Source organism: Hyla sarda, chromosome 5 (genome assembly GCF_029499605.1).
Source record: "Hyla sarda isolate aHylSar1 chromosome 5, aHylSar1.hap1, whole genome shotgun sequence".
NCBI lineage: Eukaryota > Metazoa > Chordata > Amphibia > Anura > Hylidae > Hyla > Hyla sarda.
In genome coordinates this window covers 335,592,737-335,664,825 of record NC_079193.1, presented here as the reverse complement: position 1 = coordinate 335,664,825, position 72,089 = coordinate 335,592,737, and the positions used below count along the sequence as shown (strand labels likewise).

Sequence of the window (72,089 nt, the reverse complement as noted above, 5' to 3'; positions counted from 1 at the left end):
GAGACTCCAGACACAGACAGATGATATTATGGAAGCACGGATGCAGGGATCCGCCTATCCCTGTAGCATTCAGGCAGAAAACAAAAGGAAAATACAGCTCCCAAGGTACAAGTACAAGAAAACTTAATGTTTACTTCATCCAATTAAAATTTTTATTCTGTGATGGAAGTGAGTGGTGACATATCACTCTAAAATCAAAGTCAATCAAGTCCAGTGCATAGAGAAGCACTTCCTGAGTTTGGACTCCTGCCAGGCTGGGAGGAGACCAAACTCACTGTATGAATTGTGGCAGGGAACAGAACAGCGCCACCTAGTGGCCTTTTTTTATATTACATTTTAAACATTTCTGTTGATAATTTCAAAAGCAAGTGAATGGGAAAGTGTCTGCTAATTACACAAGGAACACAATATTAAAAGTTTTATTTGGTGACAGGTACTCTTTAACTTGTTGGGGACAAAGGGCGTATGCAAACGCCCTTGCGTCCTGGTACTTAAGGACGAAGGGCGTATCCATACGCCCGTGGGAATTTCGGTCCCCGCCGCGTGCCGGGCGGGGACCGGGCTGGGGTGACTGCTGATATCTATCAGCAGGCACCCCGTGCAAATGCCCAGGGGGGTCATTAGACCCCCCCATGTCGGCGATCGGCGCAAATCGCAAGTGAATTCACACTTGCGATTTGCGCCGATTCCGGGTCATTACGGGTCTATGGTGACCCGGTGACCCGGAATAGAAGGGGAATCGGGGGTGTCTAAGACACCCACGATCCCCCTGTAGCGATAGGAGTGAGGTGGCACGGGTGCCACCCCTCCTATCTCTGCTATTGGTGGTCTAGACGCGACCACCAATAGCAGATCAGGGGCGGAGGGGTTTACTTTCGTTTTCCCCGTCCTGCCCACCCACAATAGGCGGGGCAGAACGGGGAAACCGAAGAGGAGCGGCGCCGGAGTCCACTTACCCCTCCGGAGGCTGCGGAGCGACGGGGATCGGCGGGCGGCGACGGAGACCTGCGGCGGCGTGCGGCAGAAGAGGACGGCTCCCGGATGCGACGGAAGCCGGTGAGTAGTTGCCTAGCAACATCTAGAGGGCTACAGTCTGAGACCACTATAGTGGTCTCTAGACTGTAGCCCTCCAGATGTTGCAAAACTACAACTCCCAGCATGCCCAGACAGCTGTTTGCTGTGTGGGCATGCTGGAATTTGTAGTTTTGCAACAGCTGGAGGTCTGCAGTTTAGAGACCACTGCACAGTGATCTCTATACTGCCCTCTAGATCTTGCAAAACTACAACTCCTAGCATGCCCACACAGCTGTTTGCTGTCTGGGCATGCTGGGAGTTGTAGTTTTGCAACATCTGGAGGTCCACAGTTTGGAGATTACTGTTCAGTGGTCTCTAAATTGTAGCACTCCAGATGTTGCAAAACTACAAATTCCAGCATGCCCACACAGAAAACAGCTGTCTCGGCATGCTGGGAGTTGTAGTTGCGTACCTCCAGCTGTTGCATAACTACATCTCCCAGCATGCCCTTCTGTGATCAGTCATTCTGGGAATTGTAGTTTTGCAACAGCTGGAGGCACACTGGTTGGAAAATACTGAGTTAGGTAACAGAACCTAACTCAGTATTTTCCAACCAGTGTGCCTCCAGCTGTTTCAAAACTACAACTCCCAGCATGTACTGACAGACCGTGCATGCTGGGAGTTGTAGTTTTGCAACAGCTGGAGGCTCACTGGTTGGAAAATACTGAGTTAGGTAACAGAACCTAACTGAAGGTTTTCCAACCAGTGTGCCTCCAGCTGTTGCAAAACTACAACTCCCAGCATGTACTGACAGACCGTGCATGCTGGGAGTTGTAGTTTTGCAACAGCTGGAGGCTCACTGGTTGGAAAATACTGAGTTAGGTAACAGAACCTAACTGAAGGTTTTCCAACCAGTGTGCCTCCAGCTGTCGCAAAACTACAACTCCCAGCATGTACTGACAGACCGTGCATGCTGGGAGTTGTAGTTTTGAAACAGCTGGAGGTTCCCCTCCCATGAGAACGTACAGGGTACATTCACACGGGCGGGTTTACAGCAAGTTTCCTGCTAAATTTTTCGCCGCAGCGCAAATTCCTAGCGGGCAACTCACTGTAACCCGCCAGTGTGAATGTACCCTAAAAACACTACACTACACTAACACCTAATAAAGAGTAAAACACTACATATACACCCCCTTACACTGCCCCCCCCACCCCCCCCCCCCCCCCAATAAAAATGAAAAACGTATTGTACGGCAGTGTTTCCAAAACGGAGCCTTCAGCTGTTGCAAAACAACAACTCCCAGCATTTCCGGACAGCCACTGACTGTCCAGGCATGCTGGGAGTTTAGCAACAGCTGGAGGCACCCTGTTTGGGAATCACTGGCGTAGAATACCCCTATGTTCACCCCTATGTAATCCCTAATTTAGTCCTCAAATGCGCATGGCGCTCTCTCACTTCGGAGCCCTGTCGTATTTCAAGGAAACAGTTTAGGGCCACATATGGGGTATTTCCGTACTCGGGAGAAATTGCACTACTAATTTTGGGGGCTTTTTTTCCTTTTACCCCTTATGAAAAGGAAAAGTTGGGGTCTACACCAGCCTGTTAGTGTAAAAAAAAAAAATTTTACACTAACATGCTGGTGTTGCCCTTTACTTTTTATTTTCACAAGAGGTAAAAGGAAAAAAAGCCCCCCAAAATTTGTAACGCAATTTCTCCTGAGTACAGAAATACCCCAGATGTGGGCGTAAAATGCTCTGCGGACGCACAACAAGGCTCAGGAATGAGAGTGCACTATGTACATTTGAGGCCTAAATTGGTGATTTGCACAGGGGTGGCTGATTTTACAGCGGTTCTGACATAAACCCGAAAAAATAAATACACACATGTGATCCCATTTTGGAAACTACACCCCTCACGGAATGTAATAAGGGGTACAGTGAGCATTTACGCCCCACAGGGGTCTGACAGATTTTAGGAACAGTGATCCGTGAAAATGAAAAATTTAATTTTTTTGTTTGCACAGCCCGCTGTTCCAAAGATCTGTCAAACGCCCGTAGGGTGTAAATGCTCACTGTACCCCTTATTACATTCCGTGAGGGGTGTAGTTTCCAAAATGGGGTCACATGTGGGGGGGTCCACTGTTCTGGCACCACGGGGGGCTTTGTAAATGCACATGGCCCCCGACTTCCATTCCAAACAAATGATCTCTCTAAAAGCTCAATGGCGCTCCTTCTCTTCTGAGCATTGTAGTTCGCTCGCAGTGCACTTGACGTCCAAACATGGGGTATTTCCATACTCAGAAGAAACGGGGTTACAAATTTTGGCGGGCATTTTCTCCTATTACCCTTTTGTAAAAAAGTAAAATTTGGGGAAAGACCAACATTTTAGTGGAAAAATATTTTTTTTCATTTACACTTCCGACTTTAACAAAAGTTGTCAAACACCTGTGGGGTGTTAAGGCTCACCGTACCCCTTGTTACGTTCCTTGAGGGGTGTCGTTTCCATAATAGTGTGCGATGTGGTTTTTTTTGCTGTCCTGGCACCATAGGGGCTTCCTAAATGGGACATGCCCCCCAAAAACCATTTCAGAAAAACTCACTCTCCTAAATCCCATTGTTGCTCCTTCCCTTCTGAGTCCTCTAGTGCACCTGCCGAACACTTGACATACACATATGAGGTATTTTCTTACTTGAGAGAAATTGTGTTACAAATTTTGAGAGAATTTTTTTCCTTTTACCCCTTGTAAAAATTCAAAAACTGGGTCTACAAGAACATGCCAGTGTAAAAAATGAAGATTTTGAATTTTCTCCTTCACTTTGCTGCTATTCCTGTGAAACACCTAAAGGGTTAACACACTTACTGAATGTCATTTTGAATACTTTGAGGGGTGCAATTTTTATAATGGGGTCATTTATGGGGTATTTCTAACTAGAAGACCCTTCAAATCCACTTCAAACCTGAACTGGTCCCTGAAAAATTCCGATTTTGAAAATTTTGGGAAAAATTGGAAAATTGTTGCTGAACTTTGAAGCCCTCTGATGTTTTCCAAAAGTAAAAACTCATCAATTTTATGATGCAAACATAAAGTAGACATATTGTATATGTGAATCAATATATAATTTATTTGGAATATCCATATTCCTTATAAGCAGAGAGCTTCAAAGTTAGAAAAATGCAAAATTTTCAAATTTTTCATGAAATTTTTGCATTTTTCACCAACAAAGAATGCAAGTATCGCCGAAAATTTACCACTAACATAAAGTAGAATATGTCACGAAAAAACTGTCTCGGAATCAAATTTATAATTAAAAGCATCCCAGAGTTATTAATGCTTAAAGTGACAGTGGTCAGATTTGCAAAAAATGCTCCCGTCCTTAGGGTCATAATGGGCTCCGTCCCCAAGGGGTTAAGATCTTCACCCATGTATACTTTTATTATGAATCATATCTTATCAATGACATTCTTATGGCATCTACAATGAAACATTTTGCAGGTTACTGCACGTTTTACTGCACAATACAGTTCTCCATGGAAGCAATGGTATGTGGACAGCACTGAAACCATATGGATAGCACCGAATCTCCCTGCGGCTTGTTCTGCAGCGCCTTTGCAGTTCCCTGCTGCTGCAATGTGTGAATGCTGCTTTGTACACCCAATGCACAGTTTCCTGTAACTGCGACTGCGAAGGAAACACAATTTGCCCTTGAAAGAAAAAAAAAGCCTTCACTCCATATTTTGCAGGGCTTATTACTAGACAGAGCAAAGTAAGCTATTTATATCCGGTGAGGGGAGATACACATGCTATTCGGAGCTCAGCTACTAGACAATTATCCGTCTTAGCTGCCAGGCATGTTTGTTACGGGTGAACCGCTCCAGATCTGGGTCCAGTGACTCTCGCTTTTTCCGTGATGCAGAAATACAATAGCATGTAGTACAAATCAGACTGCTGAGGCTCCACCACCCCAGAATAGGCCTCAATTTACATAAAAAACATAGACACACACCATGAGATCGCGTTTTCTGTTTGCTTTTATCCAAAATATTTTTCATACATGCCATCCAGCATTTTTCACAGGATACAAACACTTAAATGGGTACTACCGTGGAAATGTTTTTTTTTTTTTTTAATCAACTGGGGCCAGAGAGTTAAACAGATTTGTTAATTACTTTTATTAAAAAATCTTAATCTTTCCAGTACATTTTAGGGTCTGTATACTACAGAGGAAATGGTTTTCTTTTTGGAACACAGAGCTCTCTGCTGACATCATGACCACAGTGCTCTCTGCTGACATCTCTGTCCATTTTAGGAACTGTCCAGAGCAGTATATGTTTGCTATGGGGATTTTTTTTCCTACTCTGGATGGTTCTTAAAATGGACAGAGATGTCAGCAGAGAGCACTGTGGTCATGATGTCAGCAGAGAGCTCTGGGTTCCAAAAATAAAACTATTTCCTCAGTAGTATTCAGCAGCTAATAAGTACTGGAAGGATTAAGATTTTTTAATAGAAGTAATTTACAAATCTGTTTAACTTTGTGGAACCAGTTGATTTAAAAAAAAAAAAATGTTTTCCACGGGAGTACCCTTTTAATCACCCAGTGTCCACGGAACTTTCATAGATATTACGACATTAATGGGACATATTCACCGCATCAGAGGACTCGTTTTCCAGCTATTCTATGTTGCTTATTCCGGTGGGATATTTCCAGGCTGCTCACACGCCTTTGAGTTCCGCAGGTCGGGTAACGTTTCAGGAGCATTTACCTTCCCTTTGTCAAACCTGACGTCAGTGCACCCATCACCATGTTACATACTATTAGATCTTGTGAGATCTCAAGTCTAAAATGTAAAATGACAATAAAAACAATTAGGCATAAATCAAACATGATTTTAACTCATAACAGGTCAAGACAGTATCCAATTATAAGAAAACATTAAAATTGCCACTTTCATTTATACCGTGAGGGGCAAGCAACTCCATTCACTGAATCCAAAATACCTCCCGTTGGTGCAACCTCTTTTTAACCTGCTCCTGTCCACTTCCATATATTGCATCCAATACCATCCATTTTAAATCAAATATCTGATGCCCTTTTTCTACAAAGTGTCATCGTATTTTTCATTACTTTCTTCTATTTTCCCTTTTTCAAATTTTTTAACATAGTTTCTAATTGAGCTTTTATGTTCGTTTATCCTGATTTTAATACACCTTGACCTCTGGCCGATATATACCATCCCGCATGGGCATTTCAATAGATATATTACTTGTTTGGTGTCACACGGAAGCCATTCTTTTATGGGAATTTTATCCCGTCCTCATATCCTGTCTTTATATCCTGTCCTTATATCCCGTCCTCATATCTGTCCTTATATCCCGTCCTCATAGCCTGTCTTTACATCCTGTCCTTATATCCCGTCCTCATATCCCGTCTCCATATACTGTGCTTATATCCCGTCCTCATATCTGTCCTTATATCCCGTCCTCATATCCCATCCTCATATCCCGTCTCCATATCCTGTCCTTATATCCCGTCCTCATATCCTGTCCTCATATCCCGTCTCCATATCCTGTCCTTATATCCCGTCCTCATATCCTGTCCTCATATCCCGTCTCCATATCCTGTCCTTATATCCCATCCTCATATCTGTCCTTATATCCCGTCCTCATATCCCGTCCTCATATCCTGTCTTTATATCCTGTCCTTATATCCCGTCCTCATATCTGTCCTCATATCTCGTCCTCATATCCCATCCTCATATCCCGTCTCCATATCCCGTCCTTATATCCCGTCCTTATATCCCGTCCTCATATCCCGTCCTCATATCCCGTCCTCATATCCCGTCCTCATATCCCGTCTCCATATCCTGTCCTTATATCCCGTCCTCATATCTGTCCTTATATCCCGTCCTCATATCCCGTCCTCATAGCCTGTCTTTACATCCTGTCCTTATATCCCATCCTCATATCCCGTCTCCATATACTGTGCTTATATCCCGTCCTCATATCTGTCCTTATATCCCGTCCTCATATCCCATCCTCATATCCCGTCTCCATATCCTGTCCTTATATCCCGTCCTCATATCCTGTCCTCATATCCCGTCTCCATATCCTGTCCTTATATCCCGTCCTCATATCTGTCCTTATATCCCGTCCTCATATCCCGTCCTCATATCCTGTCTTTATATCCTGTCCTTATATCCCGTCCTCATATCTGTCCTCATATCTCGTCCTCATATCCCATCCTCATATCCCGTCTCCATATCCTGTCCTTATATCCCGTCCTTATATCCCGTCCTCATATCCCGTCCTCATATCCCGTCCTCATATCCCGTCCTCATATCCCGTCTCCATATCCTGTCCTTATATCCCGTCCTCATATCTGTCCTTATATCCCGTCCTCATATCCCGTCCTCATATCCTGTCTTTATATCCTGTCCTTATATCCCGTCCTCATATCTGTCCTTATATCCCGTCCTCATATCCCGTCCTCATGTCCCGTCTCCATATCCTGTCCTTATATCCGACCTCACATCCCGTCCGTTTTAACAAGTAGGAGTTTTCCAAATCGGAGAACCCATTTATTTGCCAGCATCTCAACAGCAAATTAAACCAGTGGCCATATCTGTGGTACAGTGACAGGTGAGACCATTTATGCATTAGGTTACAGTATCCATTGGTGTAGGTTATGTATATCTTTGAATGTCTGGAATCTGGAATGCCCAGAGATATTATCTGCTCAACACATCAAAGGCACAAGACAACAGATGCTGCTGTGAGGTACCTTGAAAAACTGCAGTCATGACCCTTAAATTCTTGAGGTAAAACTATATACAAAGTGCAAGGATAATAGCCGACAGGTATTTGCAATGTCCAGTCTAAAGTTACTGTGTAATGTCAATGCAAAACCTCATATCCTAATAGAGACTCTGCAAACACGATAACAATAATACAATGCGCTCAGAATTACACATTTCTGTTAAAAAACTACAACTCCCAGCATGCCGGACAGCCAACGGCTGTCCGGCATGCTGGGAGTTGTAGTTTTTTAACCGCAGGAGCCACCCTGGTTGGGGAACACTGTTTCAAATATTTGGGTGGTGCCTGTGGTTCTGTCCCATAGGGGGCATATTTGTCATCTGCTTTTTCTATACAAGTTGGATTTCTGCATAAACAGGACATTACATTCCCTCCGGCTGTGGTTTGGTTTTCCATTAAGTAATTCCATGAGGATAACCCCGAAATATATGATGCAGAACACTAAGCCTGGAAGGAGTAATGAGATCTTAGTCAATGGTTACCTTTGCAATTGGCAGAATACAATATGAAGGGCCCTATTAAATGTCCCAAGTCCGGCTGTACATGAGTGCTGATCCGGTAGATCAATGGTGGCCTACAGAGTCTATTACAGGGTCAAGCACCGGGCAGGGAGGGCTGAACGAACAATTGCTGTATCATGCAGTCTTTTACTGGTATCACTTGTTGGCCGTAAATCTTCCCCTGCCCGATGATTTTTTTGACAGGTCAAAATGGCCCGATCAGATCGTTTGTTGGATGATCACCGGGTGATAGAATAGGGCCTAACATACTTACCAAAAATATGTGGGCATCCTACTAATATTTATAGGGGTTTGCCAGACTTGCAAAATGATCCCCCTATCCACAGGATAGAGGATAACTATCTGATCATAGGGGTTACGACCATTGAGGCCCCCTCACAAACTCTAGAATGGGAACCCAAGTCTCCCCAGTAGTTTGTGCCGAACGCCACCGCAGCTGCATTCATTTTCTATGGAAGCTGCTGGAGGTAACCATGTACAGTGATCCCTCAACTTACAATGGCCTCAACATACAATAGTTTCAACATACAATGATCTTTTCTGGACCATTGTAAGTTGAAACCAGACTCAACATACAATGTACAAACAGTCCAGATCTGTGAAACCTGTCAATGGCTGGAAGATCTGACCAATCAGAATGGACATTCACTGGTAAAACCCCTGTATTACTGAAGTGCATGCACTGACTGGTGTCTGGTAGCGCCCCCTACAGTACAGGGAGGTATTACATGTTCTGTACTCCTTTGGACACCAGGTGAGGGCAGCTCCATGTTACTTTTTTAGGACATTGTGTACTGTATAGGACCTTGAAGAAGCTCCTGTCCTCTACATAGACCAGTGTTTCCCAACGAGGGTGCCTCCAGCTGTTGCAAAACTACAACTCCCAGCATGCCCGGACAGCCTTTGGCTGTCCGGGCATGCTGGGAGTTGTAGTTTTGCAACAGCTGGAGGCTCCCTGCTTGGGAAACACTGACATAGACAGTGATTACAGCTCCCAGCAGATCTTTCTTACTTTTATATGTAAGGATTTGCTTTATCTATATTAGTTATCTACTTATTTTTTCTTTAATCCTCACTTTTTCCTATTTTTGGATGACATTTTGGTGGCTTCAGAACCAATTACCAGGTTTCCACAGAGTTCTGGTCTCAACATACAATGGTTTCAACATACAATGGTCGTCCTGGAACCAATTAATATTGTAACTTGAGGGACCACTGTAAATCGTTCAGCAACCTCTAGGGCTCCCAAAAAGAATATATGAAGCAGCGACAGGCAGGCATGACCATCTCCATAGATAAACATTGTAGTATAAACATATGGTGGTGGCCCAACATTTCAGGGTCAAAGCAGTGTGTCCATGTATGAGGTACAGGGCATATGCAAGGGGGCGGTTGCACAGAAATCCAGTGGAATCATGTGGTGGAGCAATGAGCCACCAGCTACTTGCCATACCATACACACTTGTAGGCCGCAAGCACTACGGTCTTACAGCCCATGAGACTTGACTGAGCCCAGCGTCATGCAGTGAGGTCATCACTAGAACCTACGCCATTCTAGCGCTGTAGCCTGAGCTGCACTATTTCTTGTGAGAATGGTTTTAGGTAAGTATTACTTTTACCGAGGCCAGTTGCTGCTTCATATATTTTTTTGTGGGGCACTTTTACCATATGGGGCTACTGAGAAACCTTTACTATATGAAGGCACCCTGGGTGCACTTTATTTGTGGGGCAATAAGGGGGCACTTTTAATTCACTAGAAACATCATCATCAACAGTGTAAAACAATGATGTAGATCAGCGGTACCCAACCCAACCACTCTTGGGGGTATGTGAAAAAAAACTATAATGGTGGCCCCAGCCACTGCTTCTAAAGTAGCTGCCGTACATGCTGCCTGATCTTAAAGTGGCAGAAGGCGTCATGGCCACTTTAATAAAAATGAGCAGTGGCTGCTGGTACTAGTTGATGTCACTGCCCAGAGGAGCGGAGCAGGTGGACAGCAGTGGGGGGGCCTACAACTATATGGGGGCACAGAGGGCCCTACTATTACTGTGAGGTCAGCATTGAGCTAGGGAACGGAGCCTAAAAATTTGTATGGCAGGTTGTCTGGCGAAATTGGTTGGGCAGGAGAAATCTTAATCTTTGATCATAGGAAATATCGCCTGTGAGTCAGAGGAGTGGGGGGCATGTGGAGAGGATATGGAGTAAAGGAAAACATAAAAATTTGATAACGGCAACTACATTATTTACAAACTTGTCTCTTATATTGGGTGGGGGTACAATTTTTGGAAATGGGCTGCCAAGGGGTACGCAAGCAAAAAAAAAGGTTGGGAACCACTGATGTAGATGAACCCTTGAACCCTTACAACTAGAGGCAACACTAGGCCCAACCACAAGGGGCCTCAGAGGTCTTCCAAATCTGACAAAGCTCCTGATGAAATGTAGATGATTGTAGCTCTGAATTAGCACTGAACCCGTCACAGCAGATTGGTATTAAAGTTGACTTTGACACAATAATCGGGGAGGTGACCACAGGAGTATTACCATGGATAGTGTGTGCAGTAGCTTCTTCAGAGCGTTTAGCTAATAGCAGCAAATCAATGTAACGTCACAAGCCCCTTACAGTCAGGATTGGTGTCTAGCCTCTTAGGAGAAGCACACGTGCCAGAGATATACATGGATAACTACCTTGGCTGACATTCATTATTGTGTGTGCTTTTCAAAGAAGCTCATTCTTCATTGTCTTCCTCCTGCCCCATCCACCGTGGTGCGAACAGAACATTATTGTCCTACAGAAAAGCCTGATAGAATGAACAGCTGTCTAAAGACTGGGAGTTCTCATCATCCCATGCTCAGGGGTGTTTTTCCTTTTTAACTGTGGGGTCTTTGAACATTTCACAGGTTTCCTAGAAATCAGTGTTATTGACCAGACTTTACTTTCCTGAGCAAACATCATGACTCTGCAAGACTGTATGTTACTCAGTGTATAGAGGGTGTCCTAAGAGTCCCTGCTTAGGCTGGGTTCACACTACGTTTTGTCCCATACGGGAGCGCATACAGCAGGAGGGAGCTAAAAGCTCGCGCTCCCGTATGTGACCGTATGCGCTCCCGTATGCCATTCACTTCAATGAGCCGACCGGAGTGAAACGTTCGGTCCGGTCGGCTCATTTTTGCCCCGTATGCGCTTTTACAACCGGACCTAAAACCGTGGTTGACCACGGTTTTAGGTCCGGTTGTAAAAGCGCATACGGCGCAAAAATGAGCCGACCGGACCGAACGTTTCACTCCGGTCGGCTCATTGAAGTGAATGGCATACGGGAGCGCATACGGTCACATACGGGAGCGCGAGCTTTTAGCTCCCTCCTGCCGTATGCGCTCCCGTATGGGACAAAACGTAGTGTGAACCCACCCTTACCCAGAGGAAAGCATAACACTGAAAATTGATTCTTCTATATGTATATACACATATGGGGAGATTTATCAAAACCTGTGCAGAGGAAGAGTGGTGTAGTTGCCCATAGCAACCAATCAGATTGCTTCTTTCATTTTCCACAGGCCTCTTTAGAGGCCTGTGGAAAATGAAAGAAGCAATCTGATTGGTTGCTATGGGCAACTGCACCACTCTTACTCTGCACAGGTTTTGATAAATCTCCCCCATGATACTTAGTTGTAGGTATTATCAATATTTGAAAGGTAGTAACAATATTTAAAACGTGAAAAACGTACTTGTACTATTGTGAATATAGGTAACTACTAGCTAAGTACCCGCCGTTGCCCGGCCTTCCTACCTAAACCTTGTAGGAGAGGAAAAACAACATATAGGCCCTCATTTACTTAGAAAATCGGGTTGTAAGTCTATGTTGCTTTCTTACCCGACTGCTTTGGTATTTATTATTATGTCGCATCCTGTTTGTCGCACGTGGGTTTTGTTGGTTTTGGTTTCCAACTCCTCTGAGTTGTCGGGAAAAAATCCACAACAATTCAACAAATTCGGGTTGGAAACCTTTATAAATACGTGGGAAAGCTCAGAAATGTCGGGTTACGCCCCTTTTTCGGGTTTGGGAGAATCCACATCGGGAAAAAATGTCGCATCATGTCGCAGACTGGCGCACGATGTCTGCGACATGTCGCAGACAAAGATGCGCCAAAAAAACCCGACAAAACAAGTCGGGTTTGGAATAGTAAATGAGGGCCTTTGTGTTATTTATATATCATTGTTGTTTTTCCTCTACCACAAGGTTTAGGTAGAAAGACCGGGCAAAGCTGGATACTCTGCTATTCAATGTTTAAATGAATGTCATTTCTGTTAATACAGCAGCTTAGTGACATCTGCTGCTTCCCTTCATGTCTCCAATATGGCTGCTTTACCAGACAGATAATCTCTTCAGGAGACTGGAAAGTAAGGAGAGTACTGTGAGCCCTGCACTGTGAACTGCCTGCAACCCAGCTTTCCCAGTTTCTTAAAGGGGTTATCCAGGAAAAAAAACTTTTATATATATATATATATATAGATATATATATATATATATATATTAACTGACTCCCGAAAGTTAAACAGATTTGTAAATTACTTCTATTAAAAAATCTTAATCCTTTCAGTACTTATGAGCTGCTGAAGTTGAGTTGTTCATTTCTGTCTAAGTGCTCTCTGATGACACGTGTCTTGGGAAATGCCAAGTTTAGAAGCAAATCCCCATAGCAAACCTCTTCTAAACTGGGCGTTTCCAGAGACACGTGTCATCAGAGAGCACTTAGACAGAAAAGAATAACCTTAACTTCAGAAGCTCATAAGTACTGAAAGGATTAAGATTTTTTCATAGAAGTAATTAACAAATCTGTTAAACTTTCTGGAGCCAGATGATATATAAAAAAAAGTTTTTTCCTGGATAACCCCTTTAAGCCCCAGCAATGAGAGGCTGCTCGTCCTTCCGGCACTCCTCACTACAGCAGCGCTGCCATGCCCTTTCCCTACCCATGCACTAATGCTTCTCTCCCGCCATCACTCTTCTTTCAGCCAGCACTAAATCTTCTCTCCTCCTGCCTGACCTGTCCCCTCTCCCTGCCCCCGCACTAACTATTTTCTGCACCTGCCTGCTGGAGAGTCAAATCATACTTTACCATCATGTTGGCCAGGCGGCAGAATGTTTAAAACTCCCAGGCAATCTCAGCAGTCTGACAGTAACGCGATCAGAAGATGTACCGAAAGTCTTATAGACGTGCATAGGACTTCGAGCAAATCTCCTGAACACATTACTCTCAGGCTGCAGAGATGTAGATTGTCGGTATTGGGACATTTATAAACTGACAAATGCGCTTCTTTCCCTATTCGTTCTAGTGATCGGTCGGGGTCAGAACACTCAGGCCTCGACCAATCAAAACTGACAAGTCTCTAGGACATGCCAAAAGTTTTTTAAAGTGACAAATACACTTTAAAGGCCTAGGTGTGACTGCAGCCTCCGCATCTTGTGTAGTTAAACCCCTCAGTCCAAAAATGGCCATAAACATTAAAGTCAAATGAATATGCCAATTTTTGGGGGATTGGTTGACCATTCAATGTGTATTGAGTCTTCTATCTCTCCTCCAAACAGTCAGACATGCCTGATTCCTTTGTTTTTGAGGAGATAAACTATCGCCAGAGGTGTCTGACAGCACATTTTCCCAGCCCACTATTCACAGTCCATGCATGCTCAGTGGAGCTGAGCACACATGTGCATAGGGGGATAAAAATTGATTCAGCCAGCTTGATTTAAAGGGGTACTCCGCTGCCCTGCTTCGGAAGCTCCGCTCCCCAGCGTCCGGAAGTTTCTTGTTCCGAACGCTGCGTGAGGGCTACCGTGTTCAGGGCCGCCCCTCGTGACGTCACGCCCGCCCCCTCGTGACGTCACGCCCGCCAGCCCCCTCAACGAAAGTCTATGGGAAGGGGGCGCGACGGCCGTCGCGCCCCCTTCCCATAGACTTTCGTTGAGGGGGCTGGCGGGTGTGACATCACGAGGGGGCGGGCGTGACATCACGAGGGGGTGGGCGTGACGTCACGAGGGGGCGGGCGCCCGCCAGCCCCCTCAACGAAAGTCTATGGGAAGGGGGCGCGACAGCCGTAATCTAATTACACATCATTAATTTGAGTACCAAGTTTATTCACGGAGATTTGATATGGAGTGGGATTCTTACTTGTGCACCTATCCGAAGGGAGTGCTATATTGATTTGCTTTAATATTAAACGGAGGGAGATAAAATAAGGTAGGATAGAGGCCCATGGTCTCGTTGTGTGCATAGGGTAAGTACGCTTATACATGGTAGCACCCATATACAGTAACCCCCCGACCTATGATGGCCCCGACATATGATAAAATCGACATACGATGGCTTCTCAGAGGCCATCGCATGTCGATGTCAGCATCGACATACGATGCTTTTATATGTTGGGGCCATCGCATTAACTGCTATCCGACAGCGCAAAATGCTTAAGCTGCTGTCGGATAGCAGTTTAAGCATCCCTGGCAGGTTCACTTACCTATTCCCGTTGCTTCGGGTCCACTTCGCGATCCTCCGGTGTCTTGCGCATCTTCTCCAGGGTCCGGGCATTGCTTTCCGGCGTCGTTATTACGTCACTACGCACGCCGCGCCGACGCAGCAGCGTAATAACGTCACCAGAAAGCGAGGCCCGGACCCTGCAGAAGATGCGCAAGACACCGGAGGATCGCGAAGAAGACACCGGAGCAGCGGGACAGCATTGGGAGCCCCTGGAACAGCAGCGGGAGCGGTGAGGACCTGGTCCGGAGCGACGGGGACAGGTAAGTACAGCTTTCTATACTTTACATTGCACGGATCCCTCAACATACGATGGATTCGACAAACGATGGCTCGTTTGGAACGAATTACCATGGTATGTTGAGGGACCACTGTACCAGTGGAGACACATCTCTACAGCCACCTATTTGTGCAGTAAGAAGAATTATTATCCAGGATACTTGAAACACACAACGTATGGAGCTTAAATGGGAAAGGATTGTGACCTCTCACATAGGAGCCCCAGGACATGGCCGGAATTTACTACTGGCCCATTTATTAGAGGAATGTGGAGGATGAGCTGCAGTTTAATGGCTACGAACTGACTTGTTATATCCAGTTAGATGGGGAATATTCTGTGCAATACATGTGACAGCTGGAAAGAGCCTTGAGCTAAACTAATCCCGACCAATGCTCCCATGTAACTCCTCCAGTCATAGGTTCTCCTGCGCTTAGTTCCTCCCTGCACATCAGCTCTCTGTCTGCTCCATACCCCGTGTGCTCAGAACAAATACTGGACATACAGAGGAAATATGATGTGGTCTGAAAATACATATTAACGTGGAGATAAAACACATTTATATTTAGTACATTTGCACACATCTTGACAAACCTGATTTTATTCGGTAATTATAGATAGATAGATAAACAAATAGCGGTTGCAGCACTCCATGTAGGGGGAAAAAATATGGTAGCTTTAATCCTTTAGAAAATTGTATTTTCTAATGGATTAAAGCTCCCAATTTTTTTTCACCAACATCGAGTGCTGCAACCGCGATTTGTTTATCTACATTTGGGGACCAGTGACCAAGGTCCATTTTGGCTGCCTGCACCTGGATTTCTTACATGGTGTGCTGCCCTCCGCTATATTCTCTCTAGATAGATAGATAGATAGATAGATAGAAAAGCTTGAAAATGGCTACATAGAGGGCAGACACGTAGATTGGCTTGATATGATTGAATAATTTCACCTTTTTGAATTGGAGTGCTGCGCCATTGTTTTGTACCTACCTGGATGAACCCTGATCAAGGCTCTTGGTGCTTGCACTGCCCACATACTAATCGGATAGTGCTGCATATTTTAGTTTTCCAGGTAGATAGATAGATATGAAATAAAAAATAGACAGATAGATAGACAGATAAATACATAGATATGAGAAAGAGAGATAGATAGGTAGATAGATAGATAACCAAAGAATAAGTTGGCCAGCACTATTAATTTCAAAATATTGTAAAAGCCTGGCTTGCAGGTCACCTTACCGTGGTGGGACGGTCCACGCTATTTGGCGCCAAATTTGCAAGCTAAGTACCTCATAATTTCATAGTTTCATATCTTCATTTAGTGCATTACAGCTGTATAGCTTTTAATCTTCTATCTATATACTCATGTTTTCTTTGTGCTAGCAGTGTGCTGCTGTATTCTCCTGTTGCTAGATAGATAGATAGATAGATAGATAGATAGATATGAGATAGATAGATAGATACATAGATAGATCGATAGATGTGAAATCAGATAGATATGAGATAGATAGATATAAGATAGATAGATATAAGATAGATAGATAGATATGAGATAGATACATAGATAGATCGATAGATGTGAAATCAGATAGATATGAGATAGATAGATATAAGATAGATAGATATAAGATAGATAGCTATAAAATAATAGACAAAAACAGAATATCAAAGATATACTGTACACTAGCTTTCTACTCTCATTTAGTGTGCATGTTGCCGCAAGATCCCATTAAAAACAATAGGAGGCTTCTGCACCGGAATTTCCAAGCAGAAGAATAAAGCAGATTAAAGATTGTGTCCAGGAGAGTGCACTCGTCTATTATTCTTCTCTTACATACTATTTTGGGACTCATGCCCGAGACTAGAGTAGCACACCGACACATTTAGTCAGCGCATCCATCTCCCTGCCGGAGTATATCCCTCACACGTGGGCAGTGCCGAGTCTTCAGCTCTCTTTCTAGATACTATTCTATAGTTTGTACATAAGGGGAGATTTATTAAAACCTGTCCAAATGAAAAGTTGCCCAGTTGCCCATAGCAACCAATCAGATTGCTTCTTTCATTTTGCAGAGGCTTTGTAAAAAATGTAAGAAACAATCTGATTGGTTGCTATGGGCAACTGGGCAACTTTTCCTCTGGACAGGTTTTGATAAATCTCCCCCCATGTCTCTACCACTCTGCCCAGAGACAGTAGTAAGTTTACAACCTTCACCATTACAGCTGCCCCCTCCTCCCCGCAATAAGTGCAAAGACAGAGACAGACCCCGCATGCTTGTCAAGGACAGTGTGCACCGGGCAGTATTATATTACTCCACCATCTAATACATAGGAAAAGTCATTTATGGATATATTAGTCTGTTCATAATGCATAAACATAAGGGAAGCCGGACCTGAGCACTTAGCATTGTGATTATCTGTTCAACAACTGCAACATTATAGATTAAATGGATTCAAAATTGTATGCAAATGTAAAAATAAAAAAAAAGTATATAAAAATGTATATAAAAAAGCACAGAAATCACAAGTAGGTTGCAGTGTTTTACAATTTGCATTGACTTGCCAGCTTCTCTGTATACCAGTGTTTCCCAACCAGTGTGCCTCCAGCTGTTGCAAAACTACAACTTCCAGCATGCCTCCCAGAGATCAGATTGAATTCTATACAGATAAATGTACAGTTCTTTCAGCCAAACGCTTAGCTGTTTCATTGTCTCCCCACTTAACTGTTTCATTTCTGGGCTGGCAGCAATGAAACGGTTAAGTACATAACAGTAAAGCAGAGATCTATGCAGACTGCTGCTCTACAGTATGTAACGTATATATCTCCTGCCCAGCCTGAGCTGTACTCACTCTGCATGTTGGGAACCCCATCAGTATAGTGACAGGAGTCATGGCTCCTGTATAGTATACATGGGTGCACTATACACGGCTGTATACTATATGGCCAGAGGAGGTAAGTAGTGATGCTATGCATCGCTACTTACCTCCTTACACTCTATGAAAAAAACACTAGGAAAATATCATAATTGAAACCTAGCCTGACACAATTACAGAAGAAATATAAATGACAGTGTGTCCATTAGAAGATTTTTTTTACATAGTCCTGAAGGAAACAGTCTTATACAATTCTGTAGAGACTCTTGCTGATATTTTGCCGATGACTGACTAAGGGACGGGGCTAATGCTTGAGGTTGGACTTTGTGTTCTACTGAAAACAAGGTGGAAGGGGGAGGCTTTAGCTTGTTATGGTACCATGAGACACATCACCGTAAGGAGGAGGGACGAATAGTGATGATATATATTTCTTAGATTTAATATTAATATTAGTATTACACATGACTGCGGCGCGGGGGGGGGGGGAGCCTCTCTGAGTGTCCTGGACAGTAGAAAAAGTGTTCTTTAAAGGAAATAAAGCAGGCAATTCTAGTAATAAAGTTATGTCTGGCATATACATGTTAACCCCTTACACGGTTTACCAACTCAATATCATGTGACAGCTCCACTTTAAGGTCTAATAGAGTTTGATGGAGGATTTTTTTGTGTGTTTGTGTATCTGAGTTTAGTGTTTTCTCTTTCCACAAAGTTTCCCAGTTTCCTCCCAAAGACCAAAAACATACCGGGGGAAGTTACCATTTGCTCTGTTTTTTGTTCTACGTGTAAGTTTCTAAAGCTATTGACAGACTGGTTTTCCCAGTGTGTAATGTATCATTAGCTGGACACCTCATCTATTTCATGTATGAAAGTAGAAAAGGAAAGACCGGAGGACATCGCCTCGTGTATTACCCCGGTGCTCAGGGGTCCGCACAGATAGACTCCCCTGTAAGATGGCCGCTCAGCTTGTACATGAAAATTAATGGGGTCTCAAATGCTGAAGAAAAGCTGCTCGGCCCAGGGGTCGCAGGAGAGGGGCAACGTGACCTGGAGGATGTGGTACGGAGGTGAAAAATGGATTCCAAATCAGGAGTAATGTCCAAATCTAAAGTGGACTTGTTTATTTGCAGTACAACAATAAAATAATAAAAGGAGTAATGACACCATTCTTTCGGCTGATGCTTTTACATTGCAGGCACAGGAATGGGTATTTCCTAACTACAGGCGTAAATTAATGACCTTTTAGACTTATATTTAACAAGGAAGTCCAAGGTAAATCTAAAAGTCCAAACTTCCCCTTCACAAGCTGACCTATTTGCTATTTCCCTATGTACAGTATATTCACTGGGAAATGTCATTTTAGTTGGACAATGCTCTATTGACACTTCCTTATATAAGAAATAGATGGCGATCAGCTGTGAAGGTGGTTTTTTTTTCTTTTCTTTTTGTACTTATCTTTCCAACAGTGGTGTTTCTTGCATGATCTCAATCTCAAATGGGGCATAAATTATGCAAATGTTGTATTAATTCGAGTGTTTTTGGACGTTTGGTGACATTCCTAGATACACATAACCCTTCCCCCTATCTCTACACCCAATAACCCTGTCTGACCTGCATGGTGAGGAGAAAATGAGCACTAAGGCTTGGTATTGTGTGAATCAGCATACGGTAGAGGTCAGTGGGTACTGCTTTTTACAGTATACATATGGAGGTAAGGTAGTCATATACATTCAATAGTTCTTAATTGCCAGACAAACATCTCTCCCAAACTCCTGTCCGAAAGTTGTATTGGGAGGGAGAGTGGGCAGGGGTAAGCCTCTGCCAGACTTCTCTCTGAAAAGGATCAAGCAACTGTAGGGATGGCTATGAATAAAAAAGATCTGGGATATACAGTATATAATGTGTGTGAGTAACACAGTATATATAAATATATGTGTGTGTGTGTGTGTGTATATGTATATATGCATATAATATGTATGTATATATATGTGTGTGTGTGTATGTATGTATGTATATATATATATATATATATATGTGTGTATTATGATATGATTATGTGTGTGTGTGTGTGTGTGTGTGTGTATATATGTAATAAAAATAAATATACATATATATATATATATATATATATATATATATACAGGGGTCAAGTCCTGGGAAAAAAAGTGTGGGAACTCACCCAAGATTTCAACTTAAAGGGGTACCAGGCATCTTATCCCCTATCCAAAGTATAGGGGATAAGATGTCTCATCCTGCAGATCCTGACACTGGGGACCCCCTTGTTCTCCCTTCTGCACCCAGCGTTTGTTTAGAGCGTTGGGTGCAGCGCTGGAGACTTGTGACGTCACAACCCCTCAATGCAAGTCTATGGGAGGGGGCGTGACGGCCGTCACGCCCCCTCCCATAGACTTGTATTGAGGGGGCATTACTGTCACGTCACAAGCCTCTCTCCGTGCATCGGATGTCTGGGGTGCCTCAGCCAAGATTGCGGGGGTCCCCAGCAGCAGGACCCCCGCGAACAGACATCTTATCCCTATACTTTGGATAGGGGATAAGATGTCTAGGGGTGGAGTTCCCATGAGTTCCTGCAGGACTTGAACCCTGTATGTATGTATATATATATATATATATATATATATATATAGTGCAATTTCAGAGAATTCGGAGGATACAGTCTCTATATTCAGTCCATAGAATGCAGAGGGACAATGGTAATATATTAGCGGTTCAGTGGCCGTAGCTGCCTTACTTAAATACCACTGCCGTGGTGCTAAGTGTCCAAAGGTACTAGTATATGTAGTAATGAAACAAAAGAGAATACACTTGCACTCTCCGGTCCTCTGATTATCTGTATTCCGGATTATCCGTTATACAGGGAGACATGGCGATGAGGGCGCTCAGAGGGTAACTGACATTTTTGCGCACAGCCGTGCGCTTCTTCCGGCCTTCTAGGCCGGAAGAAGCGCACGGCTGTGCGCAAAAACGGCTGTAAGTCTCTGAGCGCCCTCATCGCCATGTCTCCCTGTATAACGGATAATCCGGAATACAGATAATCAGAGGACCGGAGAGTGCAAGTGTATTCTCTTTTGTTACATTACTATAATATATATACAGTATATATGTATGTGTGTGTGTGTGTGTGTAACACAGTATGTAAAACACAGGCATAGATACACTACCCCAACAGTATTCTCTCCTTGGATATTACTTTATCATGAAACCTGTACCTATAGATACATTAGCACTGCCCCAAATAATTTGCACATACAACATCATATTACCATAATACAGTCCTGCTGTTCATAAAGATTGTAACAAAGAGCACTATGCAGATCCAGTTGCCAGTATTTATATTTGTCAGTCACAGTAACCGGTGCGACTCAATAGGTTCAGACACTGCAGGAGGTGCTAAGCTATATAGAGAGACAGCGTACGTATACATCACAATGAGAAGAAATAGAAGTAGCTCGCACTCACCGTCGCTTGTGTTCTCTTTCTTCTTAAAACATCAATATAGCAGGGAGTATATCAGGACATTGCAGGGGTGCTCAGAGGCAAGCGACCGCTTTTGTACATGGCGGTGCTGCAACGTCCTGATACGCTCCCTGCTATATTGATGTTTGAAAGAGAACACAAGCGACGGTGAGTGCAATGATAATACAGTCCTGCACTGACTAGTAGCACTATAATAAGGACCAAATAATCCCTCCACATCACATATACTGTATGTCCTGCAAAGACCAAAATTACCAATATTTCCCCCATACAGCAACCATATAGCACTGCATACGTAGGGGCTCTGCAGCCCGTATAAGTGAGTATGGTGCAGTTATATTCAGTGACCCACAAGTGACGTCTTCTCTCATCGGAGTCCTTCATTTTGCCTTTTCTTCTCCATCTGACTCAGACTGCATAAAGACTTCTCGTAATTGCGACTCGTCTATGTAGAGTATGGTGCCCCTATCAGCGTACCATACAGTAATAATGTCCTCGCTTATAATGGCCCCAAGTGTGTCCCTCACTCACTAATAATGCCCCCACTGTGCCCCAATACAGTGATATTGCTCCCTGTGGCCCTAATGCAGTTATAATGCCACTCATGCCCCCATGCAGTAATTATCTCCCCATACAGTAATGATGCCCCCATACAGTAATAGTGCCCTTTTATATTTCATGGGCACTTGAAGGAGTATTCCTACTTCTGTATTTATGGTATTTCCAAAGGATATGCCATAAGTGTGTAGTAGATGCTGGGGCCTATCTCTGAGACCTGCACCTATCCTGAGATCCAGGGCCCCCCAACCCTGCAGCAGCTGGAGGTGGTCTGGTAGATGAAGACAGCTGAGAGGGCTGATTTATGCAGTTTCTGTATCTCCCATTGACTTTAATGGGAGATGTGAATCAGTCATATGAGTAGTCAGGGCCCCGTACAGTAGATCGCGGGGGGGATTACCAAAATCTTCTGTACCCATGCTACTTACCCGTGCTCGATGCTCCAGCCCCCACCCTTCTGTTGATAGGGGATAAGTGTCTGATAAGCTTAGTTCTTCAGACTACCCCTTTAAAGGGATTATCCACCATAAGGTGATTTTAGTACTTACCTACCATAACTGGGTATTTCCTGTTGGATTTTGATTTCTAAACTACACATCCCACACTTCCATGCTTGAAAGTTTGAGATCACTTTCCTTCCTCCCATACACCAGCCACCCCACCCATTGAAACACAGTGGGGGATATTTACCAAAGTTGTCTATGTCCCGCATCAATATAGACCAAACTACAGAGGGTTAGTCTGGTCTATTGTGCGCCTAATTTATCAAATGGCGCACGGCTCTTGATAAATTCTGTGCACAGACTTCATGATCTATGCTTTAGTCTATATATAAACCTGCTCCAGCATGGTCTGACATTTCGGCGTACTTTCAGCCAATGCGACTTGTCCCTGAAAAGTCGCTTTTGATAAATTCAGCACCAATGCATTTTCCAATGCATTTCCGTCTAAAATAGACTTACATGCATCATGTTCTAAAAATCCTCTAGAGCAAAAGTCGCAAAAAAGTCGCACATATTTAGACTGCGACCTTCTGTGCGACAAATTTAGACTGGAAAAACCAGTCTAAATCCTTTGATCAGTATCTCCCAGTGTTTTCCAACCAGGGGACCTACAGCTGTTGCAGAATTGAAGCAGGACAGTCTCCTCCTGATCACCTGACTAGTGATTTCAGGTCTCGACGCACTGCAACCTGGGAAATCCCAAGACATGAGTAATTTTGTATGTGGTTAAAAATAAATATTGGGGCGATAATCACAGAAGAATTGTGAGAAAACCGTCACATACAGGTAAAGACACTATATTATGAACTACACTAACTTTACAGCCCTTGTAGCATAGTCAAATAAAATAAAAATTCTATCATACCCCTTTAAAATTGTCGTCTTCTGACCCCCTAAAACACTTATTTTTCTGTATACAGGGCTGGATAAGGGCCCTTTATTTTATTTTTTTTTTACCGTGATCTGTAGTTTTCATCAATACCCCTTTTGTTTTGATTGGACTTTTTGATCATTTTTAATTTTTTAATTTTTTTTTCCTGGTATATGAAGTGACCAAATATCATCAATTCTGCACTTTCGTATTTGTTTTAAAGTCTACGCAATTCGCTGTGCGGTTACAGCGTAATTATATTTTAATAGTTTGGACATTTCTGCAAATGGCAATACCACATATATTTATGTTTATTTTTGTTTGCTTTATTTTATTTGAAAAATGGGAAAAAGGGGGATGATTTAAATTTTTATTATTGAGGTGCTTATTCACATTTATTAACTTTTTTATAAAATATATTCACAATTTTTTTGTCCTTGTAAGGGACTATCACATGCAATCTTTTGATTGTACACTGATGTACACTGGACAATGCTCAAACATAGCATAGTAACAATCAGTGTTGTCAGCACTTTGCTTATACAGGCTGCGGTACATGTATATGTTGTTAAAGGGGTATTCCAGGAATTTTTTTTATGTGACTATGCTACAGGGGCTGTAAAGTTAGTGTAGTTCATAATATAGTGTCTGTACCTGTGTGTGACGGTTTTCTCACAATTCTTCTGCGATTTTCACTCCAATATTTATTTTTACCAGCATACAAAATGACTGTTGTCTCAGATTTTTCCCAGCTTGCAATGCGGCCGAGACCTGACTCACTAATCAACTGATGACAGGGAGCCTGTCTGCTTCAATGGGTGGAGCGATCGCTTGGTGGGAGAGAGATCAATCTGCAACAGCTGTAGGCACCCTGATTGAAAACCACACTGATTTGAATGGATGCAGCTCATTTATGTTTCAATGGGTGGGGTGGCTGATGTGTGGGAGGGAGGAAGATGGAATTGTGGGATTTGTAGTCAAAAAAAGAAAAGTCTAACAGGAAATACTAGTTCACAAACAGCTAGCCACAGTGTTATGGTAATCTCACAACATAGTCATTTAGCCCCAAGACAAGCGCAGATCCTTCCTAAGCATGTCCATTACTGTCTGCCAGGTACATACTAAAATCATCTTATGGTGGATAACCCCTTTAAGGGGTTAAAGAATATAGTACTGTAGTTGTTTTTTTTTTTTTCTTACTCATAATGATTGTATCAGCCAAAATGTCTTATCTGAGTATAAGAGAACATTCTTCGTGAGCGTGTCCTTTATGATCCCATTCAGGAAGTGTTAGACTTTCACCTTGACTAAGTCAAAAACAAGTTTATTCTAAATAGTAACAAAAATGCAATGATTAACTTCCATGTTATTCCCGGCCACCAGCACATAAATATTTACTAGCTGGATTAGTAGTGGGGACTCGCTGAACAAACACGGCCTTTTATTTCTATAGCAGCAAAACACTTCCTTTACCTTCCCTATATACCATTGTTTCAAAACAAGGGTGCCTCCAGCTGTTGCAAAAATACAACTCCCAGCATGCCTGGACAGCCTTCGGCTGTCCAGGCATGCTGGGAGTTGTAGTTTTGCAACATCTGGAGACACCCTGATTCGGAATAATACAAAAAAGAGTGGGGTTTATCAATGTCGTGAAAAGCTGCGCAATTCTATCAGTTTCTTAATGGCAAATGTTAGCGTGTGTGTAATTTAGGAAATTGCGCACACAACACAAAAAATTGCACACATTTTCAGGCATACATAATGGGGTTTATTTACTAACGTGATCCCGACTCTTTTTTGTCGGGTTTTGCGCCCAAAAAGAAGAAAACCCTCCATTTTACAAGAAAAAAAAAACGGAAAGGGGGAGAGGTCACGGGATAAAGTGGGTGTGGTCTGGACAAAATGGGCGTGGTCCCATCAGTTTTGAAAAATCCCAACAGAAAATGTGGTGGATTTGAGCTGAGGAAAACCAGACAGATCAGAACAGTTGTAAAAAAAAAAAAAAAAAAAAGCAAAATGTAGGGAAAAGTGCAAAATGTAGGGAAACCTTAGTAAATACCTTGGGAAAATACCTGTCGGAAATCATAACCCACAAAGAAACCTACACAACACTCTTAGTAAATAAACCCCAATCTGTTTGCGGAAATTCAGATTATGTTGCCACCCGTTGACTGTAGTGGGTTTGCAGCAAATCTGAAACAGATTGGCCCTGATTTACTATTGTAAACCCGACATGTTTTGTCGGGTTGTGCGCCAGAAATTCTGTCTGCGCCGCAATGTGCACCAGAATTCTGTCTGCGCCAGAAATGAAAAACCCCGAACAACTCTCCATTTTACTGAGAAAACCCAAAAAAGGGGAGTGCCTGTTGTGAAAAGGGGGCGTGGTCACAGAAAAGGGGGGTGTTCCCGACATTTTCACAAAAACCCAACATATTTACTAAGGTTTCCACAGAAAATGTGGTGGATTTGAAGGGAGGAAAACCCGACAGATCAGAACATGTGTAAAAAAAAGCAAAATGAAGGGAAAGTGGAAAATGTAGGGAAACCTTGGTAAATACCGTGGAAAATAAATTGTAGGGAATTAAATCCCACAAAGAAACCTACACAACACTCTTAGTAAATCAGGGCCAATGTGTATGTGTAAATGTGTAAATGTACCCTTTTGAGTTTTTGAGGGTGGAGACACCCAACAAGATACTTCCCATTTCCTACACCACCTAGGGATTGGAGTATACTTTTTGCATATTTTTGCACAAAAACAAATATATTTTTGCGCAGATTATATATATATATATATATATATATATATATATATATATATATATATATAAATATATACATACATATATTTCCACAGCAATGGCGCAGCACTCCAATATGGCAAAAAAGTGAATTTATGCTCTCATGCTAAAATACAAATAGCAACGTTTCAGCTCCTCCATGGAGCCTTTTTCAAGCATAGTGATCCATCAAACCAAAACCCTTTGGTTTGATGGATCACTATGCTTGAAAAAGGCTCCATGGAGGAGATGAAACGTTGCTATTTGTATTTTAACATGAGAGCATAAATTCCCTTTTTTGCCATATTGGAGTGCTGCGCCATTGCTGTGAAATCTAAATGGACTGAGATCGCGTCTGGGGCGCTGGCACCATACATTTGAATGGTGAAGTAGAGCTGTATTTATTTGAAGTGTATATACGGTGGTCCCTCAAGTTACAATATTAATTGGTTCCGGGACGGCCATTGTATGTTGAAACCATTGTATGTTGAGACCAGAACTCTATGGAAACCTGGTAATTGGTTCTGAAGCCACCAAAATGTCATTAAAAAAATAGGAAAAAGTGAGGATTAAAGAAAATTAAGTAGATAACTAATGTAGATAAAGAAAATCCTTACACAGAAAGATCTGCTGGGAGCTGTAATCACTGTCTATTTCAGTGTTTCCCAACCAGGGTACCTCCAGCTGTTACTAAACTACAACTCCCAGCATGCCCGGACAGCCTTCGGCTGGTCTATGTAGAGGTCAGGAGCTTCTTCAGGGTCCTGTACAGTACACGCAATGTCCTAAAAAAAGGAAAATGGAGCCGCCCTCACCTGGTGTCCAAAGGAGCAGCTAACCCTGGCACAGATAGAGTACAGAACATGTAATACCTCCCTGTACTGTAGGGGGCGCTACCAGACACCAGTCAGTGCCTGCACTTTAGGAATACAGGGGTTTTACCAGTGAAATATCCATTCTGATTGGTCGGTTCTTCCAGCCAATGACACGTTTCGCAGATCCCATAGCATTGTATGTTGAATCTGGTTTCAAGTTACAATGGTCCAGAAAAGACCATTGTATGTTGAAACTATTGTATGTTGAGGCCATTGTAAGTTGAGGGATCACTGTATATATATATATGTGTGTGTGTGTGTGTGTGGTGTCCCGGCATTGGAGGCTGTCCCAGGCCGCTCATCAGCACAGGGTGTTGGGCCCACACAAGTTCCACTGAAATAATGTTTATAATATCAAGTGATATCTTTTTATAAATTAATTTTGTTATGTATGTGTATATAGGTTGTAATAAGTGTACTGTGCCTTTAAAATGTGAGCAGTGAACCCCATGTGAGCCAATGAGACCCCAAATGTCTCCCATGTATAGTGAGGTACAGGGGAGGAGTTAGTCTAATTCCATCCAGGCTCCAGAGCGTCATCTGAGCTCAGGTGTGCTGTGTGTCTTGTGCTCTGAGTAGAGGTCTTCTCCAGCTTTAATCTTTCTACTTGTCATCCTACAAGGTTCACTCACAGGAGGAGTCCATGCCCCTGCAGAATAGTCTACAGTGCCTTGTAAGCCTTAGCAACCAGAATCTCAAATTACAATCTACAATTCCGTCCGGTGAAAACACCACAAGTCTCAGCAAGGCATCAGGGCTGGAAGGGGTACGCTGCACTGTCATACCAAGGCCAGCTGCACAAGCTCAAGCTCTGACCTTTGGACCGTGGATCAGAAAAACAGTGCTCTGGCGTCACGACGTGAATAGCCATATATATATATATATATATATATATATATATATATATATATATAGTGCATAGCCTTTTAATTCAAGAAATGTAAGACAAAAATTTGAAAAACAATGATAAATGTATACTAGTATCGGTATCGGGGACCAATAACCGGCATTTGCATGGTATTGGGGACTCGTTTAATGTCCCCGATACCATGTCCAATACCTGCTGCAGTGCGGCCCGGCTCCGCTGCCCCGTTTTCGCATGGCGTCCCATGGAGGAGCATGTGACACACACGTAACTCCACCTCCTCCACTGCGCCCAGCATAAAGCTACGGAGGAAGCAGAGTGACGTGTGTGTCACATGCTGCTACATAGGAAACCATGATGCGGACGGGAGAACGGGGCAGCGGAGCGGCAACACCCGAGGACAGCCGCAGGTGAGTGCTGTCTACAAGCGGGGGGCCTGCTGCCTACAAGAGGGAGCGCTATCTACAAGGGGGGCCCCTGCTGTCTTCAAGGTGGGCCCTCCTGTCTACAAGGGGGAGGGCTGCTGTCTACAAGGGGGGGGGCCTGCTCTCTACAAGCGGGGGACCTGCTGCCTACAAGGGGGGACGCTGTCTACAAGGGGGGGTCTGCTGTCTACAAGGGGGGGGGGGCGCTGTCTACAAGAGGGGGTTGCGGTCTGCAGGGGGCTGCTACTAATGTCTGCAGGGGGTCTGCTGTCTACAGGGGGCTGCTACTAATGTCTGCAGGGGGCTGCTGTTTACAGGGGGCTGCTGCTAATGTCTGCAGGGGGGCTGCTGTCTACAGGGGGCTGCTACTAATGTCTGCAGGGGGCTGCTGTTTACAGGGGGCTGCTGCTAATGTCTGCAGGGGTGCTGCTGTCTACAGGGGGCTGCTACTAATGTCTGCAGGGGGGCTGCTGTTTACAGGGGGCTGCTGCTAATGTCTGCACTTATCTATACTACTTACAAGGGGATACTACCTATTATTAAGTCAATCTTACAGCAGAGTCACCTGCACTAAGTTCAATTTATAAATAGATAGTGTAGGTGACCCTTTTTCTACCGCTGATCACCATGTGAACATGAGCGCAATCGCTCCAGAGACATCGGCGAGTACTAGAATTAAAGTATTGGTACTCGTCCTCGGTCTTTAAAAAATGGTATCGGGACATCTCTAATTGTTTTTATACATTTTTTTGCGTGTTGAGTAGATTTCTGGATTGGAAGACTATGCAAGTTTCTTATGACTGTTTTTGTGCATATGTAACATAGTAACATAGTTCATAAGGTTGAAAAAAGACCAGAGTCCATCAAGTTCAACCTATAACCCTAATCAGTCCCTACTGAGTTGATCCAGAGGAAGCAAGAATCCCTCATACTAGAGGTAAAAATTCCTTCCCGACTCCAAACATGGCATCATATGTGGAAATTACAAAGATCTTTCCCAGCATTCCATGCGGCCAGAGACAATATACAGTATCTATCGTAAGTTACATGGTCCTCGGGGGGGGGGGGGGGATGTTGCAGTGGGTGGGTGGATAGAATAACAGGGTGGAAGGGATTAACTAAAGTAATACTATGCCCTGCCCAATGCAGCATAGCCACACACCCTGAAGACCATGTGACTTATGTCATATTTTCTCTGGCTGCAGAGAATGTTGGGAAAGGTCAACAGTAAAATAAAAGAAATTGTACTATAGCACTTCTGGTGGGACTAGTGCAAGAAAAAGGGATAAAGTGGCGCACGGAGGTAATAGAAGCATATTACTCAGTATTATTACTTGCCATCATAGGCTCAAAGGGTTAAGAAAAAAATCAAACAGTCCAATGCCAGTATGCCAAAGAAAACCAAAGAAAACCTATCCAAGGGTGCTACCAGTAATGCATTTTGGCTTTATTTTGCCATCAGAGTCATTTTGTTTGCAACTTATCTCGGGTGTAATACAGTGTAATAAAGTGCCGTATTTTTCGCCGTATAAGACGCACTTTATCTTCGCCAAAACTGGGGGGGGGGGGGAAGTTGGTGCGTCTTATAAGGCAAATACACATTAAAACCCTGTCCTATCGCAGCGGTCCCTGCGGCCATCAACGGCCGGGACCTGCGGCTAATACAGGACATCACCGATCGCGGTGATGCCCTGTATTAACCCCTCAGACACGGCAATCAAAGCTGACCGCCGCGTCTGAAGGGAAAGTGACACTAGCCCGGCTGCTCAGTCAGGCTGTTCGGGACCGCCGCGGTGAAATCGTGGCGTCCCGAACAGCTTACAGGACACCGGGAGGGACCTTACCTGCCTCCTCGGTGTCTGCTCCGTGCCGGGATCCCCTGCATGGCCGGCACTCTCCTTCATTGTCATCACGTCATCGGGCACGCCGTCCTGTCATCCAATAGGAGCGGCGTGCGTAGCAACGTGATGGCGGCGACGGAAAGCAAGGATAGCGGGCAGCAGAGCTGTTCCGGAGCGACGGGGACAGCGATGGAGGGCGACATCCAGGGCAGCGGTGATGAGTGGTGATGGCTCGAGTATTACCTCCTATACCAGTGGTCTTCAACCTGCGGACCTCCAGATGTTGCAAAACTACAACTCCCGGCATGCCCGGACAGCCAACGGCTTATATGGCGAAAAATACGGATCATTACGCTGACTACGCTACGTTGCTCCCTGAGCTGGACCTAAGGGGAGCACGCGGGGTGTACAGCCCAGCCAACCAGGGAGCAGCGGTGGAGCGGACGTGAGGTCCATTGTAAATTGCACACGCGCTAGCAGATTACTATTCACTCGCAGTAAACTTTATAACACCGGCTGTGGTCAGGGTGGACATGTGGGCGAAAACAATGCAGTGAGGCTGTGGTCACACATTGTGGCTTAATAGGGGGCACCATAACTAATTACCCTGTGCGGTTTTGGTGAAAATTACCAAAATTGTGGTACAAATGGCACATTTTACCACGATTTTTTGTCATTTGCACCAAAAAAGCATGGAGTTATTGGTTAGGGTACGGCTAGTTAGCCACAAGGTGTGAACGCAGCCTTAAAGGGGTATTCCAGGCAAAACCTTTTTTTTTATATATCAACTGGCTCCGGAAAGTTAAACAGATTTGTAAATTACTTCTATTAAAAAATCTTAATCCTTCCAATAGTTATTAGCTTCTGAAGTTGAGTTGCTGTTTTCTGTCTAACTGCTTTCTGATGACTCACGTCCCGGGAGCTGTCCAGCTCCTGTGGGGATATTTTCCCATCATGCACAGCTCCCGTGACGTGACATCATCATTGAGCAGTTAGACAGAAAACTTCAGAAGCTAATAACTATTGGAAGGATTAAGATTTTTTAATAGAAGTAATTTACAAATCTGTTTATCTTTCCGGAGCCAGTTGATATATACGAAAAAGTTTTTGCCTGGAATACCCCTTTAAAACAGAAAAGGCTTTTGGAGAATAATTTAGACTTTCAGTAAACATGGAGAGAACTGACCTAGAAATAACCTTACAATGTTGGGCACACGTAGCTGGCAGTAAACTTCCATGCTGCCATCACGCCACATACCTAATGGTCTCCTAATGAACTAAACTGCATGGTTAAGTGAACAGATTTAGCCAAAAGCATTAGCTGCTGTGTTTCTCCAGTTCAGACCATCAGTGGGATATATCCGCGCATTTAATGCGAGCGCCATTCCCCTTATTGATTGTAATTTATGGCCTTTATTATAATACGTGTCTTAATAGCAGCAGATGGTGCGAGCATGCTGCAGCCGCTTTCCTTCGGCACATGCAGTAATATTCACAGCTCCGGAGCAGACTTGGTGCCATAAAAGCGTATTGTGGGGGTTAGAAATGTACAAGACTGACGGGAGAAAAGGCCATAGGGGAGAGGAAAAGTAGCTGAGTTGCCCATAGCAACCAATCAGATCACTTCTTTTGTATTTCAGAGACCTTTTCAAAAATGAAAGTAGCGATCTGATTGGTTGCTATGGGCAACTCAGAAACTTTTCCTCTGGACAGGTTTTGATAAATCTCCCCCCTATGTGCTTTTATATTTATCTTAGGATAGATATATGTTCATACTATTTATTACAGAAATCCGGGAAAAATAAACTTATCCCCTATCCACAGGATGTAAAATTTGGTGCTAAAATCGGCAATTTTGGCGCAAAAACAATCTAATATTGCAACAACCAAAAAAGTTTTTTAACACACATATTTTCAAAGCAGCACAAGAGACCATTGAAAATGTAAGGAGAACAAAAAAAAAAAAGAGTAATTAAAGGGGTACTCCGGCGCTAAGACATCTTACCCCCTAACCAAAGGATAGGGGATAAGATGCCTGATCGTGGGGGCTCTGCCGCTGGGGACACCCGTGATCTTGCATGCAGCACCCAGTTAGTATCACGGGGAGTCACGGGGGATGTCACGCCCCGCCCCCTCAATGCAAACCTATGGGAGGGGGCGTGACAGCTGTCACGCCCCCTCCCATAGGCTTGCATTGAGGGGGCGGAGCGTGACATCACAACGCTCCGTCCCAGTGATCGCCAATAATCAGACCCGGAGCAAACATGCTCCAGAGACTGATTCTAACGGGGTGCTGCATGCAAGATCAAGGGGGTCCCCAGCGGCGGGACCCCCGTGATCAGGCATCTTATCCCCTATGCTTTGGATAGGGGATAAGATGTCTTAGCGCCAGAGTACCCCTTTAATATTGCTCGAACAGAAATTAAAGGGTACCTCTCATCAAAAAAACTTTTGATATATTATAGATTAATGTATGCAGAATAACTTTACAATTGCATGTTATTAAAAAATATGCTTCCTTCTATTTAATTTTACACTTTGAAGAAATGACCACTAGGGGTCTCCCTACCAGTCCTGGCAGCAAGCATTTCAGACTCATGCTGGAGTCCTAAACACTACGAGCTGCCAGTCTGCTTTGTTCACAAAGGAGAACACTCAGAGCTGCCAGTCTGCTTTGTTCACAGCCTGTTTGGCTGTGAACAAAGCAGGCTGGCAGCTCTGAGTGTTTAGGACTCCAGCATGAGTCAGAAATGCTTGCTGACAGGACTGATCGGGAAAAATACAATAGAAAGAAGCATATTTTTCATTAACATGCTATTGGAAAGTTATTCAACATTCATTAATCTAAAATATATCAAAAGTTTATTTGATGAGAGGTACCCTTTAAAGTAGTTTTTGAATACTTGCAAAACTACAACTCCCAGCATGCCTGGACATCCAAAGGCGTTGTTGTTTTGCAACAGCTGGAGACACACTGTTTGGAAAACACTGCGCTATATACATATCAGGCTGCTCTGGTTTAGGCCTGAGACCACTCTATAGTGGACCGGCCATTATACAACACTGTGTTCTTTCCTAATGTATATCACAATGGCCTCCCTGATCTTTACACACACTGCAGTCGGCCATTAATTCTAGGAGAGTGTGAGAAAGAGGTCGGGACCATTTGTCTTCTGTCCTCACCTCCATCCCCCTCCAAACAAGAAAGCCAGATGTTCTCAGCAGAGCGTGTATGTGTTTTCTTTAAGAGGGTGGAGGACGTGACAGGGTGCACGGGGCCTGTTGTCAAAACTAGAGGCTGCGGCCTAAGGCTGCTCGGCGTAGACTCACATTAGCAAGGACATACTCAAATCTATAGGACAATTCTGGTCTAAACAGGACCTTAGTATATACTATATACATTTTACATCTCAGGGTTAGGGGTCCATACCACATTTGTTGTCTACGTACAGAAGCAAATGCCCCAACACATCATGCCTTTACAGTAACACATGCCAGTCAGTGATACCAGGCAGTAAACTTTTTTACCCCAATACAATTAAGGCTGCATTCACACCACGTTTTTGCTATACAGTTCCCGTATCAGGTTTCTGATGAAATACGGATTCCTCAAAACCTGACTAAACTGTATCAAAACGTGTGTACAAATTTTAACCCATATACGGTTGAAAACCATATACGGTTTGAAAAATGGAGTCCGGTTGCATCCGTTTTTTAAGAAAAAAACATTTAAGTTTTTAACTTTTCACTCCATTATGAATAAAGTTTCACTTGTTTGATTGAAATTCCAAGAAAAAAAAATGTGCAAAGTCAAAAACCGTGTGGTGAAAACCGGATGGAACCGTACGCACATACAGTTCTGTACAGTTCCCATTGACTCCCATGTTTAAAAAAAAACGTATACGGTTTAATACAATTTTTCACCCGGACCAAAAAACGTGGTAGGATGCAAAACGGACTAAACTGGATGATGCGTATGACATACGGTTTTCTATACGGTTCCATACGGTTTTTAACCCCTTAACAATGCAGGATGTAAATGTACGTCCTGGTGACATGATACTTAACGCACCAGGAGGTACATTTACGTCCTAAGCATAACCGCGAGCATCGGAGGGATGCCCGGATCATGCGCGGCAAGTCCCGTCTGCTGATCGCAGCCTGGGACCCGCCCGTAATGGCAGACATCCGCAATCCCGCGGATGTCCGCCATTAACCCCTCAGATGCCGTGATCAATACAGATCACGGTATCTGCAGTATTGCGGTCACTAAAATGGATGATCGGATCGCCCGCAGCGCTGCCGCGCCGATCCGATCATCCAGCACGGCAGACGGATGTCCCCTCACCTGCCTCCGCTGCCTACCATGCGTCTTTTGCTCTGATCTGCCTTCCCGCAGACCAGAGCAGAAGATGACAGATAATGCTGATCAGTGCTATGTCCTATACATAGCACTGAACAGTATTAGCAATCGAGTGATTGCTATAAATAGTCCCCTATGGGGACTATTAAAGTGTAAAAATGTAGTTTAAAAAATTTGAAAAACCCCCTCCCCCAATAAAAACATAAATTGTCCCATTGTCCCTATTTCATCCCCAAAGTGTTAAAAAAATATTTTATATACATATTTGGTATCGCCACGTGCGTAAATATCTGAACTATTAAAATAAAATGTTAATGATACCGTACGGTGAACGGTGTGAACGTAAAAATAGGCCAAAATAGATGCTTTTTTATACCCTCATACCGCCGCTTACACAGAAAAATGAAAAAGTTATAGGTCTTCAAAATAGGGGGATTTTAAAAGTACTAATTTGGTTAAAAAGTTTGCGATTTTTTTTTAACCGCAACAGTAATAGAAAAGTATGTTATCATGGGTATCATTTTAATTGTATTGACCCAAAGAATAAAGAACACATGTACTTTTTACCGTAAATTGTATGGCGTGAAAACAAAACCTTCCAAAATTATCAAAATTGCGGTTTTCTTCTTACTTTCACCACACATATGGTTGCGCCATACATTTTATGGTAGAGTGAGTGATGGCATTACAACGGACAACTGGTCGCGCAAAAAACAAGCCCTCATACTAGTCTGTGGATGAAAATATAAAAGAGTTATGATTTTTTGAAGGCGAGGAGGAAAAAACGAAAGCGTAATAATTAAATTGTCTGCGTCCTTAAGGCCCAAATGGGCTGAGTCCTTAAGGGGTTAACTTGAAACCGTATACGGGAACTGTATAGCAAAAACGTGGTGTGCATGCACCCTAAGGCTCCTTTCACACTGCAGTTGGCTGTCCGGGCATGCTGGGAGATGTAGTTTTGCAACAGCTGGAGGCACCCTGGTTAAGACTGAGGAAGAACAACCCCAGTTTTTCGATCACAAATTTCTGCAACAAATCAGTGTGAACTCACCCTAAGAGTAGGGTCACACTGAGCAGATGTGCAGCAAATTTGAAGCTACTTGAAATGCGCTAGGAGCAGACACACAGGGCGTTCCCCCGTTGCAGCCCTAGGTCTGCAAAAAGGTTTCGGAGGCCGACTGCAGGCCAAAGTTACGTCAGTGAGCTCGGCCGGCTGCCTAACCTTATTGCATACACAGGGCTACAGCGGAGAAAGCCCTGTGTGTCTGCTCATAGCACATATGCAGTGTACTTTTCTTAGCATCCAATATGCTGCGTATCCACTCAGTGTGACCCTACCCTAAGGGTAGGGTAACGTGTCTTATTTTGCTGATGCATATTTTCCTACCCGTTGAAGTCAAGGCATAGCAAAAAATCAGCTGCAGAAAATATGCAGAAATATATGGCCCGCGTGACCCTACCCTTAATCTGCAGAAGCTCCACAATATAAACTGACGCTGCATATCGATTTCATTGCAGAATTTTCCTGCAACGAGATTTCTTTAACTCTCAATTACAATGCTGGTACTATAATATACCGTGAATTTTCTGCATGCAAATCTACAGAATACCATCCCATGAGAACATACTGGAGCTGGTCCCTCACGGCAGTGCCACCCGAGCAGCCTGTAGTTGGCCCAGTTTAAGTGTATGGTGTGCTTGTTGCTTTCATCCGCAAAGCTAGGGTGTGCGGTGCACAGGGGGAAAAAAAATTGTGAAAGGGGGGGGGTCACAGGCCTAAACCAGCTCTGCGTCATCTTCATTCTCATTAGGGATCGACCAATATAGATTTTTTAGGGCTGATACCGATAACTTATACCGATATTCCGGTATAAGTTATTGGCTATTTCTCCCCCCCCCCCCCCCCCCCCCAAATATTCGTGGTAAAATGTCTGTGTGCGGGTATACTCTGATAAACCGTCTCTGGCCCCGCAGAAGCCGCTGCAGATCAATGATTTAAAGCTGGCACTTTAAATCAATGAACTGTAGCTGCTTTTGCGGGGCCAGAGACTGCCTCCACCGCCACCCGCTTCTCTCCCCTTGCCTGTCCTGAGGTTCTGAATCTAACCACCGCCGCTGCCCCCCCCCCCCCCCACCCTCTGGCCAAAGACTGACACCGTCCGCTTCTCTCCCCCTGCCGGTCCTGTGGTCCTGAGTCCAACCACCGCCGCTCCCCCCCACTGCCTATCCTCTGGCCAGAGACCGCCGACACCCGCTTCTCTCCCACCGCCGCTGCCCCATTGCCTCCCCCATCCCCGGTTTTATAATTACCTGTTCCCAGGGTCCCCGCTAATTCTGGTTGCGGTGGGGTCCTGAGCTGTCACTGTGCGCACTGACGGTGACGTTGAGGATGTCACTCGTCATTGCGCAGCGCACAGCAACAGCGCAGGATGCTGCAGGAGCCAGAAGTAGCACGGACACCAGGAACAGGTAATTATAATACCGGGGATGGGGGAGGCAATGGGGCAGCGGCGGTAGTTGGACTCAGGACCAACAGGGGGAGAGAAGCGGGCAGCGGCGGTCTATAGCCAGAGGATAGGCGGGGGGGGGGGGGTGCAGCGGCGGTGGTTGGACTCCGGACAGGCAGGGGGAAAGAAGCGGGCGGCGGTCTCTGGCCCCGCAAAAGCCGCTGCAGTTCATTGATTTAAAGCGCCCACATTATCTGCAAGGTAATTGCTGATACTGATAACTTCCAAAATCGTGAATATCATCAGATAATATCGGCCAAACCGATAACCGGTCGATCCTTAATTTTCATGATCACAGATTGGATCCCATGATCATAAAGTGATGGCATATCCCAGTGATTTTATCACATTATGATACAAGCCCTGCTTTTAGGGAAGGGTCACAAGTAGCACATCAACAAACTGACCATCCTTAGAGTCTGCCTCCTGCTTTGTCTGCTGGTAGCACCAATCTGCCCCTACGAGCAGACACACAGAGATCTGCAAGTCGTGCACAGTGTACTCACTGACATTATGGTCGCTCTTGGCCTAGCTCAGGGAGGGACCACGGTGTCTGCGAGTACACTGCATATCAGTGTATCTACTCATAGCAGCGATTTGCTGCTACAAGCAGACAAAGCAGGACACACGGCACAGGAGGAGGCCCACTCTAGGGATAGACAGCAGTGCATCCGCAGCGTCAAATACGCTGGGGATGAACTACGTGTGACCCTACCCTAAAAGGGATAGATCAATACTTCGAAGGTGCTCTTTCAGGCTGATGTGGTTGTGATGTGCACCAGTGGCGCTTGTTACTCATTGACCATAACAGGCTGCACTTAGCTCCAGGTCCCGCATGCCCTAGGTGGTTTCCATGCACACTACAGATTTTCTGCACTGGAATCCGCTTTGCAGCTGAATTCTATTGATCTCAGTGAAATTCTGCTGCTCAGTGCACACTACAGAATTTCCCATACAGTTTTGGAATTCCACTTCGGAACGCCCATTAGCACTGGGACTTTGAATTTCAGGGGGTAATTTTCTCAGCAAATGCAGTGCAAAATGAACCCCCGAATACAAGCAGTGCTGACGAAAATCAGCAAGGAAATTCCTCGCTGAATTTCTGTAGTGTGCATAGGGCCCTTACTCTGTTCACAATTAGAAAAATTCACAGGGGAAACCAAAAAAAAAAAAAAACACACACCAATCATGTATATAAAAAGAAAGTTTATTATACACATTTTATTCATAACTCCTGAAATTCCAGGAACACAAATCATTGTCACTTCGGTACGAAGGGTACACTTTCCTACGGTCATCACAAAAACCATAGACGACCATGGGTTCAAGTTTATATGTTTTGTTAGCTTAAATGCACGGAAAGTATTGGCAAAAAAACAAAAACAAAACAAAATGCGATCCATAGCGTTGATGCATCATACTTTATAGGATCATGAGTAGGAGCACCAGTCAGCGAGGATATCAATCCGTTTACCATCGGGGACCACAGTCCCCCTTTCACATTTTAGAAAACAAGGGAGGGGTCATCGTAACCCCTCTATAGAATGTATTGTGTGAATATGATCGATTATTCAGTGAATATAGTGCAGTACAGGAAGCTCAACCATCTGCATCAATATTGGGTATAGCATCCACGTGCCAGCGAGTTATCCAGGACTGGAAAAACAGCCCCACAATGGTCTTCTGGATGTATGTGGTAGTGCAGTTCAGTTCCACTAAGGCGAATAAAACCCCCTGTAATACCACACACAACCTGAGGACAGGTGTGGAGCTGTTTTTGGAAGATATTAGCTCTCTTTTTTCTATTCCTGGATAACTCATTTAATTGTATGCCATATAACACATAAAGTCACATTATGGCAATTGATCGTTTACAATGGTGTTCCCCAACCTGTGCTGCTCAAGCTGTTACAGAGCTATAACTCCCATCATGCCCTGCGAGCCGTAATGGGAGAGGGATCAGAGCAAAGTGAGTATTGTAGATTTGCAAAAGTTTGAGAGCTACAGGATGGAGGAACACTGCTTTAGGGTATATTCAAATTTTCCACACCAAAATCCACAGCAGATTCGCAACTGTACATTTTAAACTAAATCAATATATGGAAAAAAAACTGCCTTGTGTGAACATACCCCTAGGAGCTGTATTTTCCCATCCAGGGTGCTTCCACTTACTGCAAAATTACAACTCCCAGCATGCTGGGATTTGTAGTTTAGCAACACCTGGTGGCACACTGGATGGTTAACACTACCTTACAGATTATACAACAGAGCATTATACCAACAGAGGGAGCCAGTCTTCACTTATATACTCTCTCTCTCTCTCTCTAGACAGGGTATAGTTTTATATCTGGGTTTGTGTATACACTCAGGTCCATAAATATTGGGACAAGGACACAATGTTAACATTTTGTTTCTATAAACCACCATAATGGATTTGAAATGAAACGAACAAGATGTGCTTCACATCCAAATCAGGTGAACGGTGTAGGAATTACAACAGTTTGCATAGGTGCCTCCCACTTGTTAAGGGACCAAAAGTAATGGGACAATTGGCTTCTCAGCTGTTCCATGTCCAGGTGTGTGTATATTCCCTCATTATCCCAATTACAATGACAAAAGGTCAAGAGTTCATTTCAAGTGTGCTATTTGCATTTGGAATCTGTTGCTGTCAACTCTCAAGATGAGATCCAAAGAGTTGTCACCATCATTGAAGGAAGCTATCATTAGGCCAAAAAGAAACAAAAAAAAAACTAAACCCACCAGAGAGATAGCCAAAACATTAGGCGTGGCCAAAACAACTGTTTGGAACATTCTTAAAAAGAAGGAACCAAGGAAAACAGCTGTGGTGGATGACCGAATAATTATTTCCCCGGTGAAGAAAACCCCTTCACAACAGTTGGCCAGATGAAGAACACTCTCCAGGAGGTAGGTGTATGTGTATCAGGGTGAACAATCAAGAGAAGTCATCACCAGTGTGAACACAGAGGGTTCACCACAAGATGGAAACCATTGGGGAGCCTCAAAAACAGGAAGGTCAGATTAGAGTTTGCCAAACGACATCTAAAAAAGCCTTCACAGTTCTGGAACAACATTCTATGGACAGATGAGACCAAGATCAACTTGTACCAGTGATTGGAAGAGAAGAGTATGGAGAAGGAAAGGAACATGATCCTAAGCATACACCTCATCCGTGAACATTGTCGTAGTGTCATGGCATAGTGGGCATCTATGGCTGCCAATGGAACCAAAGAGTTTTTTTAGGGAAAGAAGTGGAATGTTATGCAATGGCCAAGTCAATCACCTGACTTAAATCCGATTGAGCATTCCACTTACTGAAGACAAAACTGAAAAGCAAAATGCCCCCAAAACAAGCAGGAACTGAAGACAGTTGCAGTAGAGGCGGCCGAGCATCACCAGGGATGAAACCCAGCAATGTCTGTGATGTCTATACGTTCCAGACTTCAGGTTGTAATTGACGGCAAAGGATTAGCAATGAAGTATTAAAAAGTGAAAGTTTGATTTATGATTATTATTCTGTCCCATTACTTTTGGTCCCTTAATAAGTGGGAGGCACATTTGCAAGCTGTTGTAATTCCTACACCGTATACCTGATTTGGATGTAAATACCCTCAAATTAAAGCTGACAGTCTGCAGTTAAAGCTCATCTTGTTCTTTTCATTTCAAATCCATTGTGGTGGTGTATAGAGCCAAAATTTTTAGAATTGTGTCGATGTCCCAATATTTATGGACCTGACTGTATATAATAAAAAAAAAAAACAATAACGCCACGACTGAGAAAACACCATCACAATAGCAGATGCAGAGCTCCACTATATGAAATGCAGCCTTTAGGTGTCATATCTTGCTTAGAACAATGGGACGCATTACAGACAAAGACCTAAGAAAAACAATGGTTGGAGAAAAAAAAAAAAATCTAAAAATAAAATTTGTATTATTCACAGGCTGGAAGATCTATGAAAAAAAGCTAGTTTTTTTTCTCCAAATTAATAAAAAAAATTATATAAACCTATATTATAAACATTTTTTACAAAAAAATAAAAATAACACAATTTCTACTTTCCTATTCGACCACAATCACATTTCCAATAACAGTGTTTCCCAACCAGAGTGCCTCCAGCTGTTGCAAAACTACAACTCCCAGCGTGCCTGGACAGCCAAAGGCTGTCCAGGCACGCTGGGAGTTGTAGTTTTGCAACAGCTGGAGGCACCCTGGTTGGGAAACACTTCCTTAACATATAATCCAGATGTATCCTGACTTTGGCGCAAAACTCATAAATCTACCCCAATACCAGGTTGCGCGGTGAATCCACCCCCCATTCAAATAAACCAAACGCTAGATTAAAATTAAATATTCTATGATCCTATTTGGCCGCAGCACACGTGTGGCAAGGTTCACATTGAGCTTGTCATATTAAAGGGTTATCTCAGGCTGTGCGCGACTGATCACGCCAAAAAAAAAAAAAAAAAAATTTGACCTTCGCAACCAATGCCAACAAGCTATGCCAGGCAAAACAATAACAACGGGATCCAAAAGCACCAGCCCCAAAAACTGTAAACAAGAAGCCGAGAACAATTACGTAACACCAAATAAGGAAAACATATGTGGAGAGACGGGCGCTCCCTCCCCTCCCCCCAGGATCCTTTGGGATGACTTGACTGTAGCGGCACACAAACCTTGTGCCTGTAACACGTTATATCAAAATAAAATGTAAAAATTATTTTTGATTCCTAGAAAAAAAAAAAAAAGTAATAAAAATTAAAAAATAAAAATAAAACAATGCTTCCTGTGCATTGTTCGAATTTTAGGTGTTTGGGACCCCCCCCCCCCCCCCCCTCTTCAAGTATCTTGTAAACTGTTTGTTTTTTTTGCTTCAAATCAAAATAAGGGGGTAAAATTCCACAACATGCAACCAGCTCCTTGTAGAATTGTACATGATCATGACAAAAGGGGGGGGGGGGGTCACTATAAAATGTATAACAACCCCCCTAAATACACTGTGGGGGGTTTGTATAGACATAAGAGTCAGCTGGTGAGAAGAGCAAATCTGGACCCCTGAGCTCATAGATCCTGATGATCTTGGGGGGCCGATGAGGCCACCAGGGAAGGAGCCTTCTGGCTGAGGTGTCCCTTTTAGCAAATAAGAAAATCTTTGATCAGATTTGGGGGGGGGGGGGGGGGGGGTTTCTTCCGCCCCCCTCACAAGGTCTAGGAGGAGTAGAAAGTCACTATAGTCCGCTTCATTAGAGTAAGGGCAAGGGTCACCCCTAGTGAGGACGGCATTGGAAGAGTTGGCCATGAATGGTACCATTAGGTAGTGGTGCTCCAATATGGGTTCCATGATGAGCACCATCATCAACAATGTAGCAAAGCATTGTGCCCACTTCTGGTTCTTGCATGACAGACCAAGGTTCCTGCAGGACATTCTGTGTGTAGAGAGTAAGGTGCCCATCTTAGAGTGGGCATGTCATGTGATTCTGATGTTATCCTGGCAGGGTGGGCACCAGGGATAGTTCTGGTGTGATCTCATCCTGGCACAGATGTGGTGATTCTAAGGTGCTCCTCATCCTTGTAGAGTGGGCACCAGTGATGGCTGTGATGTGGTTTTCATCCTGGTAGAGTGGGCACCAGTGATGGCTGTGATGTGGTTTTCATCCTGGTAGAGTGGGCACCAGTGATGGCTGTGATGGGGTTTTCATCCTGGTAGAGTGGGCACCAGTGATGGCTGTGATGTGGTTTTCATCCTGGTAGAGTGGGCACCAGTGATGGCTGTGATGGGGTTTTCATCCTGGTAGAGTGGGCACCAGTGATGGCTGTGATGTGGTTTTCATCCTGGTAGAGTGGGCACCAGTGATGGCTGTGATGGGGTTTTCATCCTGGTAGAGTGGGCACCAGTGATGGCTGTGATGGGGTTTTCATCCTGGTAGAGTGGGCACCAGTGATGGCTGTGATGTTATTTTCATCCTGGTAGAGTGGGCACCAGTGATGGTTCTGCTGTCCCCCACATCCTGGCACAGACACCCCTCGTGAGCCCCTCGCCCTCTCCATTCTGTGCCCCTCTCACTGCACCAGGGTCTCGGTGGCCTCGGGCACCTTGCAGGGCGCTGTGCCCTCCCCGGTGAGGTTCAGCCTCCGCACGGCCTCCTTGATGAGGTTCCCGGAGAGCAGGAGCTCCTGCAGCAGCTGGTGCGGGTCCTCCCCGTCGTCTCCTTCCTCCACGTCCTGCCCTCCGTGCTTCCTGAAGCTCCCCCGTACCCAGCCCCGGCCACAGAGCTGCTTGGTGCCCCCTAGGCAGTGCCTGGCGCCCCCCGTGTGCTGGTGGTGGTAGCGTGCGGCTCCCCTCGGGGTGCATACCCGGTATGGTGTAGTCCTGCCCCGCACACAGGAGCACATGGCGGCCGGGGACCGGGTGATGGCCGGAGGCGGAGGCTTCAGAGCCATGCTGCAGGAGGTGGGCGCCCGGTGGGCATTGAGCTGCAGGGCTTCACCGATGCGGGCGACCAGGGAGTCCACCTCCTTGGAGTCCACGGAGACCGACTGCTCGAGCAGCAGGAAGCTCTCCTTACGGCACGGCATGGCGAGAGAGAAGAGCGCAGACACCTCCACCGCCAGGCTCCTACCGGCCCTGCTGGGTTTGTAAACAATGGGTGACGTAGATCTTTGCTCGGATCGTACCACTTACAACTCAAAGGGAGGAGATATTTTCCTGAACAGTGTTCACTAACCGCCTCTGCAGTCTCTTTTATATATCCGCTATAAAATGAATAGTAATACTTGGCGTTATCGCTGACGGCTCTATCTCTCAAGCGCTTTGGTTTATACATAAGAAACAAGCGGACGAAACCATCGCAGGCTCCCCCTTTTGTCTTTTACAGCTTTAGGCCACGCCCCTAGTCTTTTTTCAAGCGGCTCGTACGTTAGTGACGTCACCTTGTTTTGGTGTGTCTGTCAGTTGGAAGCGGAGGGGGCGTGGCCTAGGCTCGATTCATACAGACACAAAAGCGTCAGTCACAACACGCTGGAGGGGGAGGGGCCATTGCTGCTGCTGTTGCGCCTGACCCGCCCGTAACCCGGGGATACACACAGCTCTGCACTGCTGCATAAACAATCCGCACGCTGCCCGCCTCCATGTTTGCTTTGTTTTCATATCAAACCTGAAAACATTACAGATAGCGGTCAGGCCTGTGCACAGGGCAGATAACAACAATCCCCCTCACCGGGTGAAGGAAGTGTCAAAATAATGTCAGCCCAGCAGAGGACCCCCACCTCATATCCCCACTTTATATACTGTCATCATATCCAGACCTTATATTCCATCCTCAAATCCTATTCTCATATCCCAACCTCATATCTTGTCATCATATCCCTACCTATCCCAAACATATCGCGTTTTCATATCCTGACCTGATATCCCACCCGTATTTCCCAACTTCATATCCCGTCCTTATATCCCATCCTCATATCCCAACTTCATATCCCGTCCTCATATCCCATCCTCATATCCCGACCTCATATCCCATCCTCATATCCCGACCTCATATCCCATCCTCATATCCCAACCTCATATCTTGTCCCCATATCCCTACCTATCCCAAACATATCGCGTTTTCATATCCTGACCTGATATCCTACCCGTATTTCCCAACTTCATATCCCGTCCTTATATCCCATCCTCATATCCCAACTTCATATCCCGTCCTCATATCCCATCCTCATATCCCGACCTCATATCCCATCCTCATATCCCGACCTCATATCCCATCCTCATATCCCGACCTCATCCCATCCTCATATCCCAACCTCATATCCCATCCTCATATCCCAACCTCATATCCCATCCTCATATCCCGACCTCATATCCCATCCTCATATCCCAACCTCATGTCCCATCCTGATATCCCAACATCATATCCCATCCTCATATCCCATCCTCATATCCCATCCTCATATCCCGACCTCATATCCCGTCCTCATATCCCGTCCTCATATCCCATCCTCATATCCCATCCTCATATCCCGACCTCATATCCCGACCTCATATCCCGTCCTCATATCCCATCCTCATATCCCGACCTCATAACCCATCCTCCTATCCCATCTTCATATCCCAACCTCATATCCCATCCTCATATCCCAACCTCATATCCCGTCCTCATATCTCATCCTCATATCTCATCCTCATATCCCGACCTCATATCCCATCTTCATATCCCGACCTCATATCCCATCCTCATATCCCGATCTCATATCCCAACCTCATATCCCATCCTCATATCCCGTACTCATATCCCATCCTCATATCTCATCCTTACATCTCTACCTCATATCCCGTCCATATATTCAGTCCTCAAATCCCGACCTCATGTCCAGTCCGTATATTCTGACCTTATATCCGCTCATATCTTGTCTTTATATACCGTCCTCAACTCCCATCCTCATATCTTGTCCCCATATCCTGTCCTAATATCCCAACCTCTTATCCGGTCCCTATATCCCGACCTCATATCCCAACCTCATATCCCGACCCCCATCTCCGAGCCTTATATCCATAAATCAAAAACAGTTACATGTTTTAAACATAAACACACGCAGATCCATACATCACAAATATGACTAAATTGACTAAATTGGCATAATGGATGTCTACTGGTATACCACAGCATACATTTACAAGCAGCACTGCTACTCCTATACTTTCTACCCCTTCTATTCCTGAAGAGCACTGCTTCCCGTACCAGGAATAGACAGCCAGTCCCTTTGCATAGTGGGACACTGGCCCCTTTGCTGGTCACCATTCTGCCGTCTCCTACCAGGCCTACGTCATGTACCTTGTTCACTTAATGCTACAGCCAATCCATGTCCCCTGGGATCACATGCTTTACATGCAAGCTGAGCCCACTGAGCCAAGACAATGTTCATGACCATATCAGACCTGGACACTGGAGCATTTCAGACTGTATTACAGAAGTATTCTCTCCCACACGTAGGGAAGACCATGGTGCCTTATAACACATAAGGGGAGAAGTTGGCCATAGCAACCAATCACATTTCTTCTTTCATTTTCCACAGGCCTATTTAAAAATGAAAGAAGAAATCTGATTGGTCGCTATGGGCAACTGCACCAACCACTCTTCCTCTGCACAGTTTTTGATAAATCTCCCCCATAGAGTATGCTAAAGCTGCTATATACATTACATCATACCTAACTATTTCAGTGGAAATGGCCAACGATCTAATGTTTATGGTGGCCTCCTGACTTTCCCCTGACATTACTTTGAGGGAAAGAAGGATCAGACCCTTTCCTCTCTCCATCAAGTTTAACCTATAACCCTAATGAGTCCCTACTGAGTTAATCCAGAGGAAGGCAAAAAAAAAAAACCCTCATACTAGAGGTAAAAATTCCTTCCCGACTCCAAATATGGCATCAGAATAAATCCCTGGATCAATGTTCTGTCCCTATAAATCTAGTATACATGACCAGCAATGTTCTTACTCTCCAAAAAATGCATCCAGACCCCTTTTGAACTATTTTACTGAGTTCACCATGACCACTTCCTCCGGGAGAGAATTCCACAGTCTCACTGCTCTTACAGTAAAGAACCCCGATCTGTGCTGGTGAAGAAACCTTCTTTCCTCTAGACATAGAGATACAGTCCTGGGGATAAATAGGCCATGGGAGAGATCTCTGTACTGCTCCCTGATATATTTATACATAGTTATTAGGTCTCCCCTAAGCCTTCTTCTTTCTAAACTAAATAACCCTAATTCTGATAATCTTTCTGGGTACTGTAGTCCTCCCATTCCCTGTATTACCCTGGTTGCCCGTCTTTGAACCCTCTCCAGCACCACTATATCTTTCTTGTACACTGGTGCCCAGTACTGTACACAGTATTCTATGTGTGGTCTGACCAGTACTGTACACAGTATTCTATGTGTGGTCTGACTAGTGATTTGTACAGCGGTAGAATTATTTCCTTGTCGTGGGCATCTATGCCCCTATTGATGATGCACCCCATAATTTTATTTGCCTTGGCAGCAGCTGCCTGACACTGGTCACTACAGCTAAATTTACTATTAACTAAGACCCCTAAGTCCTTTTCCACGTCAGTCGTCCCAAGTGTTTTCCCATTTAATATACAATCCTGTCCCGGATTTTTCCTCCCCATGTGCATTACCTTACATTTATCAGTGTTGAACCTCATCTGCCACTTCTCAGCCCAAACCTCCAATCTATCCAGATCCATATGTAACAGTGCACTGTCCTCTATTGTGTTTACCGCTTTACAGAGTTTAGTATCACCTGCAAAGAGTGACTTAGACCATGTGACTGAGCTGAGCCTTCATGTGTATGGAGGTATTGGATTACGCCATGGAATTCCACCGAAAAATTGAACATGCCTAAAACTTCCTCATGGATGTCCGGGCGGAATTTCTAGTGTGAGCGAGTCTAAGTGTATGGCCAACTTAGGCCCTCCTCACCTTCTTTTTTTTATCTACAGAGCCAGATCCGGGTTTGTTTTTTGCGGGGCTAATTGTACTATCTAATGACACTTCTATTTTTCATAAAATATGGAATACATTTATATGTTGGAGAGAGTTCAGAGAGGAGTTACTGAACTAGTACATGGATTGCAGGATAAAACTTACCAGGAAAGGTTAAAGGACCTTAACATGTATAGAAGAAAGAAGAGACAGAGGGGATATGATAGAGACTTTATATACAAAGGGAATCATCCTGGTTAAGGAGGGAAGAATATTCAAAAGAAGAAAAACTACCACAAGAGGACATAAATAAGGGGGGCAAAGGTTTAAAAGTAATATGAGAAAGTATTACTTTACTGAGAGAGTAGTGGATGCATGGAATAGCCTTCCTACAGAAGTGGTCGCTGCAAATACAATAAAGGAGTTTAAGCATGCATGGGATAGGTATAAGTCTATCCTTCATATAAGATAGGGATAGGTATAAGGCTATCCTTTATATAAGATAGAGATGGGTATAAGTCTATCCTTCATATAAGATAGGGATAGGTATAAGGCTATCCTTTATATAAGATAGAGATGGGTATAAGGCTATCCTTCATATAAGATAGGGAAAGGTATAAGGCTATCCTTCATATAAGATAGAGATAGGTATAAGACTATCCTTCATATAAGATAGGGATAGGTATAAAGCTATCCTACATATAAGATAGGGATAGGTATAAGGCTATCCTTCATATAAGATAGAGATAGGTATAAGACTATCCTTCATATAAGATAGAGATAGGTATAAGGCTATCCTTCATATAAGATAGGGAAAGGTATAAGGCTATCCTTCATATAAGATAGAGATAGGTATAAGACTATCCTTCATATAAGATAGGGATAGGTATAAAGCTATCCTACATATAAGATAGGGATAGGTATAAGGCTATCCTTCATATAAGATAGGGATAGGTATAAGGCTATCCTTCATATAAGATAGGGATAGGTATAAGGCTATCCTTCATATAAGATAGAGATAGGTATAAGACTATCCTTCATATAAGATAGGGATAGGTATAAGGCTATCCTTCATATAAGATAGGGATAGGTATAAGGCTACCCTTCATATAAGATAGGAATAGTTATAAGGCTATCCTTCATATAAGATAGTGAGTGCACTCAGATTGTGAGTGCACTTCATACACTCGAGCCTGCATTCCGACTTACCAGGTATTTTGGGAGTTAAGGGTCCATTCTGCCAACCTGTAGAGTAATCCATGCACCGTGTCTTGCAGATGGCCATAGTTATTACACTCTCAGCATAGCAATTGGGATTTTTATGTGATTTGTGCAGAACTTTTTTTTGTCAACCTTTACTTACGTAGTACCAACCTGGTATCACCTGGTGCGAGAAAGTTAAAAAGATTTGTAAATTACTTCTATTTAAAAATCTTAAAGGGGTACTCCGGTGAAAAACTATTTTTTTTTTTTTTTTTAATCAACTGGTGCCAGAAAGGTAAACAGATTTGTAAATTACTTCTATTAAAAAATCTTAACCCTTCCTGTACTTATTAGCTGCTGAATACTACAGAGGAAATTATTTTCTTTTTGAAACACAGAACTGTCTGCTGACATCACGAGCACAGTGCTCTCTGCTGACATCTCTGTCCATTTAACAGCATATGTTTGCTATGGGGATTTCCTTTTACCCTGGACAGTTCCTAAAAATGGACAGAGATGTCAGCAGAGAGCACTGTGGTCATGATGTCAGCAGACAGCTCTGTGTTTCAAACAAAAAATAATTTCCACTGTAGTAATTAGCAGCTAATAAGTACAGGAAGGATTAAGATTTTTTAATAGAAGTAATTTACAAATCTGTTTAACTTCCTGGCACCAGTTGATAAAAAAAAAAAAAGTTTTTCACCGGAGTACCCCTTTAATCCTTCCAGTTCTTATCAGCTGCTGTATGCTCCACAGGAAGTTCTTTTCTTTTTGAATTTCTTTTCTGCCTAACCACAGTGCTCTCTGCTGACACCTCTGTCCATGTCAGGAACTGTCCAGAACAGGAGCAAATCCCCGTAACAAACCTATCCTGCTCTGGACAGTTCCTGACATGGACAGAGGTGTCAGCAGAGAGCACTGTGGTCAGACATAAAGTAGATTTAAAAAAAAAGAAAAGAACTTCCTCTGGAGCATACAGCAGCTGATAAGTAATAGAAGGATTAGGATTTTTAAATAGAAGTAATTTACAAATCTGTTTGACAACAGCTGATTTAAAAAAACAAAATTGTTTTCCACCGGAGTACCCCTTTAACTATGTTTTGATGGATTTTATTTGTATAAAGCAGAACTTGCCCAGTAATGTTTTCTTGGAAAAGTGATTCCAGAGAAAGGGTGATTTATTAGTAACAAGCTGTAAACTCCACAGCGCTCACTGGATGGATTCTATCTGTAAGCAGCAGGTGACTAACATCAATCTTCTCCATGGTCTGAGATTACATTCTGGCTATTATACAACCTAAGGCAGTTTCAGCAGAACCTTAGTGTGAGTGATTTTTTACAAAGAATTTCTTGCAAATAAAAATCATCTAATTTAAAGGGGTACTCCGGCGGGACCCAAAGCATAGGGGATAAGATGCCTGATCGCGGGGGTCCCGCCGCTGGGGACCCCCGGGATCTCAGCTGCAGCACCCACCTCAACGGCTTCTGGCAACGCTGGAGGCTTCGGATCCCGACCACGCGAGCGAAAGAGCGTGATGTCACAACTCCGCCCCCGTGTGACGTCACGCCCCGCCCCTCAATGCAAGCCCCCAGATCGTGTTTGCTCCGGGTCTGATTACTGTCGATCACGGGCCGGAGCGTTGTGACGTCACGCTTCGCCCCCTCAATGCAAGCCTATGGGAGGGGGCATGACGGCCGTCACGCCCCCTCCCATAGGCTTGCATTGAGGGGGCGGAGCGTGACGTCACAACGCTTCGGCCCCGTGATCGACAGTAATCAGACCCGGAGCAAACACGCTCCGGGGACTGATTTTAACAGGGTGCGGCGTGCAAGATCACGGGGGTCCCCAGCGGCGGGACCCCTGCGATCAGGCATCTTATCCCCTATCCTTTGGATAGGGGATAAGATGTCTAAGTGCCGGAGTACCCCTTTAAAGAAAAACTATTAAGTACTTAGAACTATATGTCCTTAAAGGGGTTCACTGCTTTAGAATGGTCATCTGACCATAAGTAGATCACAAAATGTTACATTAAAGGGGGATTTCAGGATTTTTTTTTTTTTTTTTTTTTTTTACTATGCTACAGGGGCTGTAAAGTTAGTGTAGTACACAATATAGTGTCTGTACCTGTGTTTGATGGCTGGTCTTGCAATTCTTATGTGATCTTTTCCCCCCGATGTTCATTTTAAGCGGTATAGAAAATGAATGTCATCTCAGGTTTTCCCAGGTTGCAGGGCGGCCTGAGACATTACATCACCAGTCAGGTTCTATAAGGGAGCCTGTCTGAGCTTCAATGGGTGGAGCGACCGTTGAGTGGAACGGAGATCATTCTCCACAGGGCTGCAGGGAATTGTAGTTTCAAGCACAGCCCAGCATGCAAGGCAGCTTAGCTGTGCTGCAATGGGTGGAGTTGCTGATGTGTGGGAAGGAGAAAAGTGACACTTACAAACAGGGGATCCTGGGACTTGTAGTTGGAGGGAAAGAACTCCAACAGGAAATAGCCATTTCACAGCAGCGATATGGCTAACTCACAACACAGCCATTAAGCCCCAAGATCCTTTCTAAGAATGTGCATTATTGTCTGGCAGGTAAGTACTGAAGTCACTTTATATTACATAACCCCTTTAAATCAGTATTCCCTAATAGGGTATATGAAAATTAGTTCTGTAAACTGGACAACACCATTAAGGCCCCCTTTTCTGTCAAGGTGTTAAACAGTTCATCCTGCCTTCCCCTTGTGATAGCTCTGTGATGACCAATATAATAGCTTCCACAGGAGATGTCATCCTCCTCACCTAGAGTTCCGCAGGTCAACCTTTAGATAGGGGATAAGATGTCTTGGGCTAGAATAACTTGAATACAATCTGGGTAGGGCTGGGTGGTATACCGGTTCATACCGAATACCGACATTTTTGTGCTGCACGATATGAATTTTAACCCATACCGCAATACCGGTTGGGCCCCTCCCCCTCGTGAATGAATGAATGAGCCCAGCGCTGCGTTGTCCCCACATCGGGTGATTGTGATTAACAAGTCACCCGCGAATGCTGTTCTGCCCCCCAATTAATTATCAGCCCAGCGCTGTCCCCATCGGGGTAAATACTGATATGTCACCCGCATGCTCTGCCCTCCTCATCCTCATGTTTGTTGCGGCCGCCGGCGCTGACACTCTATACCAGTGGTCTTCAACCTGCTGACCACCAGATGTTGTAAAACTACAACTCTCAGCATGCCCGGACAGCCGTTGGCTGTCCGGGCATGATGAGAGTTGTAGTTTTGCAACATCTGTAGGTCGGCAGTTTGAAGACCACTGCTCTATATTGTGTGGTATCCCTAAGCCCGGGCTGCAAAAAAATAAACAAAATAAACTTTAAAGGGGTATTCCAGGCCAAAACTTTTTTTTATATATCAACTGGCTCCGGAAAGTTAAACAGATTTGTAAATGACTTCTATTAAAAAATCTTAATCCTTCCAATAGTTATTAGCTTCTGAAGTTTTCTGTCTAACTGCTCAATGATGATGTCACGTCCCAGGAGCTGTGCATGATGGGAGAATATCCCCATAGGAGCTGGACAGCTCCCGGGACACGAGTCATCAGAGAGCAGTTAGACAGAAAACAGCATCTCAACTTCAGAAGCTAATAACTATTGGAAGGATTAAGATTTTTTAATAGAAGTCATTTACAAATCTGTTTAACTTTCCGGAGCCAGTTGATATATAAAAAAAAGTTTTGGCCTGGAATACCCCTTTAACCCACCTCCCGTTGGTCCGGCACCGGCCTCATCTGCTTCCTAGTGAATGGAACGTCGAACAGCCGTCAGCCTATCACCGGCCGCAACGATGTTCCTCCTCGGCCGCTGATAGGCTGAGCCCACTGTCATGTAAGAAGCCGCCCAGAGCTCCTTACATGACAGTGGGCTCAGCCTATCAGCGGCCGAGGCGGAACATCGTTGCGGCCGGTGATAGGCTGACGGCTGTTCGACGTTCCCGTCCCTAGCGTAAGGCCGACGTCGGAACATGAGTGAGTTTATTTTGTGTACCTCGTGTCTGCGCCGCGGCGGCAGCAAACAGCACGAGGAGGGCAGCGGGTGACATGTGAGTATTTACCCCGATGGGGGCAGCGCTGGGCTGATAATTTTTGTTGGGGGGGGGGGCAGAATAGCGCAGTTGATAATACATTTTTTTGGGGGGGGGGGGGGGGTAGGAAATACCGTTATATACCGTGGAACCGCCGAAAGTTACAAAAATACCGTGATACGCAGATTTGGTCATACCGCCCAGCCCTAAGTCTGGGTATGTCAACACCTAGCAGAAATAAATGCAATTGAAAAATCCATTGCATATCCGTGAATAGAGCAGCATATACATGGATTTCTGCAGGCTTTATTTAGACGGATTTGTCAGATATGGATGTGAAGACCACAGGGAACGTACCAGCCTTGAGTAAGACATCGCTGCCAACCTTGTCAATTCAAGGCTTTTATCTCACAGAAAACATAAAGCAGCACATAATAGACCTTGTGAGTTATTCCTGGTGAAATGACCATGACATTTATCAGATTGTGGATCATGCTAAAATAAATGTGTATTTTAGCTATCAGCTCTGCATGGGTCAAGGCGACAAAAATATTTGTTTTCTAAGGTCTCGTACACAATAGAGCCATGGGTATTGGATCTGTTCTGTACTGGGGGGTTATGGAACCCCTACAACTAGAAAATTCTACAATCTTTTCTTCTGTTGGATACCCATTGAATCTGATGTAATACAGAGTAAGGGTACGTTCACACGTGCGTATTTTTGCTGCAGATTTGCTTCTGCAGATTTTGCTGCCCATTGACTTCAATGGGCACAAAAATCTGCTGACTCAAATCTGCAGCCGAAAATACGCACGTGTGAACGTACCCTAAGGCTGGACATGCTTATTAGATCTGTTGGCCAACAGCTTCCTCTCCCAATTTCCCCATACACATGCACCCTTGGCTCCAATCTACTCCCTGTAAGGCTATGGCAGAATCTCTGCAGAAATTAATTGCCCGTTCACTTCAATGGAATTCCTGCAGTGGTAATTCTGCACCAGAAATTCTTCTGTGTGAATGGGATAGCGGAATCCCATTGAAGTGTATTGGCTATAAATTCATGCAGAATTTTCATGCGCAATTTCTTGCAGAACAACTGGCCCCAAAAAGTTAAACAGATTTGTAAATGACTTCTATTAAAAAATCTTAATCCTTTCAGTACTTATGAGCTGCTGAAGTTGAGTTGTTCTTTTCAGTCTAAGTGCTCTCTGATGACACGTGTCTCGGGAACCGCCCAGTTTAGAAGCAAATCCCCACAGCAAACCTCTTCTACTCTGTGCAGTTCCTGAGACAAGCAGAGATGTCAGCAGAGAGCACTGTTGCCAGACAGAAAACAACAACTCAACTTCAGCAGCTGATAATTATTGAAAGGATTAAGATTTTTTAATAGAAGTAATTTACAAATCTGTTTAACTTTCTGGAGCCAGTTGATATATACATAACCCCTTTAAGGTCAAGTTAGACATCCAAGGGATGGCGGATAAGTAGCTGATTGCAGAGGGTTTGAGCACTGGGACCCCCTGTGATCTCTGGAATGGGACCTCAGGTCTCAGCGAGGAGCTCGTGCAGTAGACAGCATTATTTCTATGGGAGCGCCAGAAATGTGCTGTACTCGGGTCTCTTCAGCGATCCCATAGAAATGAATGGAGTGTGTGGTGATTTTTGTGGTGCACCATGTATCATTTCTAAATTTTATGACATATAGATCCATTGGGGGAGATTTATCAAAACCTGTCCAGAGGAAAAGTTGCCCAGCTACCCATAGCAACCAATCAGCTCGCTTCTTTCATTTTTAACAAGGCCTCTGCAAAATGAAAGAAGCGATCTGATTGGTTGCTATGGGCAACTGGGCAACTTTTCCTCTACACAGGTTTTGATCAATCTCCCCCTATGATTGTACCTAACTGCCCATCAAGGGTTTGTTTTATAATGCAGTACTGAACATTTGAGTAATTTTAGTAGTTTTTTTTTTTAGCTTATAATAGAAAAATAAAAGCTAGAATCTGGTTGCTATGGGGCATGTCAGTGTTTTAGTTTGTTCTACTCTTCATAAAGCAATTTAGACGAGTAGCTTTAGAAAAGGCGAATACAAAGAAGTCAATTTCATGAAAAGCTATCAAAGAGTCCGAAAGATTTTCCTGTAGCTCAAACCCAAACATTTGTCAGTTTCCTGTGTCAGGGCCCAAATCTATAAAGGCTATTTCAGGCAGCATAACAAAATAGAAACTGTGAGGGTGCAGCTGTAGCACCATCTTGGCAGACTGCGGTCAAGCATGTGAATTATGGGATACAGGTCGTACCACTTATGTTGAAATTCAACCCGGCATAGCTGAGCCAGAACACAGAGCAACTCTCACAGATAAACTGAGCACAAACTAGTCATCGCTTCACCATATATTATGTTTACAATTATGAGTAATGTGTAAGTTACCGTAAATGGTTCTATGGTTTTAACATATACAGTGACCCCTCGACCTACGATGGCCCCGACATACGATAATTTCAGCATACAATGGTCTCTCAGAGGCCATTGCATTTTGAAGGCAGCATCAACATTCGATGCTTTTGTATGTCGGGGCCATCGCATAAACGGCTATCCGGCAGCGCAGACTGCTTCAGCTCCCCACCGGATAGTCGTTTACGGTGCCCCGTGTGGTCCGCTGATGATCACTTACCTGTCCTCAGGGCTCCGGGGCGTCCTCTTCGGGATCCCCTGCATCGTCAGCGCTCTCCATCGTCGTCATCACGTCGCTGCGCACGACGTCCAGTCATCCAATAGGAGCGGCGTGCGTAGCGACGTGATGGCGGCGACGGAGAGTGCGGATGCCGGGGAAGCAGAGGCCTTGCCGGAGTGTCGGGGACACCCCGGGGACGCGGCGACAGCGATAACAGTGGTCTACAACCTGGATGGTCCGGAGCAGTGGGGACAGGTGAGTACAACTTCCTCCAACAGTGGTCTACAACCTGCAGACCTCCAGATGTTGTAAAACTACAACACCCAGCATGCCCGGACAGCCAACGGCTGTCCGGGCATGCTGGGTGTTGTAGTTTTGCAACATCTGGAGGGCCACAGGTTGTAGACCACTGTCCTATACTTTACATTGCACGGATCCCTCAACATGTGATGGTTTCAACAAACGATGGTCCATTTGGAACGGATTACCATCGTATGTTGAGGGACCACTGTAGTTTACTTTACTAAAAAATAACTTTATTTATATATACGGTGCCAGAACCCAGATCTTAAAAATGCATCCCTGTGTGGGCAGCATGTGTCACCCCAGAATTTCAGTGGAACCTTCAGTAAGAATCAGGAACGGATCCATAAACTCTAAGGCCGGGTTCACACTACGATTTGTAACTACGGTTCCCGTATACGGCTGTGAGGAGTGGGCTTAATTGCGGCGCCCGCCGTATTCGGGGACCGTATTTAATGCATGTTTATGAGCCTCCAGTCGGCTGCGTTTTCGGCCGTATGCGGTTTCCCGACCGCAGGCAAAAACGTGGTCGACCGCGTTTTTGCCTACGGTCGGTAAACCGCATACGGCCGAAAAAGCAGCCGACCGGAGGCTGCGGTTCACTCCGGTCGGCTCATAGACATGCATTAAATACGGTTCCCGAATACGGCTGAGCGCGGGTGCCGCGATTAAGCCCCGCCCCCTCCTCCCAGCCGTATATGGGAACCGTAGTTACAAATCGTAGTGTGAACCCTGCCTAATCCAGATTTGGTGCTCATATGTATACTTCTGTACCTACGATGTCTTGGGACCTGCTTGGCTCGAGTTATATATAGAATGGTCGGAATAGAAGGGGTGTTCATGCCAGTGCTGCCTGTAGCCTCATCTGAACTTGACTCAATATCTCCCTGGGTACAACCTCATCTCTAAAACTGGGATGTCAATCTGGCTGAGGTCCTGGAATTTCATGTCAGATACTGTGCTCAAATCCATCCTTATCAGGATTTCGCAAATTAGGTTGTTAGAGGACAGTGGGCCCAGTGCACATGCCTCTTCTCCAGACCCATTGATCCATAGAGATGAGATTATTTACAGTATCAGGCTTTACTATACCTTGCACTGTTGTGGAGAAGGGGGGGTCTGGCACCGTGGGTGGGGGCCATCCTATTATCCCCTTAAGGACCGGGGTTTTTTCCGTTTTTGCATTTTCGTTTTTTCCTCCTTGCCTTTAAAAAATCATAACTTTTTCAATTTTGCACCTAAAAATCCATATGATGGCTTATTTTTTGCGCCACCAATTCTACTTTGTAATGACGTCAGTCTTTTTACCCAAAAATCTACGGCGAAACGGAAAAAAAAATCATTGTGAGACAAAATTGACACCTTCTCTTTATTCTGTAGGTCCATACGAATATAATGATACCCTACTTATATAGGTTGGATATTGTCGTACTTCTGGAAAAAATCATAACTACATGCAGGAAAATTAATAAGTTTAAAATTGTCATCTTCTGACCCCTATAACTTTTTTATTTTTGAGCATATGGGGCGGTATGAGGGCTCATTTTTTGCGCCGTGATCTGAAGTTTTTAACGGTACCATTTTTGCATTGATAGGACTTATTGATCGCTTTTTATTCATTTTTTCATGATATAAAAAGTGACCAAAAATGCACTATTTGGGACTTTGGATTTTTTTGCGCGTACGACATTGACCGAGCGGTTTAATTAATTATATATTTTTATAATTCAGACATTTCTGCATGCGGCGATGCCATATCTTTTTATTTTTATTTACACTGTGTTTTTTTAATATGGGAAAAGGGGGGTGATTCAAACTTTTAATAGGGGAGGTGTTAAATGATCTTTATTCACTTTTTTTTCTCAATTTTTTTTGCCGTGTTATAGCTCCCATAGGGACCTATAACACTGCACACACTGATCTTTTACATTGATCAATGGTTTCTCATAGGAAACCAGTGATCGATGATTCTGCCGCTTGACTGCTCATGCCTGGATCTCATGCACTGAGCAGTCATTGGGCGATCGGACAACGAGGTGGCAGGTAGGGATCCTCTGGCTGTCATGTAAATTGTTCGGGATGCCGCCATTTCGCTGCGGCTATCCTGAACAACTCCCTGAGCTAACCGGCATGCTTTCACTTTCACTTTAGAAGCGGCGTTCAACTTTGAACGCCGCATCTAAAGGGTTAATAGCGCGCGGCACCCCAAAAGGCAGGGACAGTGGTCTGGGTAAGCTCAGCACCTGCCCAATATGACAATAACACAGGCCCAAGTACTGCGTCTGCTGTGCTCTTACTGTAACGGATGCCATGAAAGCTTTGGCAGAGGAAATAGTCCAGACTCTAGCAGAGCGGGTTCACACCCAGGAATCAGCTCAGGTTCGGGACCTTTTTCTCCATATGTCGCCCATTTTATTCGCTCCTATCTTTGTATTGTCCTCCCCCGTTATGCACTGAATAAAGCCTGAAGTTGCCAGGTTCTGGAGGTGTACTGCAATTCCTTTCTCCATTACTCCTGGATAACATCTAAAATGTACAGTGATCCCTCAACTTACAATGGCCTCAACATACAATAGTTTCAACATACAATGGTCTTTTCTGGATCATTGTAACTTGAAACCAGACTCAACATACAATGCTACGGACAGTCCAGATCTGCGAATCCTGTCAATGGCCGGAAGACCCGACCAATCAGAATGGACATTTCACTGGTAAAACCCCTGTATTACTGAAGCGTATGCACTGACTGATGTCTGGTAGCGCCCCCTACAGTACAGGGAGGTATTACATGTTCTGTACACTTTACCTGTACCAGGGTTAGCTGCTCCTTTGGACACCAGTTAAGGGCGGCTCCATGTTACTTTTTTAGGACATTGCCTGTACTGTACAGAACCCCGAAGAAGCTCCTGTCCTCTACATAGTCCAGTGTTTCCCAAGCAGGGTGCCCCCAGCTGTTGCAAAACTACAACTCCCAGCATGCCCGGACAGCCTTTGGCTGTCCGGGCATGCTGGGAGTTGTAGTTTTGCAACAGCTGGAGGCTCCCTTCTTGGAAAACACTCACATAGACAGTGATTTATAGCCCCCAGCAGATCTTTCTTACTTTTATATTTAAGGATTTGCTTTTTATATATTAGTTATCTACTTATCTTTCTTTAATTCTCACTTTTTCCTATTATTTTTTTTATGACATTTTGGTGGCTTCAGAACCAATTACCAGGTTTCCATAGAGTTCTGGTCTCAACATACAATGGTTTCAACATACAATGGTCGTCCTGGAACCGATTAATATTGTAACTTGAGGGACTACTGTATTTGAAATCTAAGTAACAACACATCATAGTGAGATAGCTGGTGATATGTTTATACTGAAGCATGTGTCCAGTGTGAGGTAGTATACAGCTCCTCAATAATTGTGCCAATAAAAAAAACAATTCTACATATAGATCAAGATAAAACACGTTCGCCTATAGTTCTGATAGACAAGGGAAGTGTTTCCTAACCAAGGTGCCGTCAGATGTTACAAAACTTCAACCCCCAGCATGCCCGGACAGCCTTTGGTTGGAGCTGGAGGCATCCTGGTTGGGAAACACTGCACTAGGGCAATGCCACCCGACCCACATTTTGGCACACATTTGACCTGGGGTGGTGCCCTCCTATCAATCAACAATTTAAAAAAATCTTCTATGTAGGAACTGTCCAGAGCAGGATAGGTTTGCTATGGGGATTTGTTCCTGCTCTGGACAGTTCCTGACATGGACAGAGGTGTCAGCAGAGAGCACTGTGGTCAGACAGAAAAGAAATTCAAAAAGAAAAGAACTTCCTCTGGAGCATACAGCAGCTGATAAGTACTGGAAGGATTAAGATTTTTTTTTTAATAGGAGTAATTTAGAAATCTGTTTAACTTTCTGGCACCAGTTGATTTAAAAAAAAAAAAAATACACTGGAGTACCCCTTAATACAATTGTCGCATAGATTTATACAGGACAGGGTTCATTTGCCCTGTGATAAAATCTGGTCCAATGCGATTTTTATGATACTTTTCACAAAAAGTTGCACATGATGGACATATGTCTTTTTTCGACCGTACTAACTATGTAACTATGATAAAAGAATGACCACTGCACAAAGTGATCTACAGTAAATAAGAACACTTCATGGTCAGAAAATGTACCGTATTTTTCGCCGTATAAGACGCACTTTTTCTTCCCCAAAACTGGGGTGGGGGGGTGGGAAGTCTTATACGGCGAATACACATCAGAACCTGTCCCTGCGGCCATCAACGGCCGGGACCCGCACTAAAACAGGACATCACCGATCGCGGTGATGCCCTGTATTAACCCTTCAGACGCGGCAATCAAAGCTGACCGCCGCGTCTGAAGCGAAAGTGACACTAACCCGGCTGCTCAGTCGGGCTGTTTGCGACCGGTGAAATCGCAGCATCCAAAACAGCTGACAGGACACCGGGAGGGACCTTACCTGCCTCCTCGGTGTCTGCTCAGTGTCGGGATCCCCTGCACGGTCGGCGCTCTCCTTTGTCGTCATCACGCCGTCCCGTCATCCAATAGGAGCGGCGTGCGTAGCATCGTGATAGTGGCGACGGAGAGCGAGGATACCGGGCAGCAGAGACGTTCCGGAGTGACAGGGACACCCCGGGGATGCGGCGACAGCAATGGAGGACGACATCCAGGGCAGCGGTGACGGGTCCGGAGCGGCGGGGACACGTGAGTATTACCTCCTATACCAGTGGTCTTCAACTTGTGGACCTCCAGATGTTGCAAAACTACAACTCCTGGCATGCCCGGACAGCCAACGGCTGTCCGGGCATGCTGGGAGTTGTAGTTTTGCAACATCTGGAGGTCCGCAGGTTGAAGGTTCAGAATCTTTTTTTTTCTAGATTTTCAGCCTTTAAAATTGGTTGCGTCTTATATGCCGGAGCATCTTATATGGCGAAAAATACAGTAAACATTCTGAATGAAATGTCACAGAAAAAGTTGCACAGGGCCAGCCTGCGACTTTTCCTGCGACATATTTTGACGATAAAAGCAGTCTAAACAGATGAATAAATTCCCCTTATTGTAACTTCGGCCGGGAAGTTACAACTATGTCACAGGGAGAGAGAGACCTGTCACTCAGGGTTGCTCGTTTCTTGTGGGACCAATGGTATTTTGTAATAATGTCCTTTATTTTTCCATAAGATGTGCTCAGAAACAAAAATATTTGGGAGGTAAAATTGAAAACAAAATGCAATTTTGCTAATTAGAGGGGGCTTCCTTTTTACTCTGTTCACCAGGCAGTCAAACTGACATGTTATCTTGATTCTTTAGGTTGGCACAATTACAACACTACCCAATTTGTATAGTTTCCGTAATGTTTTACTACTTAAAAAAAAAAGGTAAACATGTAAATTTTTCTTTAACCCCTTAAGGACTCAGGGTTTTTCCGTTTTTGCACTTTCGTTTTTTCCTCCTTACCTTTTAAAAATCATAACCCTTTCAATTTTCCACCAAAAAATCCATAATATGGCTTATTTTTTGCATCGCCAATTCTACTTTGCAGTGACATTAGTCATTTTACCCAAAAATGCACGGCGAAACGGAAAAAAAAATCATTGTGTGACAAAATCGAAAAAAAAACGCCATTTTGTAACTTTTGGGGGCTTCCGTTTCTATGCAGTGCATATTTCGGTAAAAATTACACCTTATCATTCTTCTGTAGGTCCATACGATTAAAATGATACCCTACTTATATAGGTTTTATTTTGTCGCACTTCTGGAAAAAATCATAACTACATGCAGGAAAATTTATACGTTTAAAAATGTCAACTTCTGACCCCTATAACTTTTTTATTTTTCCACGTACGGGGCGGTATGAGGACTCATTTTTTGCGCCGTGATCTGAAGTTTTTATTGGTATGATTTTTGTTTTGATCGGACTTTTTGATCACTTTTTATTCATTTTTTAATGTTATAAAAAGTTACCAAAATACGCTTTTTTGGAATTTGGAATTTTTTGGCGCGTACGCCATTGACCGTACGGCTTAATTAATGATATATTTTTATAGTTCGGACATTTACGCACGCGGCGATACCACATATGTTTATTTTTTTTTTTTTTTACACTGTTTTATTTTTTTTATGGGAAAAGGGGGGTGATTCAAACTTTTATTAGGGAAGGGGTTAAATGACCTTTATTAACACTTTTTTTTTACTTTTTTTTTGCAGTGTTATAGGTTCCATAGGGACCTATAACACTGCACACACTGATCGCTCATCCTGATCACAGGCGTGTATTAACACGCCTGTGATCAGCATTATCGGCGCTTGACTGCTCCTGCCTGGATCTCAGGCACGGAGCAGTCATTCGTCGATCGGACACCGAGGAGGCAGGTAAGGGCCCTCCCGGTGTCCGATCAGCTGTTCGGGACGCCGTGATTTCACCGCGGCGGTCCCGAACAGCCCGACTGAGCAGCCGGGATACTTTCAGTTTCACTTTAGAAGCGGCGGTCAGCTTTGACCGCCGCTTCTAAAGGGTTAATACCACACATCGCCGCGATCGGCGATGTGTGGTATTTGCCGCGGGTCCCGGCCGTTGATTAGCGCCGGGACCCACGCGATATGATGCGGGATCGCGGCGCGATCCCGCTTCATATCGCGGGAGCCGGCGCAGGACGTAAATATACGTCCTGCGTCGTTAAGGGGTTAAATTGCCATTTTCGGACCCTATAGCTTTTTTTCTTTATACTGGGATGGATGAGGGCTCACTTTTTTTGATGTGATCTGATAGTTTTTATAGGTACCATTTTGGTATTGATCAGACTTTTTGATCGCTTTGTACTCTTTTTTATTTAAATTTTTTTAGATGTGATGCAATCAAAAAATATGGGGTTTGATATTTTCTTACATTTCTTACGTTTTCACAACCGGCTAGAATAAATATGTTATATTTTATTTTTTTCCATTCTTATTAACTATACAGTGACCCCCCCCCCCCCCCCCCCCGACCTACGATGGCCCCGACATACGATCATTTCAACGTACGATGGCCTCTGTTACGCCGAGCGCTCCGGGTCCCCGCTCCTCCCCGGAGCGCTCGCTTCTCTCTCGCTACCGCAGCGCTCCGGGCAGCTCCACTGACCCGGTGCGCTGCGATACCGTCTCCAGCCGGGATGCGATTCGCGATGCGGGTAGCGCCCGCTCGCGATGCGCATCCCGGCTCCCGTACCTGACTCGCTCTCCGTCTGTCCTGTCCCGGCGCGCGCGGCCCCGCTCCCTAGGGCGCGCGAGCGCCGGGTCTCTGCGATTTAAAGGGCCACTGCGCCGCTGATTGGCGCAGTGGTTCCAATTAGTGTGTTCACCTGTGCACTCCCTATTTATACCTCACTTCCCCTTCACTCCCTCGCCGGATCTTGTTGCCATTGTGCCAGTGAAAGCGTTTCCTTGTGTGTTCCTAGCCTGTGTTCCAGACCTCCTGCCGTTGCCCCCGACTACGATCCTTGCTGCCTGCCCCGACCTTCTGCTACGTCCGACCTTGCTTCCGTCTACTCCCTTGTACCGCGCCTATCTTCAGCAGTCAGAGAGGTTGAGCCGTTGCTAGTGGATACGACCTGGTCACTACCGCCGCAGCAAGACCATCCCGCTTTGCGGCGGGCTCTGGTGAAAACCAGTAGTGACTTAGAACCGATCCACTAGCACGGTCCACGCCAATCCCTCTCTGGCACAGAGGATCCACTACCTGCCAGCCGGCATCGTGACAGTAGATCCGGCCATGGATCCCGCTGAAGTTCCTCTGCCAGTTGTCGCCGACCTCACCACGGTGGTCGCCCAGCAGTCACAACAGATAGCGCAACAAGGCCAACAGCTGTCTCAACTGACCGTGATGCTACAGCAGCTACTACCACAGCTTCAGCAATCATCTCCTCCGCCAGCTCCTGCAGCTCCTCCGCAGCGAGTGGCCGCTTCTGGTCTACGACTATCCTTGCCGGATAAATTTGATGGGGACTCTAAATTCTGCCGTGGCTTTCTTTCCCAATGTTCCCTGCACTTGGAGATGATGTCGGACCAGTTTCCTACTGAAAGGTCTAAGGTGGCTTTCGTAGTCAGCCTTCTGTCTGGAAAAGCTCTGTCATGGGCCACACCGCTCTGGGACCGCAATGACCCCGTCACTGCCTCTATACACTCCTTCTTCTCGGAAATTCGAAGTGTCTTTGAGGAACCTGCCCGAGCCTCTTCTGCTGAGACTGCCCTGTTGAACCTGGTCCAGGGTAATTCTTCCGTTGGCGAGTACGCCGTACAATTCCGTACTCTTGCTTCAGAATTATCCTGGAATAATGAGGCCCTCTGCGCGACCTTTAAAAAAGGCCTATCCAGCAACATTAAAGATGTTCTGGCCGCACGAGAAATCCCTGCTAACCTACATGAACTCATCCATCTTGCCACTTGCATTGACATGCGTTTTTCCGAAAGGCGTCAGGAGCTCCGCCAGGATATGGACTTTGTTCGCACAAGGCGTTTTTTCTCCCCGGCTCCTCTCTCCTCTGGTCCCCTGCAATCCGTTCCTGTGCCTCCCGCCGTGGAGGCTATGCAGGTCGACCGGTCTCGCCTGACACCTCAAGAGAGGACACGACGCCGCATGGAGAATCTCTGCCTGTACTGTGCCAGTACCGAACACTTCCTGAAGGATTGTCCTATCCGTCCTCCCCGCCTGGAAAGACGTACGCTGACTCCGCACAAAGGTGAGACAGTCCTTGATGTCTACTCTGCTTCTCCACGTCTTACTGTGCCTGTGCGGATATCTGCCTCTGCCTTCTCCTTCTCTACTATGGCCTTCTTGGATTCCGGATCTGCAGGAAATTTTATTTTGGCCTCTCTCGTCAACAGGTTCAACATCCCAGTGACCAGTCTCGCCAGACCCCTCTACATCAATTGTGTAAACAATGAAAGATTGGACTGTACCATACGTTTCCGCACGGAGCCCCTTCTAATGTGCATCGGACCTCATCACGAGAAGATTGAATTTTTGGTCCTCCCCAATTGCACTTCCGAAATCCTCCTTGGACTACCCTGGCTTCAACTCCATTCCCCAACCCTGGATTGGTCCTCTGGGGAGATCAAGAGTTGGGGGCCCTCTTGTTTCAAGGACTGCCTAAAACCGGTTCCCAGTACCCCTTGCCGTGACTCTGTGGTTCCCCCTGTAACCGGTCTCCCTAAGGCCTATATGGACTTTGCGGATGTTTTTTGCAAAAAACAAGCTGAGACTCTACCTCCTCACAGGCCTTATGATTGTCCTATTGACCTCCTCCCGGGCACTACTCCACCCCGGGGCAGAATCTATCCTCTGTCCGCCCCAGAGACTCTTGCTATGTCGGAGTACATCCAGGAAAATTTAAAAAAAGGCTTTATCCGTAAATCCTCCTCTCCTGCCGGAGCCGGATTTTTCTTTGTGTCCAAAAAAGATGGCTCTCTACGTCCTTGCATTGACTACCGCGGTCTTAATAAAATCACGGTAAAGAACCGCTACCCCCTACCCCTCATCTCTGAACTCTTTGATCGCCTCCAAGGTGCCCACATCTTTACCAAACTGGACTTAAGAGGTGCTTATAATCTCATCCGCATCAGAGAGGGGGATGAATGGAAAACGGCATTTAACACTAAAGATGGACACTTTGAGTATCTGGTCATGCCCTTTGGCCTGTGCAACGCCCCTGCCGTCTTCCAAGACTTTGTTAATGAAATTTTTCGTGATCTCTTATACTCCTGTGTTGTTGTATATCTGGACGATATCCTGATTTTTTCTGCCAATCTAGAAGAACACCGCCAGCATGTCCGTATGGTTCTTCAGAGACTTCGTGACAATCAACTTTATGCCAAGATAGAGAAATGTCTGTTTGAATGCCAATCTCTTCCTTTCCTAGGATACTTGGTCTCTGGCCAGGGACTACAAATGGATCCAGACAAACTCTCTGCCGTCTTAGATTGGCCACGCCCCTCCGGACTCCGTGCTATCCAACGTTTTTTGGGGTTCGCCAATTATTACAGGCAATTTATTCCACATTTTTCTACCGTTGTGGCCCCTATCGTGGCTTTAACCAAAAAAAAATGCCAATCCCAAGTCTTGGCCTCCTCAAGCGGAAGACGCCTTTAAACGGCTCAAGTCTGCCTTTTCTTCGGCTCCCGTGCTCTCCAGACCTGACCCATCTAAACCCTTCCTATTGGAGGTTGATGCCTCCTCTGTAGGAGCTGGAGCGGTCCTTCTACAAAAAAATTCTTCCGGGCATGCTGTTACTTGTGGTTTTTTTTCTAGGACCTTCTCTCCGGCGGAGAGGAACTACTCCATCGGGGATCGAGAGCTTCTAGCCATTAAATTAGCACTTGAGGAATGGAGGCATCTGCTGGAGGGATCAAGATTTCCAGTTATTATTTACACCGATCACAAGAACCTCTCCTATCTCCAGTCTGCCCAACGGCTGAATCCTCGCCAGGCCAGGTGGTCTCTGTTCTTTGCCCGATTTAATTTTGAAATTCACTTTCGGCCTGCCGATAAGAACATTAGGGCCGATGCTATCTCTCGTTCCTCGGATGCCTCGGAAGTTGAACTCTCTCCGCAACACATCATTCCTCCTGACTGCCTGATTTCCACTTCTCCAGCCTCCATCAGGCAAACTCCTCCAGGAAAGACCTTCGTCTCTCCACGCCAACGCCTCGGAATCCTCAAATGGGGTCACTCCTCCCATCTCGCAGGTCATGCAGGCATCAAGAAATCTGTGCAACTCATCTCTCGTTTCTATTGGTGGCCGACCCTGGAGACGGATGTTGTGGATTTTGTGCGAGCCTGCACTGTCTGTGCCCGGGATAAGACTCCTCGCCAGAAGCCCGCTGGTTTTCTTCATCCTCTGCCTGTCCCCGAACAGCCTTGGTCTCTGATTGGTATGGATTTTATTACAGACCTACCCCCATCCCGTGGCAACACTGTTGTTTGGGTGGTCGTTGATCGATTCTCCAAGATGGCACATTTCATCCCTCTTCCTGGTCTTCCTTCAGCGCCTCAGTTGGCTAAACAATTTTTTGTACACATTTTTCGTCTTCACGGGTTGCCCACACAGATAGTCTCGGATAGAGGCGTCCAATTCGTGTCAAAATTCTGGAGGGCTCTCTGTAAACAACTCAAGATTAAATTAAACTTTTCTTCTGCATATCGTCCTCAATCCAATGGACAAGTAGAAAGAATTAACCAGGTCTTGGGTGATTATTTACGACATTTTGTTTCCTCCCGCCAGGATGATTGGGCAGATCTTCTACCATGGGCCGAATTCTCGTATAACTTTAGAGCCTCTGAATCTTCCTCCAAATCCCCATTTTTCGTGGTGTACGGCCGTCACCCTCTTCCCCCCCTCCCTACTCCCTTGCCCTCTGGTTTGCCCGCTGTAGATGAAGTGACTCGTGATCTTTCCACCATATGGAAAGAGACCCAAGATTCTCTTTTACAGGCTTCATCTCGCATGAAAAAGTTTGCCGATAAGAAAAGAAGAGCTCCCCCCATTTTTGCTCCCGGAGACAAGGTATGGCTCTCCGCTAAATATGTCCGCTTTCGTGTCCCCAGTTACAAACTGGGTCCACGCTATCTTGGTCCTTTCAAAGTCTTGTGCCAAATTAATCCTGTCTCTTACAAACTTCTTCTTCCTCCTTCTCTCCGTATTCCTAATGCCTTTCATGTCTCTCTTCTTAAACCACTCATCATCAACCGTTTCTCTCCCAAATTAGTTTCTCCCACTCCTGTCTCCGGTTCTTCTGACGTCTTCTCAGTGAAAGAGATACTGGCCTCCAAGACGGTCAGAGGAAAAAGGTTCTTTTTGGTGGATTGGGAGGGCTGTGGACCTGAAGAGAGATCCTGGGAACCTGAGGACAACATCCTAGACAAAAGTCTGCTCCTCAGGTTCTCAGGCTCTAAGAAGAGGGGGAGACCCAAGGGGGGGGGTACTGTTACGCCGAGCGCTCCGGGTCCCCGCTCCTCCCCGGAGCGCTCGCTTCTCTCTCGCTACCGCAGCGCTCCGGGCAGCTCCACTGACCCGGTGCGCTGCGATACCGTCTCCAGCCGGGATGCGATTCGCGATGCGGGTAGCGCCCGCTCGCGATGCGCATCCCGGCTCCCGTACCTGACTCGCTCTCCGTCTGTCCTGTCCCGGCGCGCGCGGCCCCGCTCCCTAGGGCGCGCGCGCGCCGGGTCTCTGCGATTTAAAGGGCCACTGCGCCGCTGATTGGCGCAGTGGTTCCAATTAGTGTGTTCACCTGTGCACTCCCTATTTATACCTCACTTCCCCTTCACTCCCTCGCCGGATCTTGTTGCCATTGTGCCAGTGAAAGCGTTTCCTTGTGTGTTCCTAGCCTGTGTTCCAGACCTCCTGCCGTTGCCCCCGACTACGATCCTTGCTGCCTGCCCCGACCTTCTGCTACGTCCGACCTTGCTTCCGTCTACTCCCTTGTACCGCGCCTATCTTCAGCAGTCAGAGAGGTTGAGCCGTTGCTAGTGGATACGACCTGGTCACTACCGCCGCAGCAAGACCATCCCGCTTTGCGGCGGGCTCTGGTGAAAACCAGTAGTGACTTAGAACCGATCCACTAGCACGGTCCACGCCAATCCCTCTCTGGCACAGAGGATCCACTACCTGCCAGCCGGCATCGTGACAGCCTCCCAGAGGCCATCGCATGTTGAAGGCAGCATCAACATACGATGCTTTTGTATGTCGGGGCCATCGCATAAACGGCTATCCGGCAGCGCAGACTGCTTCAGCTACCACCGGATAGCCGTTTACGGTGCCCTGTGTGGTCCGCTGGCGATCAATTACCTGTCCTCGGGGCTCCGGCGCGTCCTCTTCGGGATCCCCTGCATCGTCGGCGCTCTCCAACGTCGTCATCATGTCTGGAGAGCAAGGATGCCGGGAAAGCCGAGGCCTTGCCGGAGCATCGGGGACACCCCGGGGACGTGGCGACAGCGATGGAAGGCGACATCCAGGGCAGCGGTCACGAGCGGTGACGGTCCGGAGCGGCAGGGACACGTGAGTATAACCTCCAGTGCCAGCATTACAGAGGAGCCCCCACCCTGGCGTCACGAATAGCAAGGATTAACCAGACACCCTTTAGTCCGCACAGCTACACCCCATATACCCTACTCCCCCAGGCTATCACATACATTACTGTAGGCCAACCTGTATACACCACCATCAGTAGAGAACAAGCTAAATGAGCTGTGGACGTCTGTATTCTGTTTACATCTGTATTAGTCACTACACCCTGTGCTTTTTACTCTGAAGATAAGACACAAACACAACATGAGGTAAATGATCCACAAACACGATTGGGAATTACAGAAACACAGACAGGAAATAGGAGGGGGTATGAACTATTTGTTATGCTATCTGACATTTTGGCCCTAGTGTAAACAATACGACATAATGTGGTGTCGGGTTGTGAGGTGCAGGGTAGATGCAGGGCAGATGTTATGGCCCAAGGGGCAGATGGTATTAACCCCTTCTTGTCGTGACGCCAGGGCGTGGTTTAGCCTTAAAGGGGTACTCCGGTGAAAACCTTTTTTCTTTTAAATCAACTGGTGGCAGAAAGTTAAACATATTTGTAAATTACTTCTATTAAAAAATCTTAATCCTTTCAGTACTTATTAGCTGCTGAATACTACAGAGGAAATTCTTTTCTTTTTGGAATGCTCTCTGATGACATCACGAGCACAGTTCTCTCTGCTGACGTTATTATAATAATAATAACGCTTTATTTATTGTTGTCCTTAGTGGCATTTGAACCCAAGTCCCCAGCACTGCAAGGCAGCAAAGCTAACCACTGAGCCACCATGCTGCTCTTGGCACATCTGCTATGCATGGTTGCTAAAATGGACAGAGATGTCAGCAGAGAGCACTGTGCTCGTGATGTCGTCAGTGTTCCAAAAAGAAAGGAATTTCCTCTGTAGCATTCAGCAGCTAATAAGTACTGTAAGGATTAAGATTTTTTAATAGAAATAATTTACAAATATGTTTAACTTTCTGCCACCAGTTGATTTAAAAGAAAAAAGGTTTTCACCGGAGTACCCCTTTAACCATCCAAAGGTAATACTGCATATCCTGGGTTAAGCAGGGGCAATGAAGACACCAACACCAGATTAAGGATAATGGCAGCTTTACTGAGGCAAGACAGGTGATTTAGTCTTTGCAGTACAGCCAAATATCCCAGGGAGGTGACCAGTGAAACAGGGGGGGGGGGGGGGGGACCTCGCAGGCTTGCTGAGACTTGCAGTAGTTAGACTGACTTTAGTGCAGGCCACGGTGACTACAGATGGACTTGACTTGACAGAGATGGTGACTGACAATAAGATGACTTGACTTACCGATGACCGACTTATGTTGTTGTTTTTTTAGGCTCAAAGGCCTCACCAACATTCCTATCACAGGGCCATGTAGACAGCGGGTGGAGACAAAAGTGCCTTACTTTCCCAATCAGCATTAAAGCAGAAATAATAATAGCCAATGCTGAGAAGTAATGATGATACTGTAATTATCATGATACTTGCTATGTAACCAGATAATTATACAATTTAATAAAAGAGGTTTTGTGGGACTTTATTGTTGAGGATCTTAGGATATATTGTTCTTAGGATAGACCATGAATATTTGACTCCCAGCGCTCCTGATGATCTGCGCAGTGAAGAGGCTGCAGCATTGTATTCCGACGCTGCGACCACTTTATTGATCTCCTTTGCGGGGCTGCTGTAAGTGTGCATTCACACCACGTTTTTGCAATACAGTTCCCGTATACGTTTTCTATGTGAAAACCGCATGGAACCGTATTGGAAAACGTATGCATTGACTCTCCATTGAAAATCATATGCCAAAAGATGCATCAGGTTGTGTCCGTTTTGCATCCTGTACGGTTTTGTCAGGTTTTTTTCCTGTACCCAAAACCGTAGTCTACCACGGTTTTAGGTCTGGTTGAAAAACTGTATTAAACCGTATACGTTTTTTTTTTAACAGGGGAGTCAATGGGAACTGTACAGAATTGTATGTGCCTACAGTTCCATCCGGTTTTCACCATACGGTTTTTGACTTTGCACAGTTTTTTTTCTTGGAATTTCAATCAAACAAGTAAAACTTTATTCAAAATGGAGTGAAAAGTTAAAAACGTATACGTTTTTTTCTTAAAAAACCGATGCAACCGGACATCATTTTTCAAACCGTATAGGGTTTTTAACTGTATACAGGTTAAAATTTGTACACACTTTTTGATACAGTTTAGTCAGGTTTTGAGGAATCCGTTTTTCCTCAAAAACCTGATACGGGAACTGTATTGCAAAAACGTGGAGTGCATGCAGCCTAAGTCAGACCTTTAGAATAAAAATCGAGTTTGTAAAGAGGTGGGCATTGTGCTGGAGGGAGGAGCCTAAAATGTTTGTCTGACAGATTCTGCAGAGACAAGTCATTGTATTGGTACGCCCCAATAGTAAAACACTGGACTTTGGGTGACCTTCTTCCAAACATGTTTTGCTTATGTTTTTAGAAAACCACTTCTTCTAGTAGACGTGTGTAGGTACAGGTATGACAGGAATGGCTGCCAGAAATGAATATCTCCTGGAGACATGTTATGACTGCCATTACTGTAAACAGGAATTGTTGGCAGAAAATCCTGAGCAACCACTTACTAAACTGATAATAACAACAATGACAGCTCTTCAATCCTTGTGTTCCCATAAACACAAAATATTGTGCAACAACATACCTGCAAGAAAAAGGAGAAAGTACTAAGGAGTCAATGAACTGCAATCCATCAAGTATGGAAAAACCTATTGTATAGCAATGTCAGCATTGCTCATCTACTCTTCTGTTTTTCTAGACATATCTATCCATCCATCCATCCATACACTTCGCCACCTTAGTTGTCCAGGTACAGGCTGTTGGAGCCTGGGTTAGGCCGGGTTCACACCACGTTTTGTTAAATACGGTTCCCGTATACGGCTGAGAGGAGGGGGGGGGGCTTAATCGCGGCGCCCACACTCAGCCGTATTCGGGAACCGTATTTAATGTATGTCTGTGAGCCGACCGGAGTGAACCGCAGCCTCCGGTCGGCTTCGTTTTCGGCCGTATGCGGTTTCCCGACCATAGGCAAAAACGCGGTCGACCACGTTTTTGCCTGCGGTCGGGAAACCGCATACGGCCGAAAACGAAGTGTGGTGTGAA

The 72,089-nt window shown here is 45.0% G+C and overlaps 1 protein-coding gene across 1 annotated transcript; it reads right to left on the bottom strand.

Moving 5' to 3' along the window:
* Window positions 1-40,863: 40,863 nt before the first annotated feature.
* On the bottom strand, window positions 40,864-44,011 carry LOC130274308 (GSK-3-binding protein-like). The gene has a single exon (XM_056522489.1). The coding sequence runs from the start codon at window positions 43,699-43,701 to the stop codon at window positions 43,186-43,188; it is 516 nt and encodes a 171-aa protein (XP_056378464.1). The 5' UTR covers window positions 43,702-44,011; the 3' UTR covers window positions 40,864-43,185.
* Window positions 44,012-72,089: the final 28,078 nt, after the last annotated feature.

Excerpts from the sequence above, each read along its gene's own strand:
- LOC130274308 (XM_056522489.1), bottom strand. The coding sequence starts at position 43,701 with ATGCCGTGCCGTAAGGAGAGCTTCCTGCTGCTCGAGCAGTCGGTCTCC.